Here is a 72,089-nt window from a genome sequence, read left to right as displayed (position 1 = left end):
GTAATATTGGTGGTCTGGGGAGATTAAAAGTTGAATTTTGTTTTGAGCAAGTTAATTACCACATACTACAGTTAGGTGAATGTTGGCTTCTTGTTTTAAGGGAGAATAACTGAATATTAGTGTATACGCGAAGCGTTAAACTATAGGCTTAAATTTTGTGGCTCGCGAATAGCGAAAATTCGTATAGTATAAAGTGTGTTATGTGATTTAGTTCTATTTGTAAGAGTAAAATTTATGCTATAATTCGTGACAAGTATAACTGTTGCTGTAAGCGGTGAGGCAGGGAACGGTATGAGAATGTTGTGGGTTTGTGTTCCATTGTGATGACTTTTGGGGGAAATTAAATAGTATAATTGATGAGGCTCTTCCATGGAACTGTAAGCTCTGGAATAAGCTACAAGGGAATCGCTGAAAAGGAAGGAAACTTTTATGTCGTTCAGTGTGAATTATATCACGTCAATTTGAAACAGCAGAGGTTGAAGTGGGGAAAAGAAACTAAATCTTCTTGTCGTATGTTAGATGGAGTGTCCTTTACACAAATGAGAAAGAAGAGTGAGGCTTTTTGATAATTCATGGTATCTGTCCAGTCAGCAATCTCACTTCTCCTAAATCTGGTAGGGCAATTAAATACAATTTACTGCAACCTTTATGTTAGTGACATTATCCATCGATTGAATATGTCATCAGTGCCGAAAAATCTCACTTTACATACGAAGATGTCATTCACAAAGTCAAATGCCTTACATGAATCTGAAATATGTGCTGCATCGTTATATAATGCTTGTAAAATACGATGAGTAAATATGTAACTGGCATACTCATCCGAGAAATTCTTCTGAAATCTTAACTGCGACGTACTAAAGATACTCCATTTCGCAGGTAGGATTCTGTTTCTAGAGAACATCGTCTTTTAAAAAAATTTGTAAGTGATATCAATAGTAAGGCTAGTCGATCTTTATTAACATCTCTTGTACCATCTTTCTCGTAGAAATGTTTAATTATGGCATATTTCAATCTCATGTGCCTCAGTGATGCATCACATGTTTCAGAAAAGACAGTAGTTATTAAATGCAAAAAGCTCTTTAACAATATACCTGACACAGAATCAAATCTGAATGAGCTTTCATTTTTAAGACAAAATATAATTTTTTTTAATTTCAGAAAGAGAAGTGTATGAGACATCCATATGGTGAATTCTGTGTGAGTTGCATTAAAAACATACTGCTTTGATTTTTCTGTCGTAGTGCTTGTCCTACTTTTTTCCACTACATTCACGAATCAGTTATGAAGCATACGTGCTACCTGGAACTGATGAGTTACAGACCTTCTATTTAAATCCACAGTAATGTTATAATTTCTGTGACATGTTTTACATATCCATTCCATATAGATGTAAGTCTGTTGTTAGAATTACTGATTTCTGATATAATGAGCAATTTCTTGAGTGCTTCATAACCTTAGATAGCCATTTTGAATAATATTAAGAGTGTGAAACTACGCAGTATTTTTGCTTGCTTTTGCCAACACGCACCTTCCCTTTCCCTTTCTAACGATATTTTAATTTCTTTACTGTCAGTGCTTTTTACGTTGGTGTTTAATGTTTTTCCTAACAAGTTTGTAAGGGAAGCTAATTTCTAGTAATGACATTAAATTTTCTCCAAATAGAATTTTATGTTAGCATTTTTTTCACAAGAAACTTCATCCCAGACCAACTCTTATAAAATACTCTTAAAACGTTTACCCTGGATTCTTAATTGTTCTGATTTCTATTGAGGCAAATCCATGCCGTAAGACACTACCTTGTTTGAACTGACTGTGTATCATGATCAGAGAATCATTTGTTTTGAGGTATATAATTACTTTCTTGCTTCGACCTTCATGAAAGAAAAATTATCATTAAGAGCATTACTGTCATCCTTGTCAGAATGCTAATTACTACCAAGCTGTAACAGTCAAATAAGATTAATAAGGTTTCCAGATCATTTTAGCTATTAGAAAACTTAAGCAAATCTGCACAGAAATCACCGCAGACTATTAACTTCTTCTTGTTATCTAAGAGACAGTACAGAAAGAATCTACATGCCTCTTAGACAATATATATTAAGATTTATAATTAAAAGTGAAAGCTTTATCAGTATTAACTCATAGGCCCGCAATTACGTTTGCTGATTTCAGCTGTTTCATTGTTCTCTAAATTGTGTTCTGTCTTCATCCATGCACAACATTTCGTTTTTCCGTATTAGATCTACATCAGTGAGGTATTGCGATGTAATACTTTATATTTAACTTCTTTAACCGTATTGTTATGTGGTGTTCAGACAGCCAACGGATGTTGATCTTATAAACAGACAAAGAGTTCTTCTACCTGTTACCAAATCCTTTGAAATTTTGATGTAGTAAACTAATCTTACTTTTACGTTATTCTTCAGGATTCTGTAGGGCCTTTCTGCTGTTGTAACTTCTTTCACAACAAGATGCCTAAACGCTGACTAACCTAAAAGAAAAGGTACCCCCTCTGACACCAGTAACCACAGCGACCTTGCTTCGTGTGACAGTGCCCTCCCCGCCCCCCCCCCCCCACACACACACACACATACATACGAAAGGTGCAGCCATCCTTTCTTATCCTCTCTTGCTCAGGTGCAGGCTGCATTTGGTATTTTCTCTCTCCCAACTGGAGGAAAGGGCACTGCATTGAGTAGATATTTCATTTCAGTCCACAGCTGTCACCTCAACTCCGTGTCCTACGCGGATCACAGCAGTCTTGATTCAGGATGGCCATTGTACAGCAGCATCTGTGCAAAAGTCCGACTGATGTATGCAGCGGCTACTTCTGCTCCACCCAGGTCAGCTATAATGCAATGATTGCAGTCTTTAGTCAATCTGTCGCTACTTCACCCAATACGATCATATATTTTTTGTCAAAATCTTATACAACTTGACTAGGTCCAGCGCAACCTCTAAGAGGCTATCACTTGATTTCACGGTACCTGTTACTGATATCCTGCTTCTACTCTGCCCTGTACCACCAGGATGCCGCCCCAGACACTTGTATTGTAGCCAATACAAATATACACAGCGACACAGAAGATCTGATAAGAAAATTTCTCAGAATTGTTATGGACTGGTTTTCTTAAAAAGATCTCATTAAATTTAAAAAGGAAATAAAACATTCTCTTTTGCTCATCTAGGGACAGTACACTAATAATAAATGTAGCACATGATGAGGAAATAATAACTATAGTAAATTTTCAAAACTTATGTGTCGTTATTGATGATGATTAAAACTGGGGAAAATTTTTTCTGACGTCTTACAACCACTCACTTCACCCAATTTTCACTTAAAATCATTTAAAATGTAGGACAGAAACGGATTAGTAAGTAAATATATTTCGTATATTTTATTCAATGATGCCATTTGTGGTAGTATTCTGAAGTAATTTATCTTCGGGTAGAAAGGTTTCATTCCCCATGAAGTATGCTCCAGGAATGCTACGTGATATTAATGACTAAATACGTGATGCTCTCTCACATTCATCTTGTAGACACATGTTTAAAGACTTCGGAATTTCGACCATTGCTCCACAGTATATATATAGTAAGTAGGCTGTTTAAGTTTTCTTATCGGTAACGCCACGTAGCGCTCTGCATGGAACATCACTGGCTGTGCTGTGTGCAGTCTGTGCATTGTTGTCTGCCATTGTGGTGTTGGGCAGATGGATGTGAACAGCGCGTAGTGTTGAGCAGTTTGAGGTGAGACGCCAGCAGTGGTGGATGTGGGGAGAGAAATGGCGGAGTTTTGAAATTTGTGAGACTGGATGTCATGAACTGCTATATATATTATGACTGTTAAGGTAAATACATTGTTTGTTCTCTATTAAAATCTTTCATTTGCTAACTATCCCTATCAGTAGTTAGTGCCTTCCGTAGTTTGAATCTTTTATTTAGCTGGCAGTAGTGGCGCTCGCTGTAATGCAGTAGTTCGTGTAATGAAGATTTTTGTGAGGTGAGTGATTTGTGAAAGGTATAGGTTAATGTTAGTCAGGGCCGTTCTTTTGTAGGGATTTTTGAAAGTCTGATTGCGTTGCGCTAAAAATATTGTGTGTCACTTTAGTGAATGTTTGAGTACGTTCAGTTTTGCTCAGCTGTTTGAAAAGCAAATAGTGTAAGAGGTTTATCAGCACAGTAATTCAGAAATTGTTCTAAGGGGGCGTTTCATATGGCGACCCTGCCAGGATAGCATTTCACTTTTGTTTATCATGAGGTAAGTATATTGACTTCTGTAGAACTTAGCTTTCGGAGGACGATAACTACGAGACTTCCATAGAGATTATCTTACAACATGACGCATAGTTTAGTGCTACAGTACACGTATTTGAGTGATTAATTTTGTACTTAAATCATTTATTTTTAAAGATATTTGAAGTACAATGATACAAAGGTTTTCCGTGATACATTTCATTCCATTGCTGTAGTCTGTAATACCTGAGAGTATAATTACATTAATCCTCAGGGGGGTACACGCTTACTTTGTGTACCATGTGTGTGGCAAGCACAAGGAGCCCTAGCTAATATGGTATTTACTTATACAACTTTACACATCGGTACCATATTTCTCCAACACAAAATACACAGCTATCTGATCATTTAACTGAGAGACACAAACATTTTTTACTATGTTGGTGACACATGTTTACACAATTACACAGTTGGATAACTTCACACTTATGAAACTGTATTTTGTCTGTACTTTGTGAACTGTTCATATTTTTTTGGAACCATTGTGAACTTATGAGAGCTTTGAATGATGTATTTGGTATGGGATCATGATTTTTAAAGTACGTTTGAGTTAGATGACACTTTTGAAATGAGCAGAGAATTTTTTGTAGGTTTTAAAATATTCAGAAAGCTACAACGATTTTGAGATGTGATTGATCTGTTATGATATTATTATGACGACGATGTGTATTATGCTGTTGAGGTATGTTTATGATCAATGAGATGATGCTATATGAGGAATTTGATTATACTATGTATTTATTATGATGAAATATTGAAGAATGTCTACGAATATGTATATGTGTAATTAGGTAAGGAATAATGAGTAGTGGTTAGGGACGCTGATTTGTGAAAAAGTTTGTTGGAAACCAAGAATCGTGCTTTAAGAGTTATGAAATGTATGTAAATGCGTGAATGTATCACAATGCCGACGAAAATTTTTTGGAAACTGTTATATCAACAGGATTTTGTTTCTACAGATTTGTAACGCAAATTCTCGACCTGTGAAATTTTTTTTTATATGAGATTGTCACTGCTGCCGTAAATATTTCGGTAAGAAAATTAAGTGACCTTCACGTTATGCGTCATGGACACTCAACTGTGCCACCTGCCTGGAAAAAAGCCATTAGGTGGAGAAAAAAAAAAGAGACACCATTAACCTCACTATTGACATTGCTTTGTAGAAAGCATCGCAAATACGACACACTCATTTCTTGGAAACATATGATTATATTGTGGAGTGCGTACTTTGTGCTACTTACTGAAATGATTATAGACTGATGGGAAATATTCTTACAGCTGCACACCTGATTATGACAAGTGTCATTCTACGAGAGTTGAGAGAATTTCTACTAACTTATGAAATGTCACATGACTATTGAATGACATTTTTATACTTTACTTTGTACATAGTTGCTTATTTCATTTGATATCTGGTTTCCAGCTGTGTTGCAGCATTGGTTTTATGAAATAAAATTAAATGCATTTGCTAATGTGAACACTTTCTGTCAACAGATCTATTAAATACTAATTTTATGATCCACATTCTTCGAAAAAGGAGCACTTGGAAAGGAAAGAACAATAAGAAGGGATTAATAACAGTTACTGCATACATAATATTCTTTTCAACTACATGGTAATTTTTTTGGTAGAATAACTTCTTGTGGTGCACCACTTTAATGACATAGATATTAAAATGTGAATAGACATTTCCCTTATCTGCATTGTTGTCTTTGGTGTACTATTTTTTCTGCTTGAGCTATGTCATGTTCAGATATAAGCTATTGCATTTGCTGCTGCTGTTTGCCAGGTATAGTGCTACTAAATTTCACTTTGTATTACTCTGTTAAGCTAGTTTTACTACTGATTTATTTTTCTTGTTGCAGCACATTGGCTCATATTAGTTGTAATGTTGCATTGCTTGGTAATTTAGATTTACTGTAGCTTGCTTTGCAATGTTCCATTTATTTTTTTTTGGTCATTGCTGTTTGTGTTAATTGTTTTGTGCTGCTGCATTGCCTCATCCGTTAGTTTAGCATCTGAGCTCAGTAGATTTAAGTTAGCTTAAGAGGGGGTAGCCTATAAGAGAATGAGTTGCGATGAATTTGAAGAAATGCATTGAGAAGTTATATGAAAAAGATTTGGGCCAAAATGAGTATTGTACACTGAGAAATAATTATTTTGAAAGAAATATGAATAGACTACAGAAAGCAGGTATAGATAGGACTTTTGGAAATAATGAAGAACGAAGGGAGATCTCCTAGAAGTAAAGAAAGTTTTGTTTGCAAAATATTGCAGTAAAACAAACCCTGTCCTTTCCTTGTATTATTCCGCTATATGTTTGTGTACCCTTGTGTATTTATGTTCTTCCTGTCTTTATATGTTTAGCTAATATGATTTATGTTGTAGAATTTTTCTGGTACTAAGCTACATTCACTAATTATGAGGAATACTGTAATCCTCAAATATAATTTGCATTTATAATATGTCATTTTCTTTGTAAAGATGTTTACACATTATTAATTCCGTTCTGTTTCAATTCCCATGTGTGAAATTAATGTTTCGAAAATTATTCTCATTATTTTATTTATTTACTTATGTCATAATTCTTGTAACACTGATGTATATGTTTATTTCTATTCTTTTGTAAAGCCCGTATTACTACAAATGTTATCTGTATTGTTATGTTCTTTAATGATGTATTTTGTACCTTTCTTATTGTATTCTTATGTTATAAAATTGTAATTGACACCAGTTCATCAAATTAAGTAACTAGTAAGTTACATTTCACTGCACACGTTTCTGTTGGTCATAGTATATGGACAATATATGAGAAGTAGGGACTGTTAGTGTTTGCACGTGTGTTGATAATTCAGCAAGGGACTGGATAACAGCATTGCTGGTTCTAAGGACAATTCCAAAAACTTTGTTAGTACACAAGTGATGGTTTACGGACTTGCTATATTCTCCGCAAGACTCTTTGATGGTGATTGTGCACCTGCACAGTCGCAACAGTTGGCTGCTGGCCGACTCTACAAGGACTACAGTGGCTCTACACCTTTGATGACTCACCAATACCATTATTTCTACGAGGACTGCAGTGGGTCTGCATCTCTGGTGGCCCATCAATACCATAATCTCTACCTGGACTACAGTGGGTCTGCTCTGTGATGACCTACCTACCAATATTCTTCAAAACGTCGAATGACTGTGCTGTGGGTTTGCTCTGGTGTGGCCCATTACCTGTCTGCATGTCTAGAGTCAGCACTGTCTTCCCGTTGGAAGGACAACACTACTTCTTCAAGACTGCATGGAAATCTACTACTTCCGTGTGCGTTTTCTTTTACTGCTCAGACTTTGAGAAAAACACTACAATTTTACTGTGATGAATGATCAGGACTGTCTTTATGGACTGTGAGAAAATTTTAGCTTTTGACCAACATTGTATCAATAAGTGTGTGCATTTGATATCTTTGTTATTGTAATTATGAGAAATTTTTTCAAATCTGTATTGGCCAGTGCCCAAAACAATTTGTAAAATTTTTTGTGGGGAGTATGGGGGCTATGTAAGTAGGCTGTTTAGGTTTTCTTATTGGTAACGCCACGTAGCGCTCTGTATGAAACATCACTGGCTGTGCTGCGTGCAGTCTGTGGCTAGTTTGCATTGTTGTCTGCCATTGTGGTGTTGGGCAGATGGATGTGAACAGCGCGTAGCGTTGAGCAGTTGGAGGTGAGCCGCCAGCAGTGGTGGATGTGGGGAGAGAAATGGCGGAGTTTTGAAATTTGTAAGACTGGATGTCATGAACTGCTATATATATTATGACTGTTAAGGTAAATACATTGTTTGTTCTCTATTAAAATCTTTCATTTGCTAACTATCCCTATCAGTAGTTAGTGCCTTCCATAGTTTGAATCTTTTATTTAGCTGGCAGTAGTGGCGCTCGCTGTATTGCAGTAGTTCGAGTAATAAAGATTTTTGTGAGGTAAGTGATGTGTGAAAGGTATAGGTTAATGTTAGTCAGGGCCGTTCTTTTGTAGGGATTTTTGAAAGTCAGATTGTGTTGCGCAAAAATATTGTGTGTCACTTTAGTGAATGTTTGAGTACGTTCAGTTTTGCTCAGCTGTTTGAAAAGCAAATAGTGTAAGAAGTTTATCAGCCCAGTAATTCAGAAATTGTTCTAAGGGGACGTTTCAGTATTCCCTTGTGTAGTGTGAAGTTTGTTGTAAATAACCCCTAGAGGTCATAGCGTCCCCAGTGAAATAAAAAGAAAAGACTTAAAAAACAGTATTTTTACAGAAGAGACATTTAGTATTTGACTAATAAGTGGACAGTAGCCGCTCAGGCGAAGATACATTTTTCTCCGTATTATAATAAGTTTCGAGGGCAAATAAATATAACAAAATGATCTAAAGAGACGATAAGATACGCTCTGTTGTTAAATATTTAGTCGTCTTCACTTCTTCTTTTGTCTTGGTTGCGTGTAGACGGACATCTTGCGAGTGCTGGCCAATGTAAGCATATGTGTACTAATTAAGCAGATAATATATTGATTTAATATTATTGTTCACTTTTAATTTGTAAGAGGTGATCCCGATTTCATGTTCGCCTTCCTTGAATTAACCTGCATTCGAGTAATTTACAACGTAACAATCGCAGCGGCCGACGCAGCCAACGACGCCATTACGTGGCGATATTAACTTATAAAAATTAGCGGAAGCAAAAAACTCGCCCGCTATTAACGTAATACACAATTTTCTCCACAGCCGCCCGACGTTGCAGAAAATATGTAGCTTTAAGGTTCTTATTTTCGGTACCACAGCTGAGAGCCAGAGCCAGGTCACCGACTACAATGCAATGGTTCGGAGGTAAGAAAAAATACTCTCGCGCGTATGTGGGCTGCAATTGTAATTAATAACTAAAGATTTTGTGCTTTAAAGTGAACTGACTAGCCGATGAAATTAATATGAAAAGGTTATTCCATTGTTCAACTTATATACTCATATTTTAAGATTCAGCGAGTCTAATTCCACTGAAGAAAAATATTGTTAAAAAAAAGAACTTCACAAAAGCGTTAAATGAAAATAAAATGAAGTATCATTTTGATTAAGGCCCACCACGTAGGTCGGCAACAATCAACATTACCAATAAACAATATATTAAATTACGACGACAGACGGACGCGAGAAGTTCAAGAGGAACCATCGTCCATTGTTTATATAGTTACAGAAAAGAAATTTCTACATTAAGATTGATTTCCTCACAAAAGGGGTTCCACAATGCTGCCAGCAAAACGTCTATCACTTACCCAGTCATACAACGTGCTCACATACAGCAGAGTTGAAGTTGGAAACGAAATAAAAGTTTCTGCTTGACAGCTCCTACTTTCTATTTATTCACTGTCTAAAAGGTGATGGTAAGCCGTCAAATTATAGCCATAGTTAGAAATTAAAGAATAATGTGAAAGTAAAATGATTCTCTTCACGTCGTAAGTATAAGTCACACAAATGTTACACGGAACATAAAGCAAACCAGCTCCTTCCAGGGAGCGATCAGTCTGCTACGGTTTGTGCATAAACAAGACTGCAGTTATAAGAGTCAAAGAACGTGAAAATGAAGCAGTAGCTGAAAAGGGGCTGAGGTAGTCTTGTAACTTATCCCTGAATAACTTATCTTTCATTTATTCGGTGCAAGCTATGAAGGCAACGAAGGAGATAGCGGGAAAGGAAATTAATGTGGGAAGGGACTAAAATTTTTAGGTTTCCCGGTGAACTTTTAGTTCTGTCAGGGGCAGAAAAGGACTTGGAAGATCACTTGATCGACGTTGGTTGGTTGGTTAGTTGGTTTGGGGTATAAAGGGACCAAACTACAGAGCCATCAGTACTTACTTGATCGAGGTAAATACTGTCTTGAAAAGAGGTAATAAGATGAATATCAACAAAGGTAAGATAATAGTAATTGAAAGTTGTCGAATTAAGTCAGGCGACGCTGAGGGAATTAAATTAGAGGATGATTCACTAAAAGTAGTCGATAAATTTTGTTATTGGGGCAGCAAAATTAGTTAAGACCACCATGGCAGCATGAAATGCAGAGTATATCTCAGAAATAATGAAACTGGTTATCGTGGAGTACAAATTTAAGTGACTGAATCTCTTTTCTGAAAAGATGTTACCCTCTTTGGAAATAAGACGTTCATGGTAAACAAGAAAAGATGAAAACAGAAGCCTGTGAAACGCTTGGGTACGTGAAATGGAAAACTAAAATTGAAGTGTGGTATCGAATAGCGAAAGAAAGAAATATATGTCACAACTTGACTAGAAAGAGGAACACATCCTGAAACATCAAGAAATTTTCAGTTTGGTAATGAAGGGAAGTGCGAGGGTAATAATTATAGGGGAGAACATGCGTTGACTATTTTAGGTTCAAATGGCTCTAAGCACTATGGGACTTAACATCTGAGGTCATCAGTGCCCTAGACTTAGAACTACTTAAACCTAACAAACCTAAGGACATCATACACATCCATGCCCGAGGCAGGATTCGAACCTGCGACCGCAGCAGCAGCGCGGTTCCAGACTGAGCGCATATAACCGCTCGGCCACTGCGGTCGGTGACTATTTTAGGCAGCTAGTCATGTAGATGTGAAGGTATGCAGCGACGAAGAGGCCTGCACGGGACAGACTCGCGTGCAGAGAAGCATGAAAGTAGTCTTCGTGCTAAAGACCAAAACAAGAACAACAACAGCATCAGACTTCCATGAGCTAGCGAAACATGTTTATAAATAGATGTCATTGAAATTCATGGAATCGGCAAATACTCCACGAGGTGAGTAGCAAAATGCGATTATTTAACATCGAAACATGAACTACATAGGAATATACCCATCGATGTTAAAACCGATCAAGAGGAGTGGTAAGCGCTTCTCAAGATACGAAATCATAGCACGAACAGGTTCAGTGCGTTTTATCTTAGACACTAGTCTTGCAAAGTACATTACATGAAGATTATATGCACTGGATTACGATAGAAATTAACGTAATCTAGAAAGGCTACTGACGAAATTTTAAGCTTTACCCGAATTTCTGATGCTTCCGTTACTCACGTTCGTCTACTAAGTTACACTGAGATAGCACGTAAGAGAGAAGACTAAAAAAAACACAGAAATATTATAAACAAATAATTCATTAACAATGACTAAGATGACAGTCAGTTGCTACATGACATTCTATTAGAAAGAAGTTTAGTATCCTGTTATTCACCATGCCCCGTCATATAACATGGAGTTCTATTTTTACTTACAAGGAGCGTTGAATAAGCAGTACAAACCATTTTTCTCCTCAGCCAGTGTCGGTTGGAAAAATGTGGAACTTGTTGTGGTACATCGTGAAATGTTCCCGCTTCAGCCCCTACAGCTACATAAATTTCCGATAGGTGGGGGCGCTATATGTAATTTTCAAAATGGCGTCTGCAACGGAGGTATGTTCCAAGCAGAGAGGTCACTGAGTTTCCTTTGGCGGAAAACCAGAAAATCGCAGATTCTCATAGTCGCTTACAGAACGTGAACAAAAGCACGGTGAGTGGTTATGCAAGGCGTCTGTCATCATTGCAAAAAGGTCGCGCAATCAGTGGAATGGTGCCACACTTCGTATCCTCCGAAGAAAAATTTCAAAGCCACACTCTTATCCAGTAAAGTCATAACGTCGATGAGCAGGGGCTCTGAAAGGTTTATTTTGTTTGATGTCCTCCCTCATGGTGGAACAATCAACTCTGAAGTGTATTGTGCTGCGTTCAGGAAATTGAAGAAACGGCGTCAGTGTACTCGTCGCCACAAAAATGCAAACGAACATCCCTTCTCCACGACACACAAGTGCTTAGACAAGTCTAAGCTCACAGTATTTCATAGGAATATTCACCCTCGTCAATATACAGTCCAGATGTCTCTCATTGCATTTGCTTGGCCCAATGAAGTATGCACTCTGCGGAAGCAGTACGTGGAGGATGAAAGGTTACTGATGCAGCAAGACGTTGGCTCAGATGTAGACCAGTACTATGCGGGCATGCAGATCTTCTCAGTAAGGCGGCGTAAGGCTGTCTTGTTGAACGAAGGTTACAAAAATAGGGTTTTGTAGCCAAATGAATGAGGAATAATGTGGTTTACTGGAATACTGAATAAACCATAACTGATTCCAGAATAAAGTATGTTACGTTCCTTATTGATCGCCCATCGTATTTATGGATTTCTATAGAATTACCGGCAATCCATAACACGAAGAAGAGGTTCCTTAGTGGGATCAATAAATAGAATTATACCTTTACTAAGTATTCGTTGCACTGTTTCATGACATAATATTGTTTCCGTGGTTTCAGTGATCCATATTTGTGCATAAGATCTCGGGACACTGAAACAAAAACGACCAACTAAAAGCTCTTCTTGATGGGCTAATCGGTTTAGTTATTCGTAATGTAGTCCTATGCATTCAAAAACGATTGTCCTACCACCAATAATACAAATTTCGATTAATAATTGTGCTCTTGTGATACCTAATGCGTTGTTGACTCAACTTACATCTACACAAATAACAAGAACTGATTACGATTTATCTCGGGCATTTATTGCACATACACTGATGAATGATTCAATGTAATCCCGAGTTGCAAAAGTTGTATTAAGAAATTAAATACCAGTTTCGTTGAAAACTAAACATTTTTGCTGCGATGGTATTTGTATCAAAACTGAAAAAATGTGGAAGAATCTTGGTTCCAGTGAAGGCAAAATTAGCAGCAAAATATGAATATTTTGTCAATATGTTCGGCCACGTACTTTCCACTCGGCGCAGTGGCTGACGGGAGCTACTGTGAATGGGAAATGCCTTTACGGTCGTTCCCATCAGCCACCGCGCCGAGTGACAACTTTGTTTGCACGTGTGATACCTAAGTTAAATTAGGAAGTAGTTACAAAACAATAGAAAAGAAATATTAAGAATTAAATTAAAAAATAAAAATAAAATGAAACTGCAGTCTTCTATACTACAACTCTTTACTTATAGATTATGACAAAAAAGGTAAGTTACGGTACTGACAAAGAAACACTCAAACGCACCAACAAAGTTAAAGGGAAAAAGAACGTAAGAACAAAGTACGTTCGGAAACCATAAAGTTTTGACGCTGGTAATATATTACAGTAGAGTGAAATGAGAGAAGCGGCGCCAGGAAGCAGTATATCAAAGATATTCTCTTGGACAGTGCACACAAATTAATCAGCAAGTTGGATACGATGATAGATGAGTTAGCAGTTTCGAATTATTTGAGCTGTCGTTACTTTACTCTCCAGAGAAACGTGCTTCACTCTCGATAGACAACTACATTGCATGACGAAAGAGTTCACGTGTGAACAGCCGAGTGTTAGTGTTCTATGGGCAGAATACTTCGGCAAGCTACTACGTTGCCATCATCAGTCCGTCAGAGCATCTTCAGGTGGAAAATTGCATAGTTACGTAGCTAGAGTTATTGAAGAGCACAGACACCTTTTTACTGCAACAGGCTAAGGGGCAATGTAGTTTATGTTACGTCTTTTGGTGATGATATTTTTTTCAATGAAGACAATTTTAAAGTTAAGAAAGACATTAATTTGTGACAGTAAATTTTACTTACAGGGACAGTAGAACTGCAAACAGAGTGCATAATGGTACTTCTGTATATCCTTCACTTCAAAGATTTTGTGCATGCATAAACTTGGTTACATTGGATATAAAGATAATTGAAACATACAATAGCTGGAGCTTGGTCATTGTTATATTAAAGGGCTGTACACACATTATGTTTTCCTTTTATTTTAAATGTGAAGGAAGCTGCAAGTGAATGTATGTGCACAATTCAGTTATTATACTGACTGTTACACTACTGGCCAATAAAATTGCTACACTAAGAAGAAATGCAGATGATAAACGGGTATTCACCGAACAAATATATTATACTAGAACAGTTGCCCATGCAGCTTCAACACGATACCACAGTTCATCAAGAGTAGTGACTCTGGCGTATTGTGACGAGCCAGTTTCTCGGCCACCATCGACCAGACGTTTTCAGTTGGTGAGAGGTCTGGAAAATGTGCTGGCCAGGGGAGCAGTCGAACATTTTCTGTATCCAGAAAGTCCCGTACTGGACCTGCAAAATGCGGTCGTGCATTATCCTGCTGAAATGTAGGGTGTCACAGGGATCGAATGAAGGGTAGAGCCACGGGTCGTAACACATCTGAAATGTAACGTCCAATTTTCAAAGTGCCATCAATGCGAACAAAAGGTGACCGAGACGTGTAACCAATGGCACCCCATTCCATCATGCCGGGTGATACGCCAGTATGGCGATGACGAATACACGCTTCCAATGTGCGTTCACCGCGATGTCGCCAAACACGGATGCGACCATCATGATGCTGTAAACAGAACCTGGATTCATCCGAAAAAATGACGTTTTGCCATTCGTGCACCCAGGTTCGTCGTTGAGCACACCATCACTGGCGCTCCTGTCTGTGATGCAGCGTCAAGGGTAACCGCAGCCACGGTCTCCGAGCAGATAGTCCATGCTACTGCTAACGTCGTCGAACTGTTCGTGCAGATGGTTGTTGTCTTGCAAACGACCCCATCTTTGACTCAGGGATCGAGACGTGGCTGCACGATCCGTTACAGCCATGCGGATAAGATGCCTGTCACCGTATTACCCTCCTGAACCCACCGATTCCATACTCTGCTAACAGTCATTGGTTCTCGACCAACGCGAGCAGCAATGTCGCGATACGATAAACCGCAATCGCGATAGGCTACAATCCGACCTTTATCAAAGTCGGAAACTTGATAGTACGCATTTCTCTTCTTTGCACGAGGCATCATAACGACGTTTCACCAGGCAACGCCGGTCAATTGCTGTTTGTGTATGAGAAATCGGTAGGAAACTTTCCTCATGTCGGCACGTTGTAGGTGTCGCTACAGACACCAACCTTGTGTGACTGCTCTGAAAACATGTGCATATCACAGCATCATCTTCCTGTCGGTTAAATTTCGCGTCTGTAGCACGTCATCTTCGTGGTGTAGCAATTTTAATGGCCGGTAGTGTATATATAAAATAAGATTAGAACACATCATAAATATATGTCGTAATTTGACGTTATTGGGAAATGAATGGGAGTGGTTAAATAACCAGCTGTGCATTGACATGGAAATGTATTAAGTAGTTTGTGAAAGCTTTTCAGAAGATAATTCGAATCTTAAACAAAAGACGTAACGTAGCCTATACTTCCATTCATCTGCAGCCGTGAATAGGCTCCTGTGCTCGTCATTGACACTATCTACGTAAGTAGTTGTCCACCTGATGACGGCGGTGTGAGCCAACGAAACGCATAATGGCAAAATTAATAACTTTAACAGGATCTGGTTTGTTGGTAACTGCACAATGAAACTGAAAGTGGACACTTGAGAGGTCGTGCTAAGGTGAACCCCCCGCGCCCAGGGGCGGGCCCGCAGCAGGTGTGGCCCGCGGCAGCTGCCGCCACGCAGCAGCCTCCGGTGCAGTCGGGCGGGGCCCGCGTGCCCGTGCTGGTGCAGAGCGCGGAATGCTAATGAGGACAGACACCTGGCGGCGCGTGGGCGGGCCCAGCCGTTCTGTGATTAGCACCCTACCGTGCAGAGCCGCGCACCACAGCGCCGACGCCTCCCGCTGCGACGGCCAATTTCCGGAGGGCAGTCCGTAGTCGCTGCAACATGTGCCTGCTACAGCCGAGTGGCAACGCTATTCACACGGGGAGGTGTTACGTCACAGAGCTGCTGAATATGTCGTGTGTACGTCACTAGCGACACGAACATGGACTGTTGCGGATGTAAGAGGATGGAGTGGCTAGGGGTGTCATGGTTCATGGGGATCAATATCGTCAACCAGCTCCCCCCTCCCTCCCCCACGAATTTTTTAAAAACATTTCGCTAGAAGCGATCGTATTTTTGGACGTACCAGTTTTGGTCTTGGAAATGAAGGGCAAAGAAAACAAAGACAAATGATGATGGTATTGGGCCAATAACCAGCCACAAATTTACTTTCAGTTCCTTTATTCAAAGGGTACCGTCACCGGTTTCGAATCGTTGTGATTCATCCTCAGGCGGTTTACACGCTTTCTTTATGACATGTGGTGTGTTTCTTACAGATTGATTGTCCTAAAATATAAATAATACATAATTATAAACGTTCCACACACAGATGGTTGCGTTACAGATTTTAGTTACATGTGACTTACGTGAAATGTAGGTTTGGAGTGTTTGTTTTCATAACATTCGCCCAGCAGATGTGAATACATTCCCACTGCATTCTTATTATTGACACTTTAGATTTGTCACTGAGAAGATTTCTATCACGCACCACATGTTTTGATACATACAAAGAGCTTACAAGCATAAGTGTATCAAAGATGCTATGATATATCATAACATTTGACGATGATGTCCTATGTTTGGAAAGGATCATATAATCATTTATACAACTGTAATGCCTTTATATTAGAACAGAGTCATTGATTTTTTATGAGTTGATATTGTTACATTAATTATAAAGTTTTTTAATATATATAGTACTGTATAGGTACAATAGTACATTATTTAATTATATTTAGCAGCATTAGAATTATAGTAACATATAAATTTGCTACTTGATCTGCAGATAGGCGTACCAATATTATTTGCTTTGGAGGTTGAAAAATAATTTTTGGAAATACCTCCAAGCGTCCCTACCGTAAATCAGGGATATACAAACTCAAATGCGGTACATGCCCAAAATTCTACATTGGACAGACAGGCAGAAGTTTTGAAATTAGAGATAAAGAACACATTGATGCTTTAAGACTTGGTAACTTGGACAAATCCGCATTTGCAGCTCATATTGCTGAAGAAAACCATTCAGTCGGAAACATTGAGGACAACTTAAAAATTTTACATCTAGCAGAAAAACGAGCCACTACGCATATATTAGAAGAAATAGAAATATACACACACAAAAACAGCACCCCAGACTATATCCTTAATGAACAAAATGGCTCTGAGCAATATGGGACTCAACTTCTGAGGTCATCAGTCCCCTACAACTTAGAACTACTTAAACTTAAGTAACCTAAGGACATCACACACATCCATGCCCGAGGCAGGATTCGAACCTACGACGGCAGCGGTCTCGCAGTTCCAGACTGTAGCGCCTAGAACCGCACGGCACTCCTGCCGGCTCCTTAATGAACAAACGGAGTTAGCTAACACCCCTTCCTGAAAAATCTCCAAAAATTATTTTCCAAACTCCAAAGCAAATAATATTAGTACGCCTATCTACAGATCTTTTATTTAATATAAAAATATCATCTCAAAAAAAAAGAAAGGAACTCAATCTCTCTGTACTAGTGTAAAAGGCATTACAGTTGCGTAAATGAATATATGATCCTTTCCAAACATAGGACATCATCGTCAAATGTTATGATATATCATAGCATCTTTGATACACATATGCTTGTAAGCTCTTTGTATGTATCAAAACATGTGGTGCGTGATAGAAATCTTCTCAGTGACAAATCTAAAGTGTTCAGTGAGAAAAATTTACGTGTGCAATAATAAGAATGCAGTGGGAATGTATTCACATCTGTTGGGTGAATGTTATGAAAACAAACACTCCAAACCTACATTTCACGTAAGTCACATGTAACGAAAATCTGTAACGCAACCATCTGTATGTGGCATGTTTATAATAGTATATTATTTATATTTTAGGACAATTAATCTGTAAAAAACACACCACATGTCATAAAGAAAGCGTGTAAACCGTCTGAGGATAAATGACAACGATTTCAACCCGGTAACGGTACCTTTTGAATAAAGGAACTGAAAGTAAATTTGCTTCTGGTTGCTGTCCCAACACCATCAACATTTGTCTTCAAACAACAGCCGCGGCCTCCATCATGTCATCTTATGACAAAATTGCAGAAAACAAAGAGCCTCGAATATGGCGGGGAATTATATAACTTGCAGTCTATGTTTTGCACAGTATACTTTGCAATTGCTAGCCGATGTGGAGAGGCGTGCGACCTTACAGCTTGTTATAGGTTGAACATGCCTACATCCAACAAAAATCCGATAGGTTTCGAAAAGCACAGGCAGGACCAGCAAATCATGGCTTACAAGGATACCATTCGTTAATCGGAATTTTGTAATTTCTTATAGTTATGGTACGTGAAGCTCAGATCTCAAATATTCTAAAGCAGTGCGATGCAACAGTCAAAAATTCTCTAGAAAATCGAGTTTCAACTTCTCCGATCATCTTTAATAGGCTGAAGCAAGGTCATTTCATCCACAGACATTATGCCTCTGTGTTGAAAAACTTGCCTGTCCCACAGGGGACCTGGGTTTGATTCCTCGTGCATGCAAATTTTTAATTAAAGCTGCATGTTACATGACCATTTCCGTAAAGCATAACACATGAAGATGGAAAAAAATCAGTATCGCTAGTGACTGATAACCGCTGGAAGGCTGTCTTTTTACGTGCAGTTCGAATTCCCACATCATTTAAACATATAACTCATCAAATATATGTTGTTGTTGTTGTGGTCTTCAGTCCTGAGACTGGTTCGATGCAGCTCTCCATGCTACTCTATCCTGTGCAAGCTTCTTCATCTCCCAGTAACTACTGCAACCTACATCCTTCTGAATCTGCTTAGTGTATTCATCTATTGGTCTCCCTCTACGATTTTTACCCTCCACGCTGCCCTCCAATACTAAATTGGTGATCCCTTGATGCCTCAGAACATGTCCTACCAACCGATCCCTTCCTCTACTCAAGTTGTGCCACAAATTTCTCTTCTCCCCAATCCTATTCAATACCTCCTCATTCGTTATGTGATCTACCCATCTAATCTTCAGCATTCTTCTGTAGCACCACATTTCAAAAGCTTCTATTCTCTTCTTGTCCAAACTATTTATCGTCCATGTTTCACTTACATACATGGCTACACTCCATACAAATACTTTCAGAAACGACTTCCTGACGCTTAAATCTATACTCGATATTAACAAATTTCTCTTCTTCAGAAACGCTTTCCTTCCCATTGCCAGTCTACATTTTATATCCTCTCTACTTCAATCATCATCAGTTAATATGCTCCCCAAAAAGCAAAACTCCTTTACTAATTTAAGTGTCTCATTTCCTAATCCAATTCCCTCAACATCACCAGACTTAATTCGACTACATTCCATTATCCTCGTTTTGCTTTTGTTGATGTTCATCTTATATCCTCCTTTCAAGACACTATCCATTCCGTTCAACTGCTCTTCCAAGTCCTTTGCTGTCTCTGACAGAATTACAATGTCATCGGCGAACCAAAAAGCTTTAATTTCTTCTCCATGGATTTTAATACCTACTCCGAATTTTTCTTATGTTTCCTTCACTGCTAACTCAATATACAGATTGAATAACATCGGGGAGAGGCTACAACCCTGTCTCACTCCCTTCCCAACAACTGCTACTCTTTCGTGTCCCTCGACTCTTATAACTGCCATCTGGTTTCTGTACAAATTGTAAATAGCCTTTCGCTCCCTGTATTTTACCCTTGTCACCTTCAGATTTTGAAAGAGAGTATTCCAGTCAACATTGTCAAAAGCTTTCTTTAAGTCTACAAATGCTAGAAACGTAGGTTTGCCTTTTCTTAATCTAGCTTCTAAGATTCTAGGGTCAGTATTGCCTCACGTGTTCCAGTATTTCTACGGAATCCAAACTGATCTTCCCAGAGGTCGGCTTCTACTAGTTTTTCCATTCGTCTGTAAAGAATTCGCGTTAGTATTTTGCAGCCGTGATTATTAAACTGATAGTTCGGTAATTTTCACATCTGTCAACACCTGCTTTCTTTGGGATTGGAATTATTATATTCTTCTTGAAGTCTGAGGGTATTTCGCCTGTCTCATATATCTTGCTCACCAGATGGTAGAGTTTTGGTAGGACTGGCTCCCCCAAGGGTGTCAGTAGTTCTAATGGAATGTTGCCTACTCCCAGGGCCTTGTTTCGACTCAGGTATTTCAGTGCTCTGTCAAACTCTTCACGCAGTATCATATCTCCCATTTCATCTTCATCTACATCCTCTTCCATGTCCATAATATTGTCCTCAAGTACATCGCCCTTGTGCAGACCCTCTATATACTCCTTCAACCTTTCTGCTTTCCCATCTTTGCTTAGAACTGGGTTTCCATCTGAGCTCTTGATATTAATACAAGTGGTTCTCTTTTCTCCAAAGGTATCTTTAATTATCCTGTAGGCAGTATCTATCTTACCCCTGGTGAGACAAGCCTCTACGTCCTTACATTTGTCCTCTAGCCATCCCTTCTTAGCCATTTTGCACTTCCTGTCGATCTAATTTTTGAGACGTTTGTATTCCTTTTTGCCTGCTTCATTTACTGCATTTTTATATTTTCTCCTTTCATCAAATAAGTTCAATATTTCTTCTGTTACCCAAGGATTTCTAGCAGCCCTCGCCCTCGTCTTTTTACCTACTTTATCCTCTGCTGCCTTAACTACTTCATCCCTCAAACCTAACCGTTCTTCTTCTACTGTATTTCTTTCCCCCATTCCGGTCAATTGTTCCCTTATGCTCTCCTTGAAACTCTGTACAACCTCTGGTTCTTTCAGTTTATCCAGGTCCCATCTCATTAAATTCAACCTTTTTGCAGTTTATTCAGTTTTAATCTACACATCATAACCAATAGATTGTGGTCAGAGTCCACATCTGCCCCTGGAAATGTCTTATAATTTAAAACCTATATAATTTATCTGAAACCTGTCAGTATCTCCAGGCTTCTTCCATGTATACAACCTTCTTTTATGATTCTTGAACCAAGTGTTAGCTATGATTAAGTTGTGCTCTGTGCAAAATTCTACGAGGCGGCTTCCTCTTTCATTTCTTACCCCCAATCCATATTCACCTACTACGTTTCCTTCTCTCCCTTTTCCTACTACCGAATTCCAGTCACCCATGACTATTAAATTTTCGTCTCCCTTCACTATCTGAATAATTTCTTATATTTCGTCATACATTTCTTCAATTTCTTCGTCATCTGCGGAGCTAGTTGACATATAAACTTGTACTATTGTGGTAGGCGTGGGCTTCGTGTCTATCTTGGCCACAATAATGCGTTCACTATGCTATTTGTAGTAGCTTACCCGCACTCCTATTTTTTTATTCATTGTTAAACGCGAATTCTTTACAGATGAATGGAAAAACTGGTAGAAGCCGACCTCGGGGAAGATCAGTTTGGATTCCGTAGAAATGTTGGAACACGTGAAGCAATACTAACCTTACGACTTATCTTAGAAGAAAGATTAAGAAAAGGCAAACCTACGTTTCTAGCATTTGTAGACTTAGAGAAAGCTTTTGACAATGTTAACTGGAATACTCTTTTTCAAATTTTGAAGGTGGCAGGTGTAAAATACAGGGAGCGAAAGGCTGTTTACAATTTCTACAGAAATCAGATGGCAGTTATAAGAGTCGAGGGGCATGACAGGGAAGCAGTTGTTGGGAAGGGAGTGAGACAGGGTTGTAGCCTCTCCCCGATGTTATTCAATCTGTATATTGAGCAAGCAGTAAAGGAAACAAAAGAAAAATTCGGAGTATGTATTAAAATTCATGGAGAAGACGTAAAAATTTTGAGTTTCGCCAATGACATTGTAATTCTGTCAGAGACAGCAAAGGACTTGGAAGAGCAGTTGAACCGAATGGACAGTGTCTTGAAAGGAGGATATAAGATTAACATCAACAAAAGCAAAACGAGGATAATGGAATGTAGTCAGGTTAAGTCGGGTGAGGCTGAGGGAATTAGATTAGGAAATGAGACACTTAAAGTAGTAAAGGAGTTTTGCTATTTAGGGAGTAAAATAACTGACGATGGTCGAAGTAGAGAGTATATAACATGTAGACTGGCAATGGCTAGGAAATCGTTTCTGAAGAAGAGAAATTTGTTAACATCGAGTATAGATTTAAGTGTCAGGAAGTCGTTTCTGAAAGTATTTGTATGGAGTGTAGTCATGTATGGAAGTGAAACATGGACGATAACTAGTTTGGACAAGAAGAGAATAGAAGCTTTCGAAATGTGGTGCTACAGAAGAATGCTGAAGATAAGGTGGGTAGATCACGTCACTAATGAGGACGTATTGAATAGGATTGGGGAGAAGAGAAGTTTGTGGCACAACTTGACTAGAAGAAGGGATCGGTTGGTAGGACATATTTTGAGGCATCAAGGGATCACAAATTTAGTATTGGAGGGCAGCGTGGAGGGTAAAAATCGTAGAGGGAGACCAATAGATGAATACACTAAGCAGATTCAGAAGGATGTAGGTTGCAGTAGATACTGGGAGATGAAGAAGCTTGCACAGGATAGAGTAGCGTGGAGAGCTGCATCAAATCAGTCTCAGGACTGAAGACCACAACAACAACATATTAAACCTACTCCCCCATTACCCCTATTTGATTTTGTATTTATAACCCTGTATTCGCCTGACCAAAAGTCTTGTTCCTCCTGCCACCAAACTTCACTAATTCCCACTATATCTAACTTTAACCTATCCATTTATCTTTTTAAATTTTCTAACCTACCTGCCCGATTAAGGGATCTGACATTGCACGCTCCGATCCGTAGAACGCCAGTTTTCTTTCTCCTGATAACGACGTCCTCCTGAGTAGTCCCCGCCCAGAGATCCGAATGGGGGACTATTTTACCTCCGGAATATTTTACCCAAGAGGACGCCATCATCATTTAACCATACAGTAAAGCTGCATGCCCTCGGGAAAAATTACGGCCGTAGTTTCCCCTTGCTTTCCGCCGTTCGCAGTACCAGCACAGCAAGGCCGTTTTGGTTATGTTACAAGGTCAGATCAGTCAATCATCCAGACTGTTGCCCTTGCAGCTACTGAAAAGGCAGCTACCCCTCTTCAGGAACCACACGTTTGTCTGGCCTCTCAACAGATACCCGTTCGTTGTGGTTGGACCTACGGTACGGCTACCTGTATCGCTGAGGCACGCAAGACTCCCCACCAACCGTAAGGTCCATGGGTCATGTGGGGTGGGGGGAATATATATTAATTAACAAAAATTTAACTGCAGTTCTGATGAGAACTAGCAGATAGCCTTATATAACAAGCAAAAATAGAGATTACATTGCAAAAATAAATTTTTTATTACTTGCCTTTTATAAACTATTGTTATTGATATTTTGGTTATAAAAAAGCATTACACTATTGTTTTTCATTTTTATGTATTTTATGCTTCACGAAAGTCCGCTCGGTCCGCCGCTCGTGGTCTCGCGGTAGCGTTCTCGCTTCCCAAGCACGGGGTCCCGGGTTCGATTCCCGGCGGGGTCAGGGATTTTCACCTGCCTCGAGATGATTGGGTGTTTGTGTTGTCCTCATCATTTCATCATCATCCAGGAAAGTGGCGAAATTGGACTGAGCAAAGGTTGGGAAATTGTACGGGCGCTGATAACCACGCAGTTGAGCGCCCCACAAACCAAACAAACCAAAACGAAAGTCCGCTTGGAACATGGACCTACGTTTAAAAATTTGCATTAGTCAACAATCTAACAAACGCCAACTAATAGCAAACGAAGGTTCTACCACAGTTCCATACTGCCTATCTATCGATATAGCGATCTCACTTTAGGCTATTGAATATTCTCGGAAAACTTCAGTCGTTCTTCTCAAGACATTTTGAGAGTTGAATCTAATTGCATTCGGAAATAGTAATTGTGTTCTGAATTTCACGTATCATATATATAATAATACTGCCATGTCGCCTCCCTGTTAGTAAGGCAAGACAGGAAAACAAAGACAATACCTAAGGAAATAATAACAGAAAGAATGACTCCTCAAACAAGGAAGTTATCACGTATGTTCATTGTTTATTAACCTTTTGACGGAATGCTACTTCATTAGCAGTATTGTCCCGCTCCGCAGGTAAGTGCCACTACAAAGATGTCGATAAGTGCCTAACTACCCTCATATATGGCATGTGGCGCCGGTTCTCCCACTGTATCATTCATGTTGTTCTTCTCAGACACTACGACTGGACATGCATGTGAAATAAAGTTACGAGCCACTGTTTTAAAGCAAACTAATAATGATACAGGAACGTAATTAGCGTGGCCCTCTCTTCACACTTTAATAGGCGGTTACTGTTATTATACGTTATTACCATCCACCCTATCCTAAACACCTTGCTGTCTTGTTGCCATTTTGTGTAATTTGAGAAAATGTTCTGGAGAACCACATCTTCACTATCAAGGTGAAGGATAAGTAAAAGTATGTCACAGGGGTGACCGAGCAGTTCTCCGTATTGCTGGTAGAGTGCAGTCTTCCTTCGGCGTTGAATTAGGAGGGAGAGCGTAGCGAGCCTGTTGCTCTGGCCAACTTTTATCCCCGCGAAACATTCTCGGTGCTCATTACGTAGCAGACAGAGTGGAATAGTGTTGGCTCGGAGACGCTACACTGAGAAGAAGTCTCCGCCCCTATCCGGCACCCAGTATGCGATTTCCATTAGATCACCGCGGACACAGTTTTTCACTATAGTTAAATAAATGTTCGTTCAACACTATTAAAGTTACTTTCTACAAAATTTACTATCTGTACTAGTATTAATTCTTTTATTTCAGTCCAGATTATAGAAGATTACTGGTCTGTGGGTACATACCGTTTCTTTCTTCACTAAATTTCACCGTTCCAGAGAACGGTACCACTCACGTACAAACAAAATAATGACGATCATTCTAGTTTCTATGCATCATTTAAGGCAAAACATATGAAAACTGACGCACGTAAATACAGAGCGTTCACGGGATTTTCCGTGATGTGCGAAAGAAATGGTCAACCATAACTGTTTCGACTCAACCATCAATCCACAGCTACTTCTATTGTGAACCCTTTACTCCACAGGGACCGGCGGAAACTAGGAGAGGTGATTAAGGGGCGGGAGTAAGACAGCGTATTGATACGTCTACATGTCTGCAGGCCTGTGTTCAGAATCGTAGTGCTAAGAGAAATACTAATAACAGTGTGTGCACATAACAATTTTATATTTTGTAAACGGAAATGTGAATGTCGTGTGGCTAGGGCCTCCCGTCGGGTAGATCGTTCGCTGGGTGCAAGTCTTTCGATTTGACGCCACTTCGGCGACTTTCGCGTCGATGGAGATGAAATGATGATGTTTAAGACAACACATCATCTAGTCCCTGAGCGGAGAAATCTCCGATCCAGCCGGGAATCGAACCCGGGCACTTAGGGTTGACATTCTGTCGCGCTGACCACTCAGCTGCCGGGGGCGGACATTTTGTAAATTATGACGTTGACAGAGTTCTGAAAGCTTTTTGCTACTATAGACTTTAAATCAGTTGCGTGACCAAAGTATTTCTCAAATGTTTTGAAAATTATTTTTCCAAATGCTCCATCTCTCATAAAGGCAATTTCTTGGGATTTATGATAAAGGGATGTGGCGCGCACTCATGCAACCAAATTATTGTTCTTGTAGCATACTGTTTGGTATATTTAACTGGAATGAAACAATCTGATATTATTCCAATTAATATTTTATACTTTTATTGTAATTTTGTAATTGTTAGACCTTTGGCAAGATGAAATTGGGGTATATTTACATTCGGAATGTGTGTGTGTGTGTGTGTGTGTGTGTGTGTGAAAGAGAGAGAGAGAGAGAGAGAGAGAGAGAGAGAGAGAGAAAGAGTAAGTAAACTGGGACCTCCGCACGCACACTCCCGAAACCCAACGGATCAGCAGCTCAGCATAGTATAAGGTATTTATTGCCAATGATACACCGTCCGAATACGGAGTCTTTTATTTTTCACAGCCAAAGCAGGCAAATACCACACGATGTGATGTATCTAAAAAAAATCTAGAAATGTGACATTATTGCCGGCCGGTATGGCCGTGCGGTTCTAGGCGCTTCACTCTGGCACCGCGTGACCGCTTCGGTCGCAGGTTCGAATCCTGCCTCGTGCATGGATGTGTGTGATGTCCTTAGGTTAGTTAGGTTTAAGTAGTTCTAAGTTCTAGGGGACTGATGACCACAGATGTTAAATCCCATAGTGCTCAGAGCCATTTTTGACATTATTGTTACTGAACAGAATGTATTTGAGGAAATCCCCAAGGTTCAGTTCTAAGACCATTGTTACATTTTTTATTTGTAGAAATCATCCGTTTAGCTTCGTTGCAAGTCATAAGTAAAATATATATTCTTAATCCCCAATTGGCCTCCTGTCTATCAGTCAAAGAAAACAAGATAAACCACGCTTTCATTTCGCAAATCAATAGATTTGATGTAAGTGAGGATGTAAAAACTTGTATATTCTCTCTCTGTTTACTGTCTATACTACAGTAAACATATATTGTAGATACGCGTTTCTCAAAAATGTTGTGGGTTGGCAAGAGAACCAACACCGGTTTACCAGAGGAAGCAGAAGGCACGCAGTTTAGCTCACGCAGGCTGGCGTGAGGTCTGGAACAGGACAAGGAAATTAGACTTTAGAAAAACGGACGTAGTTGGTGGAATACTTAACTTTAATCCATTAACGATGAGCGTCGCCCTTGACGGTACATGATTACAGTATCAATAGTAACTGGTACTGGCGCCTTGCTAGGTCGTAGCAAATGACGTAGATGAAGGCTATGCTAACTATCGTCTCGGCAACTAAGAGCGTATTTTGTCAGTGAACCATCGCTAGCAATATCGGTTGTACAACTGGGGCGAGTGCTAGGAAGTCTCTCTAGACCTGCCGTGTGGCGGCGCTCGGCCTGCAATCACTGATAGTGGCGACACGCGGGTCCGACATATACTAACGGACCGCGGCCGATTTAAAGGTTACCACCTAGCAAGTGTGGTGTCTGGCGGTGACACCACATTCCTCCCCCGAAAATCGGCGCACGGTTGTGGCATAAGGCTTCCACCCGCCGTGGGGAGATGTTGACGTATGCGACGAGGTGGGGAGCCAAAGCACCCTGCCATTCGGACCGCGGGGAGCGAGGAAACGCCTGAAAACCTGCTCCAGGGTGCACGCCAACATGCGGTGTATGCGCCCGTAGAGAGACAGGAGGGGCCGAAGGGTCGACCTCCATCGGGCCGGGGCACCCGACGGGCGAAGACGACGTATGGTCCAGAGTGGGCAAGAGTTCCACGTCGGAGGACAACAGGTCACGGGAAGCGATCGGCGGCGCGTGACCCAGGGAGGCGCCCGGCGGTTGCAGCGACGCATCCACTGCGGGCGTCGCCGGCGGGAGAACAGGCGGCGGCGGCGGCGGCGGCGGCGGCGCGTCGCCATGAGGCAAAATGGAAGGCAGCGTCGGTAACAACTGGGGCTGAGGCGAGCCAGTAGATGGGTCCCCAGGGCGCTGACCGGACGGCACCGTCGCTCAAAGCAGACGGGGAGCGGCAGATCCCGTGCGACGACAGAGGCGCAGCTGATTGAGATGCCGACGCACCTCACCAGAGGCCCCCAAAAACCAGATACATAGCGCAGCCGAGGCAGCGAAGAATGCGCCCTTCGAGCCAACGCCGTGAGCCTCGATAGTTGCGGTAGTAGACAACGTCGTCTGGGGCAAAAGCAGGTGTCTGCTGCTGCACAAGAACCTGATGCGGCGGATGTAGCAAAGACATCAAGGTGCGATGAGGGCGACCGTGGAGCAACTCATCCGGCTAGCGACCATCTCGGGGCTGAGAGCGATACGAGGACAAAAAGAGGAATAACGCGTCCTCCCGAGAATGCGACTCTTTCAACTTCAACATCTGTGACTGGAAAGTACTGACCAATCGTTCAGCGGCACCGTTTGACTGTGGCGAAAACGGCACGGACGTCAGATGTTGAATACCATTGGCCTTGCAGAATGACTTAAATTCGGCGGACATGAATTGTGGGCCATTGTCGGAAACAATAGTCTTTGGAAGACCTTCAATGCAAAAGTTAGCGGATAACGCTTGGATGGTGGCAGATGACGTCGTGGAAAACATCCGGACAACAAAAGGAAAATTACTGAATGAATCTACCACAACAAACCATCGAGCATTCCACAATGGGCCAGCAAAATCGATGTGTAAGCGTTGCCAAGGGGAAGTGGCTTTTGGCAATGCAAAGAATTTCCGCAGTGGTGCTGATTGTTGTTCGGCACACACCATGGAAGAAGAACACATATTCGTAATCGCGGCATCGATTCCGAACCAAGTACAGTGTTGACGAGCAAGTTGTTTCGTTCGCACTATGCCCCAATGACCTTGGTGGAGCAGCTGTAAGACAGAGGACTGTAACGAACTTGGGACCACGACCCTGGACTGATCGTTATCAGAACGCAACAACAAAACACCACGTTGTACAAAAAGTCTCTCCTTGTGAGCAAAAAATCGGCGAACCAACGGATCCCCAATCCGTGACTTTGACAAGGGCCATTGCGTAGCAACAAAACGCAGAACGGTAGCAAGGACAGGGTCGGCAGCTGTGGCTGTAGCTACACGAAGAAAATCAATCGGAAATGATTCGACCACGTCATCGGTTTCCGAATCAATGAACGTGCAAGCAAGTTCGGAGGAATCGAATGCTCTATCCTCAGCAACAGGCAAACGGGACAACGCATCGGCGTTTCCGTGCTTAGCAGTGGACCAATACAAGATATCGTAGCGGTACTGCGAGAGGAAAATAGACCAGTGAATGAATTTTAGCGCTGTACGTGGAGGTACAGGCTTGGTCGGATGAAAAAGCGATGTCAAAGGTTTGTTGTCTGTGATGATGGTAAAGTGACGACCATACAAGAAATCATGAAACTTTGTAACACCAAATACGAGATCGAATGCTTCTTTCTCGATCTGTGAATAATTTCTTTGCGCAGACAAGAGGAATTTGGACGCAAAGGCAATAGGGCGATCGTGTGATCCATCTTTGTGCGCAAGCACAGCACCGATCCCGAAGTCCGATGCATCCACCATCAACAAAAGGGGCTTCTGGGGATCGAATGGCGTAAGGCAAGTATTGGAAAGCAACGCCGATTTGAACTGGCGAAAGGCGCGTTCGCATTCCGTCGTCCAGACGAACGGAACACCTTTACTGCGTAAGCGATGAAGCGGAGCTGAAATGGAAGAGGCGTGTGGGATATATTTATGATAATAGTTGATTTTTCCCAGCACACGTTGTAGCTGCTTCAAATTCTGCGGCGAAGGCAAGTCTTGTATGGCACGGAGGTGCTCTGGACTGGGATGTATGCCTTGGGCATTGAATACATGTCCCAGATAGGGTAAGTCACGGGCATTTGTCTTTCCGCAAGCGAAGACCATTTTGTCGCAAGACCTGAAATAATGTTCTGAGATTGGCTAAATGTTCTTCTTCCATCTTTCCGATCACAATATCGTCCTGATAGTTTTCTGCAGTGGGGACCGACGCACAAACAGTTTGTAGATATTGCTGAAACAATGCAGGGGCGTATGCACACCCGAATGGCAGTCGTTTGAATCGATACAAACCAAGATGCGTGTTAACCACCAAAACGCGCTGGGATTCGTCGTCCACCGGTATTTGCAAGTACGCATCTGCTAGGTCCAACTTCGAAAAATATTTACCCAGGCACAGTTTGTCAAAAAGATCCTCTGGGCAGCGTAAAGGAAAAGTTGCAGTCACTAGTTGTGGATTCACTGTTGCTTTGAAGTCCACACAAAGCCTCAATTTTACGGAAGGTTTTGGCAAAATTACTAAGGGTGATGCCCAGAGAGAAGCCTGCACACATTCAATTACACCTTGTGATTCCAAATCGTGTAATGTTTTTGCGACCTCATCATGCAATGCATGGGGAACATTGCGTGCTCTGAAAAATTTCGGTTGCTTGTTTACTTTCAGTTCCAAATGTGCTTTATAGTTCTTAGCGCAACCGAGGCCTGGTGCAAAAATGTCTGCAAACTCTTCACATAGACGAGAAACACTGTCTGAAGACACAGTCTGGTTCACTGATAGGACCTGATTTACTATAGACAAGTTAAACAACTGAAATAAACAAGTTCACTGCAGAAGAAGAACGAAGAACGTACAATGACAAGTTTTGTTTGTCCCTTGTATGCTGCAAGAAGGCTGCACTGTCCTAACACAGGGATATGCTGACCGGAATAGCTAGTTAGCTTAACATTTGGGGCACGCAACTGAGGTGTGCCCAGCTGTTTGTACGTGTCTTGATTGATCAGTGAAACTGCAGCTCCGGTATCGAGCTGGAATGGTATAACTTTACCATTAATGTTCAAGCCTACAAAAAGTTTATTGTCCTGTTGACGACAAGAGCGACTGTCTCGTGCATTGTGAACTGACACTGGTACAAAATCACTTGTGACTTGACGGGAGTGCCGGCGACGTCGACGCACACTATTTGTGGGACGAACACAGTCACTGTTAGAGAGAGTGGCACTGGGTGGAGTGGCATGAACTATATGAATTTCTGTGGGCGAAGTGTCGCGAGCGGAGTATCCTTGGTTCGATTTCGATTCCGGCGTGAAGCAAATGGCCTAGAATGGTTTTGAGCTTCCGATCTGAGCTTTTCCTGGCAAACATGTCCTTGAACATGTCCTTTTTTATTACAGTAAAAGCAAATAGCTTGGCGTGACGGGCAATTCTCACACGAATGTCTAGTAGCACACCGCGGGCATGATTTTAGCACTGCACTTGCTTGCCGGCGCGGTACACGTGGCTGAGAGCCTGGCGGCAGCGGCGCGGTCGGGCGCGAGGACAGTTTACTGTTCCGTGCAGCTCGCCCAGCGGGCCGGTTAACCTGACACATGTGTGGCGAAGTTTCAAATGATTCCTGAGCAAAGTCAAGTGGGTCCTGCCGATCCAATATGTCCATCACATGTTGAAGGGAGGGATTGACTAGTTTCAAAATCTGTTCCCTTATACGAACATCAGAAACGTTCTGTGCAATTGCATCACGCACCATAGTATCTGAATAAGGGAGTCCACATTGACACTCAAAAGCACAATCCCTGGTAAGGTCTTGCAAGGTTGCAACCCACTCCCTATTAGTCTGACCTGCCGTACGTTTTGTACGAAAGAAAGTATACTGTTTGGCAACTACATTGACTGATTCTTTGAAATATGTATCTAATGCAGACAAAATTTAACCGTAGGACAGATGCTACGTCGCGTCAGGGAAATAATTTGACTATCACACGGTATGTGTGCACCCCGATGGAGGACAATAAAAAAGGCTGCCGCTCATTATCCTGAATTCTGTAGGCGGCGAGATGGAATCCAAATTGGCGTGACCACTCCGTCCAGCTTTCCAGTGCAGAATCAAAAGGACGAAAAGGTGGTGCAACTGCGTTTTGTGGCTGCATTAGCGGTGGAGCGGCGGCTGCCGCATCGTTTTGCATTGCACGTTGACCCTGGACGAGCTGTCCAAGGGCATCCAGTAAGGCCTGCGTCTGCTGATTCTGTAAGCGATAAAATTCGGACAGTACATCCGGAGATGGTGGCGAAGCCATTACACAAGTAAATCAGGGCAGTATAGTTACGATCGCGGTGTGGCCTCGTCGCCAATGTTGTGGGTTGGCAAGAGAGCCAACACCGGTTTACTAGAGGAAGCAGAAAGGGACGTGTTTTAGCTCACGCAGGCTGGCGTGAGGTCTGGAACAGGACAAGGAAATTAGACTTAGGAAAATGGACGTAGCTGGTGGAATACTTAACTTTAATCCATTAATGATGAGCGTCGCTCTTGACGGTACATGATTACATTATCAATAGTAACTGGTACTGGCACCTTGCTAGGTCGTAGCAAATGACGTAGCTGAAGGCTATGCTGACTATCGTCTCGGCAAATAAGAGCGTACTTTGTCAGTGAACCATCGCTAGCAATGTCGGTTGTACAACTGGGGCGAGTGCTAGGAAGTCTCTCTAGACCTGCCGTGTGGCGGCGCTTGGTCTGCAATCACTGATAGTGGCGACACGTGGGTCTGACATATACTAACGGACCGCTAACGATTTAAAGGCTACCACCTAGCAAGTGTGGTATCTGGCGGTGACACCACAAAAAACTTATTAAAAGCGAATTATATAGAATCACACATAAAGCCAATAGATCTCTTTCGAAATTGAAACGAGCCAAACGTGTTTGATGACCGAACAAAAGAACTTTTATTTAGTCGCACGACTGAGAGGACTGGATCAGGTCTTCAAAAGAGACTATAAGAAGAACAAAAATAAAAAGAAGAGTAATGCAGCAATTAGGTTATGGTAAGGGAATTACGTTACGAAAGGAGACACTAAAAGTAGTAGATTAGATTCTGTTTAGGACAGCAAAATAACTGACGGTATCAAAAGTAAGAAGGTTATAACATCCAATAGCAAGTGAAGCTTTTGTGATAAAGTGGAAAACGTTAACAATTAATTTTAAGAATTGCATTTTGCATATGTTACATAATTATTGACTGAATTTAAAAATTAGAGACGCCGTTCTAATCTGCTGATTAAGACGTATAATCTTACGTTGCGGTTTTTACAGAGTATGAAAAGCATTACTGTTAGAAACTCTGTATACATCTTAAGGCCATGAAGTCGAAATCACGGTGTACAAATACCCGGAATTTATTCATCCATTACTTGAGAATGAGAACACTTAACTACCTCCATCAAGCTTTAAACTTAATTTCATACCTTTAAGAAAGTTTTTCTCTGTGGCAAGCCCCCCTTTTTTTATTACTAACTCAATTTGCAATACATTTTGCCGAGAGTGTCACATACACTACTTAATGTATCTGTAAAATTATATCAATGTACAATACATAGCTCGGGAGATAAACACTGAGATACAAACACTGATATGAGCGTCAGACAAGCTTTTGCTTGAAAAGGAACGCAAATTACCCAAACTACACTCATCTATTACTTCATAATTAGCGACTTCCAACAAACTTTAAACATAATGTTGAAAGCTATTCTTAACTTTTTCTCGCTTATTTTCTTAACGTCAGATATTTAACAATTAATTTATTCGTAAAATATTCCGAAGTTTAAAGCCGTTTTCTACATTCGTTAAAGAAGTGGGGATTTACAGGTTTCGTTTAAAGGAAGTGGTAGATGGATGCGGAACGCCAGGAAGCAACAGTGAACAGTTAATTTGGCAATGGAGAGAAGTGTGACGGGCAAAGATTCTAAAAATTGTCTCCAATAAACAGAGACAGGCGCATACAGTTTCAGTTTATAATGAACGCACTTTTGTAGGATAAAAATGTATGAATGGCTGCATAAACTCACTCTTCGAACAGAAAATCGTAACAACTACTTAAACTTCCCGTAACATTATGTATTTTCAATAATTTCTTTCCCTTGTATTTATTTTTTATTTGCTATTATTTCTCTGGTTTGCTGCCTAGAAACAAAAGCAGGCCGAGTAATTACTACTAAAATCGTATACATACCAGTAGGAGAAGAAAAAAATACATCGTGAAATACATACTAGAAACAAAAAATTATTGTATATCAATAGCCTAATTTAAATTTAAGTTAAAGCTATCATTTGATCCGGATATAAAACCGCAATAAATACCTTTTACCAAAGCGTAAACTCATGAGCTTCATCTCCGTGACACATGCTGCGTGTTCCCAGATGCGCTACGTGCCAGTATATACCACGTGTCTTCTTCTGTGTTTAACAGTTCGTTGCATTTAATTGTACTGGCGTGATATATTTCTCAGTGGTTGTCTTGCACTTTTTTCAGACTACGACCTTACGGTATCAGCTCGCAACTTGAGTCCACTAAGAGGGCTCTCTCTTTCCTGCAGTTTCTGGAGGCTGCTTCCGGAACGTTACGTCACTCTCATATCCCCCACTTATATCCGAAACGCACAGGGAGTGATCCCCTAACCGGACCCTCGATGGGCTCTCCATTTATACGCATCAAACGCGGACTTACATTTTGTTGTAGCTGTTGTTATTGTGGTCTTCAGAGCTGAGACTGGTTTGATGCAGCTCTCCCATGCTACTCTATCCTGTGCAAGCTTCTTCATCTCCCAGTACCTACTGCAACCTACATCCTTCTGAATCTGCTTAGTGTATTCATCTCTTGGTCTCCCTCTACGATTTTTACCCTCTACGCTGCCCTCCAATACTAAGTTGGTGATCCCTTGATGCCTCAGAACATGTCCTACCAACCGATCCCTTCTTCTAGTCAAGTTGTGCCACAAAATTTTCTTCTCCCCAATTCTATTCAACTCCTCCTCATTAGTTATGTGATGTACCCATCTAATCTTCAGCATTCTTTTGTAGCACCACATTTCGAAAGCTTCTATTCTCTTCGTCTAAACTATTTATCGTCCATATTCACTTCCATACGTGGCTACACTCCATACAAATACTTTCAGAAACGACTTCCTGACACTTAAATCTATACTCGATGTTATCAAATTTCTCTTCTTCAGAAACGCTTTTCCTTGCCATTGCCAGTCTACATTTTATATCCTCTCTACTTCGACCATCATCAGTTATTTTGCTCCCCAAATAGCAAAACTCCTTTACTAATTTAAGTGTCTCATTTCCTATTCTAATTCCCTCAGCATCACCAGACTTAATTCGACTACATTCCATTATCCTCGTTTTGCTTTTGTTGATGTTCATCTTACATCCTCCTTTCAAGACACTATCCATTCGGTTCAACTGCTCTTCCAAGTCCTTTGCTGTCTCAGACAGAATTACAATGTCATCAGCGAACCTCATAGTTTTTATTTCTTCTCCATGGATTTTAGTACCTACTCCGAATTTTTCTTTTGTTTCCTTCACTGCTAAAATGTAATCCGAGGGTGGCTTGCTATGAAGGGCAAGAAAACTGGGCCTAGAATATCGTGGACGTGCCGCTGTACTGTAATGTTGCCGCTGATGACAGCGAAAGTTATCCTGCTATGAAAAGAAAAGGAACCCCAGATCATCACTCTTGGTTGTCCGGACACATGGCGAGCGACATTCAGGATGTTCCACCAACGCTGTCTGGGTTGTCTCCAGACACGACTTCTCCGGTCATCGTCGATGATTTCTAAGCGGGTCTCATCACTGAAGACAATCCTACACCGGTCAGTGAGCTTCATGGTCGAATTACCATCTCGTTTCAAGAGCTGCTCCACCTGCATTGTTAGAAGCGGTCGTACATAAAAATGATGTCTGGTCCAGAGGCACCCCTGCAACTCATGGGGAGGGAGCACAGTTTCACAATATCATTAACAGCGACTGTACCATGCTCATAGATATGGAAATACTAGGGCTGGTACTCCCATGTAGCGATTTTATTTAAATTACCTGTACTATAGGGTTTGATTTTAAATTACCCACCGCGTAATGAAGTAGAAAGTTACACAGACATTGGTATAAGCAGTTTAGTAGAAAGTGACGGAAAGTCATTTCTGTCCTCAAGTATAGGTAATACTTAGTATTTTTTCAAGAATTTAGTTCTGTCTTGGTCAAAGAAATCAGATGCATTTACTAATGAAATAAACCTTTGTTATCCCACTCTTAAAATTTTTTCAGCCACAAAACTCTTAACATGTTTCCCATATTTTGCATGTTATCAGTTGAAGACAATCCTACACCGGTCAGTGAGCTTCATGGTCGAATTACCATCTCGTTTCAAGAGCTGCTCCACCTGCATTGTTAGAAGCGGTCGTACATAAAAATGATGTCTGGTCCAGAGGCACCCCTGCAACTCATGGGGAGGGAGCACAGTTTCACAATATCATTAACAGCGACTGTACCATGCTCATAGATATGGAAATACTAGGGCTGGTACTCCCATGTAGCGATTTTATTTAAATTACCTGTACTATAGGGTTTGATTTTAAATTACCCACCGCGTAATGAAGTAGAAAGTTACACAGACATTGGTATAAGCAGTTTAGTAGAAAGTGACGGAAAGTCATTTCTGTCCTCAAGTATAGGTAATACTTAGTATTTTTTCAAGAATTTAGTTCTGTCTTGGTCAAAGAAATCAGATGCATTTACTAATGAAATAAACCTTTGTTATCCCACTCTTAAAATTTTTTCAGCCACAAAACTCTTAACATGTTTCCCATATTTTGCATGTTATCAGTTCCTTTCCCGTTTAGTATTCATAATCATTATCATTTACTATATTCGGCTGTAATATACAGGTTGTATCATAAAAAATCACCCGATTTGGTACGTCTACATTTCTGAATCTAATAAACGTCAACAATGAATTTTGTTTTTTGGTGAACGGAAAACTCAAAAAGTTTTATTTCATATCTTTTCATAGGCGTGCAATGCGCCCCCGCCCCCCCCCCCCCCCCCTCCAGATCTCCCCTTGAGATGCACGGCATACGTCAATGCGGTATTAATATTGTTCCCACACTGCAGCGAGTATGTCTTGGATAAGAGCTTTCACAGCTGGCGTTATGCGATGTCTCATTTCATTCACTATTATTGGTAAATGCACATAAACAGAGTCTTTTATAAACCCGAAGGAGAGCTTGGAGCAGCTGAACTTTGTGTGATTCATAATCACATACAGTCACGTCCGGTATCCTTGGAGGCCAGTAATGTAAGGCTGAATCATTAGGTTCAGTGCGACCTATCCATCGTTCAGTAATCCTTTGATTTAAATATTGCGCCACTTCCAGATGCCAGTGTGGCGGTGTCCCATCCTGTTGGTATATGAAGTCGTTCGAATAAGTCTGCAACTGCGGGGAAAGAAAGCTCTCAAGCATATCGAGACATATGCTTCATGTAACAATGTTCTCGGCAAAGAAAAATGGACCCTACACCATTTCCCGTGAAACTGCAGAAAACAGATTAAATTTTGGAAAGTTCCTCTCATGTTTCATACCCCACATTCTCAAATTATGACGGTTCACCTTCCCATTTAAATGGAATGTTGCCTCGTCTCTAAACACCAAGCGTGGAAGGAAACTGTTATCTTCCATCTTGCCATCAACAAAATTATGGACCTCCACAGTTTGTTGTTTGTCATCTTAACGAAGAGCTTGCAGTAGCCGAATTTTGTATGATTTCATGTCTACACGTCGACGCAACACACGCCAGAAGAACATCGGGGGCATGTTGAGCTGTGGAGCTGCACCGCGATCGGATTTCTGCCGACTCCTGTTGAAACTACGGCGGATTCTTTCGACGTGTGTGGGAGACACTCGGTGGCAGCCCAGAAGTTTGCCTTTACACAAACAACATATTTCTTGGAATTGTTCATGCCATCGTCTAATGCCCTGTGCTGTAGGATCCACTGCGAAAGTGACACTGAACAGTTATTACTGACCCCTACTGCACAGAGCGTAGAACACAAAACGCTTTCTCTTGTCTCGACATCATTCTTTCTACAACTGGGGGCGGCGCACACTGCTGCTACCTAGCGAGAGCTATGTAAAACTTGAGAGTTTGATTTTCCCAACAATACGTTGTTCACGCACGTGAGTTTGTCGTCAATGGTGTAGTTGTACAGTAGTGGATTTATTTTCCCATGTATGCACAACATATTAGATTTATTCACTGTCAGGATCAACTACCAGAGTTCGCACCATTAATCAGTCGTCTGCAGGTCACTCTGCAAATCTGTTAGAAGATTGTTTATATGTTTGTATGTTGGCAGCGCGATAGACTGCATCAATAACTCTGACAGCTCTGTACGCCCTCTATAAGAAACTCTGTGTGGCTGGTCGGACTAGCAGTTAGAAGTTAATAGCCAGCAGTGATGGAGGTTGGAAGTTAATAGTTAGCAGTGATGGTGGTTAGAGGTTTCAAGTGCTAGCACGAGTGGACAGTCTGAACGTGTCCGTCATGGAGATGTAATATTGTTGACGATTATATAATTTTTGGAACTGGATGTCACGGACGATTATATATTTTTTAAACTGGATGTCACGTTATTTAGGCAAAATTTGCTAACTACATTGTTTGCTCTGCAACAAAATCTTTCCTTTGCTAAGCACATACCTATTAGTAGTTAGATCCTACAGTAGTTAGAATCTTTTATTTAGCTGGCTGTATTGGAGCTTGCTGTATTGGAGCTTGCTGTATAGCTGTAATTCGTGTAATGAAGATTTTCAGTGAGGTAAGTGACTTATGAAATGTATGGGTTATTGTTAGGATTTCTTTTAGTTCAGGGCCATGCTTTTGAGTTAATTTTAAAGCAGTCAGATCGCGTTATCCCTGAATATTGCAGGTAATTAATAAGAGAAGTTTGAGTTGTGTTTGTCAGGGCAAGTTCTGTAGGTCAGGAATGAAATGATAAAGACAAACAAAGAGACAGTACGTTTAATTTCACTCAGCAGTTCAAGAACATTTAGTAAGCATTCAGCAGTTCAAGTAAAATCATATTAAGAAGTTTCAAACCGATACTGTCTTCTGCATTGCTACTTTCTTAGAGACGCCTGTGTCATCTGCGAAGAGTCTTAAAGAACTTTCGACGCTTTCTGCTAGATCGTTTATAAACTTTGTCAGCAATAACGATCTTATCACACTTCCCTGTGGTACTCCGGATATTACCTTTACATATGTCGGTCTTGTTTCCTTAAGAGTGACGGACTGAGTTCTGCCTGCAAGGAAGCTTTAAATCTAATCGCTAATCGGGTCCGATACTCCGTGAACACGTGTTTGTTTCACTAAATAGCCTTGCGGGACCGTGTCAAATGCCTTTCTGAAGTCAGGGCACATGGCATCAATACCAGCGTCGTTATATACAGCGCTGTGGATCTCATGGAGGAAAAGGGGAGCTGAGTTTCACAAAATCCCTGTTTCCGGGACGTATGTTCATTTTTATAGTTAAGAATAGCCGTTATTTAAAAACGTCATAATTCCCTAGAGCATCATACTGTGTACCTTTCAGTCCTGTTAAAAATGGTTGCTATTGTAACCGCTGTTTGACGTGGATCCCTTATTGCCTACTGCACAACGTAGCGGTCATCTGCTGCTGTAGTTGTCAATAGGCGACAACCTTCTCTACTTGATGCACCAGTGTCTGTGGTTCTAAATGCTTCCCGTGCATGCGAAACTGTGCTGTGAGCAATACCAAATTCTTGAGCTACACTCGTCACAATACATTTCCTTCGACTTTCCCGGTGGTTTTTCCGCTCGTGAATTGCTCCAGATGTTATCTTCGGGCCACGATGTAATAAAGAACATTACCACAGTGCACGGTACTTGCTCACTGATTGACGCACGCTGTTTTTTCACTTTCTGTGAACTGCCCTGTGTTACGGGGCCAGCCATATTGGATGGTATAGTCACGCTGCCCTAGCGCCATGTTATGTCTAACTTCCTTTACAACACTGTCAGACCCCCAGCAACATACTATTGCAGTTTCATTTATTTCCACCGAGCTGTTACTATGTCATATTTTTGATCTATGTCGTCTTTAAGTTTTGCAGAACAATGTAGTTTTTAATAATGGCGCTAAGAAAGAAAAATCTAAGAATTGCACGTTTCATTGCTTCAGTCACGCTTCCAGGTGCGGACCTATGGATCGCTTCTGGGTATGACATGTGTCGTTAGTGTATCTCTCCTCACCTTTTCCCCTCCCCACCGCATCCCCACCAAATATAACGTGTCCTCAACGCCGTTTTTCATGTGCCAAAGATGTCTAGTATTTTGATAACTATTTCAAAGTGTATAAAACTTTATAATAGACGAATATCAGGTTGTGTACGTAAGTTCTTCGTGCACCACTGTAACGTAACTTCCACTTGTCATGTAATTGACTGTTATAACACCAACGTTTTACAATAATAAAATTTTCGAAATATAAAGTCAATTGTGTGCGCACACCATTACCAACATTTAACTCAGCGCTACGAGACATGTTCGCAGTCGATGGCTATGCGAGCTGGAAAACTCCCCTTCCATCACTTTCCGCCTAGGTTCTGGAAGCCAATCTTTCGTTTTTTTTTTGTTTTGTTTTTTTCTTTCTTGATAGAGGGCCTTTTCTCTTGTATCTTGTTGCCTCGCTCAACTTCCTGTGACTTGCCAGTTCAACGTGTCGACCCAGGAACCGCGTCAGATTCGTTGCTGATAGCTGGTAAAGTCTGTGGACGAAAATATGGAAACGAGGCGGGAAATGCGTACCCCACATAAATGCAGATAATAGCTAAGCCTGCAGGTTATGCTATTGTATTTGTACACGAACGGCATCTCTGCAATGTCGCCAGTACACAGCAAGTGTCAGACAAGGTGAGAAAATGGTTCAAATGGCTCTGAGCACTATGGGACTTAACATCTATGGTCATCAGTCCCCTAGAACTTAGACCTACTTAAACCTAACTAACCTAAGGACATCACACAACACCCAGTCATCACGAGGCAGAGAAAATCCCTGACCCCGCCGGGAATCGAACCCGGGCGCGGGGAGCGAGAAAGCTACCTCACGACCACGAGCTGCGTACAAGGTGAGAAAAGTGTTCCGTGTAGTTGCGAGTGCATTATATCGAGTTCAATGAATTTGATTATGAGAAAAATTTTGACGACCGTATGGAAGGTGTTTGATGTTTAAATACGCAGCATATTTATATCGCATGCAAGGAAAGCAGAAAAACATTACGTGCTAAGTCACTGCGCGGACGTAAGTATGTGCTGAGTGATCGTGACGTACGGTCATTGAAGACCACTGTGACGAAAAATAAGAGAACGACCGCTATCAAAGTGAGTGTTGAACAGAATATCGCACTTGCGAACCCAGTATTCAATAAAATATCACGAAAGGAATTCCATAAGCTAAGAATTGCTGGGCAAACTGAAGTTTGAAGACCATTCATCAGTGACGAAAATTCCCTTAACGGGATAATATGGTGCCGAAGCCATAAAACCTGGACTATGATGCAATGGAAGCTGTAATTTATTCGTATGAGTCTTGTTTCACACTTTTTTCCAATTTTTTTGCCTAGTTTACATCCCAGGAGTGAAGTACGGTGTGGGTTTATTGATCTGGCCAGCCATATCGTGGCATCCAATGGGGCCCATAGGTACTCTGCAAGGTAATGTTACAGCTAAGGGTTATATGACTATTTTGATTGTCATTTCAATACTTTGATACAGCAATTGTTCTCTAGTATTGATACTGTGTTCCAAAACGACAGGGCCACACACAGCTCGCATCGTCCTGGTTTGGTTATTTGTGTATGGTGAAGTGTCGCATCTTCGTTGACCACGCAGTCACCAGATCTCAGTATTAATGAGCCATTGTAGTGTACTTTCAAAAGAAGTGTGCCTGATCGGTATCCGTCCGAATCATAGTTACTTCTTGAACTTGCCACTGTTTTACAAGAACAATGGTATGACATTCCCTTGAAATCCGTACACGGCCTGTATTTATTCATTCTGAGATTACTGCAAGCTATTTTGAATGCCAGCGGTTTTCCTATATTGTATTAGACATGGTAATGCGTTGTGTTATTGGTATTTCCATAATTTTACCCAGGCCTTTTAGGTTCTGCTCGTAAGTGACAGCCTTTCCATCGCTGGAATGTTCTCTGTATGCAGTAAGACACCAAGTTCTTCAGCGTGCGTGGCCCTCGCTCAAAGAACATATGTTACACGTAGCTCTTAGCTCTTAGAATTTCTTGACATTTTCAAGAGCCTTATTCACCGTTCGCTGATCAATCTGATTGAAATAAAATTCCTTTTGTAAAATGTTGCTGGTAGTGGATTGGGAGTGGGGGCTGGCGGTCACGCCCTGCATTACACTGAGGTGACAAAAAATCACTGGATTGCGATAACCTCTTACACAGATGGAGGTAATGTCCCGTACACAGGGTATAAAAGAGCTGCGCAATGGCGGAGCTGTCGTTTGTACACAGGTGATCGACGTGAAAAGTTTTCCGACGTGATTATGTTCGCACCACGGGAATTAATAGACTGGGAAGGAGGACTGGCAGTTGGGAACAGGTGCATGGGACACTCCATTTCGGAATCGGTTAGGGAATTCAACATTCAGAGGTCTGCAGTGTCAAGAGTGTGCGGACAATACCAAATTTCAGGCATTATTTCTCATCAAGGGCTACGCTATGGTCGATGGGCTTGACTTAACGACAAAGAACAACGGCGTTTACGTAGAGTTGTCAGTGCTAAGAGACAAGAAACACTGCGCGAAGTAAACGCAGAAGTCGATGTGGGACTTGCGATGAACGTATCAGTTAGGACAGTGAGGCGAAATTTGGCGTTAATGGGATACGGAAAGAGACGACCGACGCGAGTGCCTTTGCTAACAGCACATCGCCTACAGCGCCTGTCTTGGGCTAGTCAGATGAGTCCCGATCTCAGTTGGTGAAAGCTGACGGTTGGGTTCGAGTGTGATGCAAACCCCACGCAGCCATGCACCCTATTTGTCATCAAGGGACACTTCGTAACCTGACGATGGCTCCATAATGGTGTGGGCTGTGTTTACATCGAAAGGACTGAGTCCTGTTATGTTCGGCTAGTTGTAGGCCATTTGTAGCCGTTCATTGTCTTCCTGTATCCAAACAATGATGGAATTTTTATGGATGACAATGCGCCATGTCGCCATGTCACAATTGTTTGTGGTTGGTTTGAAGAACGTTTTGGGCAATTCGAGTGAATGATTCGGCCCCCCAGATCACCCGACGTGAATCCCGTCGAACATTTATGGGGCGTAATCGAAAGGCACAACATCCTGCACCGGTAGCACCATCGCAATTAGGGACTGCTCTAGGTGCTGCATGACTCATTATTTCGGCAAGAGACTTACAACGACTTGATGAGTCCATGCTACGCCGAGTTGCTGCAATAACGCCTGTGGAAATTAGGTCCGAAACAATATTAGGAGGTATTACATGACTTTTGTCACGTCCATGTGTGACCCTAACTTAGGGGCTCACTTGGGTATTTCGAATACGTATTTATATTCACTCGGCGTGTGTTATCAGGTACTGATTTACAAACAGAAACAGTAACTGAAACTGTTAGTAGAAACATTCAACTAAAACAGCGATAAATACTAGTATTACCTCCATAACTCATTTTGTTAAAACTTGTTCAGAGCGTTGACAGTTGCCTGAAGGAAGTTGCATTTCCTCATTTTGCTTCGTTCTTCCCTCGACAGGCAACTGGCGTCCAAACTAACATCATCAGGTCGTGACTGTAATACAGGAACACTGTAGTGGCAGTAACATTTTCTCTCTGTCCGTTCGAGACCTTGTTCTCTTTCGATGGTGAAATTCGTCATTCTGTTTCGTCGTTTCGGACTGATGACAGAATTCGGGACACTGAATTCTGGTGTCATATCACGTAGGCTGTGTAACGAGCTGGCATGCTACGCAAAGCGCACGGTAATTTCTGCAATCGCGTTTAATTTCGCCAGTTATTGTCCTGCACAGGTCCATATCTCATTTGTGTCAAACAACATAGCGCGCCCGTAATAGCGCTCCCATTCATTTCGTATACTCTATCTCATTTTAACCTGGCGCCGATGATTGCTTCGCTTTCAGAGCTTAATGGAGCCTCTCTATCAGGAAAGACGTGTTGTTGACGATTCAGAATATCTCTGGAGGCAGGTTTAGATTTACAAACACAAGTGAACATTTTTCCATACCTTATCACTATTTCTCTTCTACGATAGCTGGTCAATAATCACAGTTATTGGAAGGTACTGACACAGCAGTTCCGTTTACTATTTTTGATTTCTTCATTTGCCGATTTTTAAATCAAGCATCAAATAATCTTCTAATTACTCCAAATCTTCCAAAATTAATTGCTTCCTGTTGGTCTGCGAGCTGTGATTGTAGCGTTCAGCAAAAAAGATTGGTCTGATGTAGCTCTTCATGCAAGTCAATCCTGTCCCAGTGTCTTCATCTCTGCGTAACTACTGCCAACCACCATTTATGTGAACCTGCCCACTGAAGCCAAGCCTTGGTCTGCCCCCATTATCAAAATGAGTAAGGATCAAGGAAGAGACTTCCCAGGAGATTTTGGGTACGCAATCGGACGATCTCTGACAACGGTTAACTCCGGTAAATTCTTCCAAGAAGGTGCTACGATACGTCAACAATTATGCAAGAGAACCTGTCTATGAGCAGTCCTTTTCGAGGCTAGCCGAGCACGGAATACTCATGTCCTCATTGGTAACAACCTACGAACATGTCACTTAAACACTGAGTCGATTTCGTAAGCTAAAAGTCAATGAAACTTCCTGGCAGATTAAAACTGTGTGCCCGACCGAGACTCGAACTCGGGACCTTTGCCTTTCGCGGGCAAGTGCTCTGCCATCTGAGCTACCGAAGCACTACTCACGCCCGGTCCTCACAGGTTTACTTCAACCAGGACCAGGCGTGAGTCGTGCTTAGGTAGCTCGGATGGTAGAGCATAAAAAAAAGATTGTAGAGCACTTGCCCGCGAAAGGCAAAGGTCCCGAGTTCGAGTCTCGGTCGGGCACACAGTTTTAATCTGCCAGTTGGGCGCTAGCGGCCTTGCGAAGCGGAGGTCCGATACTTCCGCCTGTGCGGCGTGTGCGAGTGTTTGTTTACTTGTGAACTTCGTCTGCGCGCGGGCTAGTAACAACGATCATGGCGAACAAGAACAGGAAAACTACATTACGATTCAATTTCTGCAAAGACTACGAACGACCAAAGGCTTTAGCAGTGGAACGATACATTCGAGAGGAAGTCAAGATACCGCCAAACGATATTGTCGGAATTCACCTGTCCATCATTAGTCAAAAATGGTTCAAATGGCTCTGAGCACTATGCGACTCAACTTCTGAGGTCATCAGTCGCCTAGAACTTCGAACTAATTAAACCTAACGAACCTAAGGACATCACACACATCCATGCCCGAGGCAGGATTCATACCTGCGACCGGAGCGGTCACGCGGTTCCAGCCTGAAGCGCCTTTAACCGCACGGCCACACCCGCCGGCGTGTCCATCATTAGTCCCACGGTGTATGTTAAGATGGTAAATAACGCGGCGTGTGAGAGAATTCTACAGGCGACACAAGCAGGTCTCCGATTTTTCCATGGTGACGGGAATGTCGGCATGGTAACTGTAGAACATGCTGGTCTGGGTGTACGGATAATACGTGTTTTGAGCTGCCATTTGTGCTCCCGGCTGACGAAGTTATCGAGGCTTTTAAGCCATACGGCACGGTACATGGTCACACGGTAGAACGCTGGACACAATTCGCCACGTACCCCGTTCTTAACGGAGTGCGACAGATCACTATTGATCTTCAGAAGCATGTACCGTCCTATCTGACAATTGGTGGTTGTCGGGCGGTGGTGATTTACGATGGTCAACCACGTACATGTTCTGGCTGTGGCCAGGAGGGACACCTCAGATCGAACTGTATGCAACGGCGGATTACGCAACTGCCTTCAGACGGGCGGGAGCCGTCGCCGGCGATGACAGTACTACCGATAACCTATGCGAAAGCCCTCACTGCGTCCGCTGTTGACCGAAAGGACACAGCCCCGGTGGAAGATCAAGATGGCAATCTCCGAAACCTTGTAGCAGACGTCGGGATGACAGAGGATGCTGCTCCATCGAACATACAATTTACGGCGACAACATCACCGAGCACAGCAATAGTACACGAAGCAGTTCCAGCCACTACGGATGCTGTTCCGTCTGGAACGTACTCTGTGACTACAACATCAGTTTCGACCGAACTCCCGCCAAATACAACGATGGGACTCGAAACACTTCCAGTTCCTACGGATGCTTTTCTGTCGGGCAGCAGTGATTCCCTATAATCTGAGGACACGGAAGGAAGATCAATGTTCCCCGAAAAGGAGGAAACGGCGGCGTCGCACGACATCTTCTCGGGATGACTCCCCGTGCCCCGATGACGATGTGCCTGTGGACCAAGACGACACAGCAGCCTCTACGAAACAGGATGGGGCAATGGAAACTGTTCGATCAGACCCGCAGCGGTCTGTCACATTGACGATACCGGGACGTGGTGATGCTGAAGAGGAATCACAGCCAGTTGGCTCTCCAGACGAAGATACTGTGGTCTGGACACGAATATATCACTGCCTGAAACGATGTGGTATGACGATATTGAGGAGGCGCCGGACGTCATACAGAGGCAGCCAGCACTCACGAAGACGGCCTAATAATTGCTGAAGGTGAAGTGAGAGGGGCGAGAGAACGTCTTCTAACTCAGCCCCCAGCGCCGATGCAGGGAGATGTTGTTGCGGCGCCTCGACATAGTGGGAGCAACGCCATGCGAACCGTATTGCGACATTAAATATAAATGACGTGCGTCCACCGGCCAAAATACACCTACTGAAGGAAACGATTTGGGTATCTGATGTGGATATTGCTTTGCTGCAGGAAGTCCACATGACTGCACTCCCATACATGGCATGCTACCAATCCTATTCGTCACATGGAGATCACAATGGGAGTGGGGTGGCAGTTCACGTGCGAGATGGCTTCCCAGTGGAAAACGTGTGTTATTTTCCCTCGGCCAGGGGAATGGCTTTCATGAGGTTTGGGACACGCATCATCAATCTTTATGCTCCGTCGGGAAATAATCGGCGGCAGGAAAGGGCGCGATTTTATGCAGAAGACATTGCACCACTATTCCATGGACGTTATGAATGTGTAATAATTGGTGGAGATTTTAACTGTGTTCTCAGCCAGAAAGACCAATGGCCACAAGCAAACATCTGCCAGGAGTTGCGAATCGTTGTCAATGACCTTGTACTTAGTGACACGTGGGAATTACGACATGGCGATGCACCGGGATACACGTATGTGACAAGTCATTCGGCGAGCAGATTAGATCGCATTTATATCTCACGGGCTCATGCAAATGATGTCTAGGACGCGGAACGCTGGCCATTGGCATTTTCCGATCACAGCGCTTACATCTGTACGGTGCGTCTTCCCTGTAGAGGTGTGTGGAACAGTAAGGCCCCGTGGAAACTAAACATTCAACATCTACATGATCCTGAATGCCGTCAACGGATCCTTGAGACATGGACGATGTGCGAGTGAAGATTCAAATGGTTCAAATGGCTCTGAGCACTATGGGACTCAACTGCTGAGGTCATTAGTCCCCTAGAACTTAGAACTAGTTAAACCTAACTAACCTAAGGACATCACAAACATCCATGCCCGAGGCAGGATTCGGACCTAGCGGTCTTGCGGTTGCAGACTGCAGCGCCTTTAACCGCACGGCCACTTCGGCCGGCTGCGAGCGAAGGATTGGAAGGTATGCGACGATGCTTGATTGGTGGCTGACTTGTGCTAAACCGGCGCTTCGCCCTACCTTCATCTCATATAGCAGGGAGATGGCAGAATGGCGCCGCCGTACGACCGACTTTAATTTTGCAGCAATGCGCGACCTGGATGATGGTGGCCGCCGAGACAGGACATTTGGATCGAACACAAAAGGATCAAAGCTAAACTAGTGGCTGTAGCTCGGAAACATCTTCAGGGAACCATGGTGCGCGCCAGATGTCACGATAAGATAAGGCACGAGATTCCGTCTATGCACCACGTCGTGAATGAACGAAAGCACCGACAACGCGTTTTGGTACGGGAGTTAATTACCCGCGAGGACCGAAGAGTGACGCGTCAAGCGGACATTGTCTCTGCATTCGTCGACCATTACCAACACATCTATCGGGGAGAAGCAGCTCCTGTCGATGACCTCAACCGTATAGCCACGTACGTCCCCCGTACACTGACGGTGAAAGCAGCGGGAACCTTACTGGAAGCCATTAGCTGTGAGGAAATACATGATGCGATCGCACGAGTTGCGTTGAATCGGTCCCCAGGCATTGATGGGCTTCCTGCTGAATTTTATCGCGAATTTCGCAACGAAAAGGCACCACGATGGACGGAAATGTACAATGAGATGATAAATTCCGATGCGCCTATTCCACCGGCTTTTATGGAAGGCCTCTTGATGCCAGTACATAAACCGAAGCCAGGAATTACGGTCACACATTATCGCCCCATCACCCTGCTTAATGCCGACTATAAGATCTTTGCACGGTTGCTAGCGTCCCGATGTCGTATGTTAATTCGTAGCGTTCTCTGTCCAGAACAGACGACACTGGGTGGATCGGTCATTGTGCAAACAGCTACTGGCGACTGCAGTGATGTGATAGCGCTGTCGGAGGAGTGCCGGATTAAAGCGGTTGATTTTGACAGTGCTTTTGTTAAGGTGTGCCACAACTATCTGTACGCAGACCGTTTTATTGGTCTTATTAGAAGGATTTATGGGGGCGGACAATCCTTGGTACAGGTTAATGGGCGTATAGCAGGGCCCATTCAAATTCGACAATCCATTCGCCAGGAATGCCCTCTTTCGACGCTGCTGTTCGTGATAGCGTTGGAACCATTAATTGGGAGGCTAACAACTTCTCTTTCTGGGATGGAACTACGGGGCTACACCTTCAAATGTCGTGCCTATGCGGACGACCTCCTGCTGCTATTTCGTTCTGAGAAAGAGGTGAAGACGGTCCTTGAACTGTTGTTGGACCATAGTGTGACGGCGGATAGTGCAGTGAACATGAACAAATCGGCGGCAATGCCGGTTGGAAGGGGACTTACGGCGGAAGAAATCAGTCCGTTTCCTTATGTGCAACGATTCCGCTATCTCGGCATAGACTTTACCTCATCTGTAAAACATACTGTGGCACTTAACTGCCGACGTATTTTACAGACAACACGCACCATGGTCCGACAACATCTCCTACGGCGCCTTGATCCTTTGCAGCGAGTCGAGTATCTGAACAGTTATGTGGTTTCTCGAATGGTGCATATTTCGCAGATCCTGCCCCTACCACTCACGCTCGGACGTCGACTTCAATCAGCACTAGGCTATGTTGTGATGATTGGATAGCCCCTCAAGGTGCGATACGCAACGCTCACGCTCCCTACGGACAAGGGGGGACTCGGACTTTCGAATGTTCACTGCCGAGCGGCGGCGCTCCTTCTAGCCACGATGTACAAGCAATGGCGTAGCGGGGGTGATTCCCTTACATCCCACCTACTGGATCTCCTGGTTCCAGCGTCCCTCACACCTCCTGTGGCGGTGGGCTATATTACTCCACATTTTGCGCATGTATCAACATTTATCGTGGAACTTAGTTATATCAGAGACGAGCTTCCGCGCACGAGACCGCCATGCGCGAAGAATTTTTATGTTTGGCTGCTACGACGGATAAGTCGTAATGTCATGGAACTCAAACACCCCAGGTTGCATTGGCCGAAGATTTGGAGACATATGCACCAAAAATTCCTTCCTACCTTCGTTCAGGCACTGTGGTTCTCTGTCGCCTGTGGCAAGTTCAACACCAAACAACAGCTCCATGCAATTGGACTAGTGGGCCCTCCACTATGCCCGAAATGTCGCTAAGTGGATGACGACCATCACCGCTTAACTTGTATCGCGGTGGAGGACGTCTGGCTCCTAGGAAGACAGATGGTGGCTTGCTACCTCCGTGTGACCCCGCAACATATTACACCTGCTTCCTTCTTACATCCGGAGAGTGACTACTTTCCGGCGACTAAATCACAGTCGATCATCTGGGTCAAAGGTTGGACGATCGCATACCTCTATGGGGATGCTGCCAAGTCGCGACTTGACTTCTGGTATTTCTTGCAGCAAGCCCACAATGAGGTTCATAGATGGTCACACTATCGGAAAACCTTTGCCAACTATCTTCAGGCAGTCTTCCTAGACCCCCCATGCAGTTGGTATGTGCCGGGTGCGTTCGGTGTGCACATTTGACAGCTCATAATGAACCTCACGCTTCTCTCACCACTCGATATGTAATGCACATCCTATACCATGAAATGATCTACATGTTCCTTTTAACAGAGTGATCTTTATTGAAAATAAAAAAAAATAAAATAAAAAATATGGTAGAGCACTTGCCCGCGAAAGGAAAAGGTCCCGAGTTCGAGTCTCGGTCGGGCACACAGTTTTAATCTGCCAGGAAGTTTCATATCAGCGCACACTCCGCTGCAGAGTGAAAATCTCATTCTAAAAGTCAATATCTCTCCCGCCTTGTGTTGGAGAATTATGTACACGCTATAGCAGTACAGGAAACTCACAGTAAGGTTGACAGCGATCTTTACAGAAGAGGAACCTTTTATATATATGTCGTGGTTGGGGCCAAAGTGATGAACAATATGGCATTGCAACATGTGTCAAGTTCCATCACGCTGATTACAAAGTACATTATCCAGATGTCTTTATTTTGCCTAGATATTGCAGGCAAGACTATTGTAAATATTTACAAACCGTAAGTCAGTTGGTCAAAGCCCCTGTAAGATCCTTCAGCCACCTAAATGTATACGGGTGATTTTAATAGCCACACTGATGTTTGGGGACATCAGGAAGAAGACAGCAATGGAGGTATTCTAAATGAATCCTTTGGCCGGCCGTGGTGGCCAAGCGATTAAAGGCGCTACAGTCTGGAACCGCGCAGCCGCTACGGTCGCAGGTTCGAATCCTGCCTCGGGCATGGATGTGTGTGATGTCCTTAGGTTAGTTAGGTTTAAGTAGTTCTAAGTGCTAGGGGACTGATGACCTCAGATGTTAGGTCCCATAGTGCTCAGAGCCTAAATGAATCCATCTTGTGTACAAAGCTAAGGATCCAAGAACTGATGTAGCAAATGGCTAAAGAACTATTATCCGAATTTATGCATCTTATCTAAATCTAGATATAATAGCACGACACAACGAAAGGTCTTCATGTCTTTCCGACAGAGCCAGCGTAAGCCAGTCATTATTCACTGTGCTACTGAATTTCTATTAGTCACGTCTGTCTCTCAACCGCACTGGAATTTCCAACTTTCTGACTGGAAACTGTTTCAGAAAGGTTTTGATAATAGCTTTCCAATGGATTCCCCCAGTTCCTTCCTATTATGACCAATCTACTACTTCGATAAAGTTAATCCCAGGAAATTTATTCCACATGGGTTTCGAAAGGAGTACATCTCTGGATAGTCACACGAAAGTGACGTTTTATGTGCTAAATATCAGGAATGCCACAATGACACAACAGCTGATAACCTCTTAAGAGATCTCAATGAGGAAAGAATAGGAAAGTGGCCTAAAACAACGACATGACTCAATTTTACACATTCTAGTCGGAAATCCGGAAACCTTATAGGAAAACAAGGTACAGACCCAAAGTTGTCACGTACAGTCACATATGTAGACGACAATTCTGTTGCAACCATACTACTGATTTCGAAAACTAAAATAGACATTTCATACACACTGACCGTGAAAAAATAAAATAGTATAAACAGCTCCCATCTAGAACCAGTTCTAGACTACTCACGAGACTTCCGCATTGAGGAATTTGATGGACTTTTCAATACGAGTAAGCTAAGGGTACTTACAGCTTCTGGCTTTGACGTAGTATATCAAAAGCTTCTTAAATCCGGCGGACGTGAAACAAAATTCTGGATCACTGAATTTTTCTGCGAGATTATGAAAATTGGAAAAGTAGCAAAGCTTTTCAAGACGGGATAAGATAATTTCTATCCTAAAACCAAAGAAAGATGGAATTGATGTTTCTCACTACAGACCAGAACCACTGCTCAGCACGACCTACAAAAACTGCTAGAAAGGCTTACTCTAAATCGAGTTAAAGAGGTCATTGATCAAATCACCCATCTCGAACAAGGTGACTTTAATTAACAACGGAGTTGAGTTTCGGCAAGGTCTCAAATCAGTTGTAGATTTTACGGATCTTACAGCAGTTAATAACATTGTGTCGAGGGAGGGATTGATGCTGAAAAAAGCACTCCGTCTTCAGGCCACGAGTGGCCTACCGGGACCATCCGACCGCCGTGTCATCCTTGGTGGAGGATGCTGATAGGAGGGGTGTGGGGTCAGCACACCGCTCTCCCGGTCGTTATGATGGTATTCTTGACCGAAGCCGCTACTATTCGGTAGAGTAGCTCCTCAATTGGCATCACGAGACTGAGTGCACCCTGAAAAATGGCAACAGCGCATGGCGGCCTGGATGGTCACCCATTCAAGTGAAGACCACGCCCGACAGCGCTTAACTTCGGTGATTTCACGGAAACCGGTGTAGCCACTGCGGCTAGGCCGTTGCCAGATTGATGCTGAAGTTTACTGAAATTATCCCGCTGCAAAAGCTGGCGTTTCTAGTTAACATGCTTTCTGACATGCGCTTTAAGGTGCTCCTGAACCGACAAGCGGCGGATGGAGAACTATAAATAATAGTCTACCTCAGTAATGATCAGTTATCGCGCCTATATTGTTTAAACTGTACATCCATGATATGCAAGACACCGATTCCATGAAAATTCAGTATGCAGATGACCTAGGATTAGCCTTCCAGAGTAAAGACCTGACGCTCTGTGTGAGGCTGTGCTGACAAGTGGTCTGACAAAATTGAGTGATTACTTCCATAAGCCGGCCGCAGTGGCCGAGCGGTTCTAGACCCTTCAGTCCAGAACCGCGTGACTGCTACGGTCGCAGGTTCAAATCCGGCATTGATGTGTGTGATGTCCTTAGGTTAGTTAGGTATAAGTAGTTCTAAGTTCTAGGGGACTGATGACCTCAGATCTTAAGTCCCATAGTGCTGAGAGCCATTTGAACCATCTGAACTTCCATAAATGGAGACTTCCGGCTGACCCAAATCAAAGTGAGATTACTGCATTCCACCTAAGTAATAAAGAAGCCCAAAGGAAGCTAAATGGGTCTTTCTATGAAATCGAAGTACACCATATCTACAACAAAGAAGGTCGAGGGATCCGAAATACCACGAAAACCTGGTCTAGGCTGAATCGCATTAGGACTGGACAAGGAAAATGTGGTTACGCCATGGAGTAGAGTGGTTTCCTGCCATAATGTGACTGCGACTGCGACTGCAGAGCGGAGTAGCAAACAATAAATCGCACTGTTAAGAAGTGCCCACTTCTAGCATTTGACGATGATGAGAACTTTATATCATGTGACTCAATGTGATCTTGATTGGTTGTCACATTTGGAAATTGCCATTTGACTGCAGATACATTTGTATACTTGTAAAACCATACGATGAATAAATAACAAACCAATCTGAATATTGCTTGAAGTCTCGGGATCTGTCTTATTAACTGCCCGCTTCCCTTAATCAATTTGTGTAATCAATTTCTGTATTGCCCAGTTCAGTTCAATTCCTAGTCAGAAATCTGATCTATCCATCTAAGGTTCAGCATATCTCTGTAGCAACACATTTGAGAAACTTTTATTCTTATCTTGTCTCTCATGTGCGTTTCCCTTCCTTAAAATGCTACACTCGTTACAAATACCTTCAGAAAGGACTTCCCAGGCTTCCCTCCAAGACGAATGAGTCTGAATCCATATGATATTAACAACTTTTACTTTTTGAGAAATGCTTTTTTTGCTTTTGGTATTGTCCATTTCACATGCTCTCCGGTCACTGTCAGGTTCTCGCTGTCCACATAACAAAACTCATTACTACTTTCAACGACCAAAAGAATTTGATGCACATCGGCATGTAGTTGCTAAGAACGGCTACGGTACACATATAGTCGATAATTACAATGTATAGGAAGAAGTTGAAGAGAGATATTGACATTTCATGGCCGCCCAGGGTAGCCGAGCGGTTCTAGGCGCTACAGTCTGGAACCGCCCAACCGCTACGGTCGCAGGTTCGAATCCTGCCTCTGGAATTGCTGTGTGTGATGTCCTTAGGTTAGTTAGGCTTAAGTAGTTCTAAGTTCTAGGGGACTGATGACCACAGAAGTGAAGTCCCATAGTGCTCAGAGCCATTTGAACCATTTTGACATTTCATGAAGAGTAATAATGTTAGAAAAAATGAAGCCAGAAGTGTAGAATACGGAATTTCTTGCTATTCCTTACGTAGACGGAGTTGCAGATAAGACTGCCCATATCTTCGTAGAACAAGTAGAAGATATACTTCTTCAAAGAAAATATGATCAAAATTTTATCCATTGTAGTGGTAAAATGAATTCATGTGATAGATAGGATGCATATAAATTTCAATGCCTTAATTATAGTAAACAATACTTAGGTCAAACAGGACATAAGATGAACGTAATGTATAATGAAAATTTTAATATGAGCAGGATATGACAGGTATTAAACAGCCAACCGGGTGCAACAAAATTTTTCTTTTACCTGGGTTCTACACCGAGTATGTGTGTCTTTATCAGAAAATCCACCATTACCTACAAAGATTATAAATAACCATTGACACAGAGAAGAACTAAGGACTAAGCAATTTTTAGTTCTAAGAAATTTATAAGAAGACCGTACTCTCATGAAGCAATGGACGAATTAAATTAAGAACAATAATGCTCTCTTCACATAAAAATACTTTCTTAAGAAGTTAAGGTTAAGACCACATAAAACTAAAGTTTTAAATCCGACATAAGGCTGGCAACTCCCAATAAAATTACAGCTACATGGAATAGTGCATTACGCGCCCTGAAGAACTGCAACAGGTTACACTCACCGGAGATGGCATCAGACTAAGAGGCTCAAGTGCCGCAGTTGCCACAATGTGGACACGAAGCAAGTCGCACCATCTAGTAACAGTCGAAGATAACAGCTGGTTCCTGATGACGAAGGCGGACATTTTCAAGTTTGCAAAAAAAATCTTTCTCGAAATACACAAAATTACCAGACGAAGACTGGAAACCTTGGTAAAAGCAAAAAAGAGTGGTGATGTTACCTACGTTGAACGTAGGAGAACTAAAAACAAAGAAAGGAAATATACAGCTGCTGATGTAAAACACATTGTTCAACACATCGAAAGTTTCCCCAAGGATGGAAGCCATTACACGAGGGCTAAAAGCTCCCTTCTATTTTTAAGCCAAGATTTAAATTACAGCAGTAAGTATGAGGCTTTATTTACGCTTTATCCAAACACAAAAGTTAGACATTTGTACTTCAAAAAGGTATTGAAAGAAAACTTTCCCAAACTGAGATTTCACCGCCCAAAGGAAAGATACCTGTGACACATGTGACCGACCGTTGCACAGGAAATGCTGTCCATTCCAAACAATTGAAATTTCAGCCAGCGAAAGGACGGCCAAATTCACAATTACGGAAATCCAATATAAAAGGGGACGACTCCCAATACCAATAACGACGACGATTCCTCCAAGTCACATACTGGCTCTGTTGGCACGCAGGACCAGTCTTTCAAAGAGCTGGCCGCCGCCACGCTGCATCTTACTCCAGGACTCAGCTCTTACTAACTCCCGGCAGGCGTGCAGAGCTTGGTTTTCACGTTGCAAAGGCAACGATAATTCCAGAGACACTATTCTACTGTCACACCACTTATCGGTATTTCAGAAAATCAGACAAATAAAGAAGCCAACGATTCGACTCCAGCTGTCACGGCTGAAATATTTGTGGTAGGTACGATTTTATTATGAAGAAACTGGGTGTATTGTGTTTTGGGAAGTTTTCGCTGTCTGAGTTTGAGGAAATCTTACCCTACAAATACTACAATGTGGCTTTATAAAACGCGAAACTAATACTGGCTGTCACATCGTTTAAATTCATAGACCCTGTTACATATAAACTTGTCCATTTTAGTTCAACAATGTGAAGACGTGAATGGCAACAGCATTTTCTGTTTGAACTGTAACAGAAAAGAGAAGGCCAAAAAAGTTTTCATTATGATATATTCGAATCTTACATTATCAGTAACTGGAGTTACAAATCTGAGACCGTTTTAAAACGAAAGACTATGCCAGTATCTTACTTCGCGTGTACTTTCGACTACATTATGGAAAAAGAAATGTAAATTGTATTCGCCACTATAACTATACCATATGAGAGTGTCCTTACCCAGTTTTTAGTACTGTACCTTTATAAAAGATACAATCAGCTTCATAACCCCCTTATTTGTAATAGAAAGACGTTAAAGTTTGTATTGCTGTGTATTTATATACGATTATCGATTATCTGTCATATAAAACTGTAATATCCCAGGATTTAACCAGCGTAACTAATATTGTTCTGTTTACTGAAAATCCTATCACAAACGTACAACCTTGTACAAGGATAATGTGCACATCTATTTTTGGGTAACCCAAGTGTTTGTTCGTTACCCTAAAGTTAATATATCACAGAATCACTATCACTGATTTTGTACTTAAATGGACACAGGGTGAGGCAACGTCTAAGATGCGCACACTCCGCTGCAGAGTGAAAATTTCATTCTGGAACCTCTAAGATCATTGCCCATTGCCAAGTATGAAATTTCATTCGACAGCAATGATATCGATTTGCGGTGGTAAAGTCTTAGTCGTAATTACTTTTCTGACTATGTGAATATAAACGACATAAAATACTCCTCCTCGTCATTAATTAAGCTAAATAATATAATCCATCTGCTTCATTCCAAACTCTCTTCTAAATTAACTTTGCAGGTTTGTTTATCATCACGATGGAAAAAAGCTGGTAGTTGAAACGCCGGAGTAGATGACTGATGAACTTCTTCCACATAAACTACAGTCAATAAAAAAAAAATATGTACCCCAGATCTGCAAAAAAGTATAGAAGTCAAATCATCCACAAATAGTCCGTCATAAAATTCTTCCCAGTGTATGAAATATTCTATAATCTTTGCACTGATTTTGGAGCAGGATAAAATAAACAGATCCGTTATCTAAATTATTCTTTTGTATATTAACACACTTGAGACAATAATCAGCTAAACATAAATAATTATCGACAAAATGTAAGTCACATACAGTTTTATTCATTCTCAAAGAGATCTGGTTATTCCTTTATAAAAGCCCAACAACTGGAATTTTATACACGGAGATAATAAGGAATGGGATGCCACCTAGTATCGTGTCGGATCTGCTTTTTACCGGCTTAGTGCAGTAGCTCGACGTGGCATGGACTCAACGAGTAACTGGAAAAGTTCTCTGCACAAATACTGCGCCATGTTGCATCTATAGCAGTCCACAACTGCAAAGGCGGGGGATTCTGTGCACGAACCGACCTCTAGATTATGCCTCATAAATATTCGATATGATTCATTTCGGGTGATCTTGGTGGCCAAATCATTCGCTCGAATTGTCCACAATGTTCCTCATACCAATCGCGAACAATTGTGGCCCAGTGACACAGTACATTGTCCTCCACAAAAATTCCGTCGCTGTTTGGGACATGAAGTCCATGAGCGGCTGCAGAAAGTCCCCAAGTAGCCGAACTTAATCATTTTCAGTCGATGATCGGTTCACTTGAACCAGAGGACTTTGAAAACACAGCCCACACCATTGTGGATCCACCATCAGCTTGCACAGTGCCTTGTTGACAATTTGGGTCCATGGCTTCCTGTGGTCTTCGCCACACTCGAACCACACTATTAGCTCTTACCAATTGAAATCGGGTCTCATCTGACGAGGCCACGATTTTGCATTCGTCTAGGGTCCAACAGATATGGTTATGGGTCCGAAAGAGGAGCTGTTAGCAAAGGTGCGTCGATCATCTGCTTTCATAACCCATTAACGCAAGATTTCGACGCACTGTCCTAACGGATAAGTTCGTCGCACGTCTCGCTTTTTTTTCTGCGGTTGTTTCACGCAGTGTGGCTTGTCTATTAACACCGATAAGTCTACGCAAACACCGCTGCTCTCAGACGTTACGTGAAGACCGTCGGCATTTGCGTTGTCTGTGGTGAGAGGCAACATCTGAAATTTGGTATGCACGGGACACACATGCCGTGGATCTCGGAAACTGAGTTGCCAAACGATTTCCCAAATGGAATGTCCCATGCTTCTAGCTCCAGCTACCATTCAGCATTAAAATGCTATTAATTCCCGTCCTGTGGCCACAATCACGTCGGGAACCTTTTCACATGAATCACTTGAATACAAATGACACGTCCGTTGCCCTCTGGTTCCTAGTGTAAGTGCCGCTATCGCCATCTGTATATGTGCATGTCGCTATCCCATGGCTTTCTTCAATGTCACGCATCACTCATACACTTGGTCGGTTATTCCGGAAACGAGTCTCATATTGTCTTGTGATGCCACGATGTGAGTGTCAAGACGAATTATGTGCCTGGGAGTTGATCTAATTCGGCTTACAGGAACTGGGCGCGATCGCTGTGCTTAGCAGTTATTTCTCATTGTCCATCTCTCCAAAGGTAAGTGGTAGTTGACGAACGGAACAGCGCTCCGCCGGAAAATACTAAGTAAAAAGGCTGACACTAAGGAAATGGATCTGATGCTACAAATTCGTGTACATGCTAGACACGTTCAGTCTCCTGCAGCCGCTTCGTAAGTTGGAATACTTTCAATAGGCTCACGTCTGCATTCCTTCGTCGCACTACACAAAAGGTTTCTGCTGGTTGTTTTCTGTGGTACTCGGAAGGAGAAATTGTGGCCGGCGGGCTGTAAGTAAACTTCCACAGTAAAGTGATAGTCTTCTGACGCTGAATGAAATTTCTAGATAACAGTATACACGGGGGTCGAAAACGGTCGCTCACTAATATTTTCAATAGATAGCTTCTTAGTAATGAGGGTAATCTTAATTCTGTGCTGCACCTGACATTACATAATTGGCGTAAGGGGAAATTGCATTACAACTGCTTTCTTCCACTGCTGTAAGGATTGAGCGTTAGCCATAGAGGAAGGACTGAAGGTTTCATAATTTTATCATGGGAAAACTTTTGTTGTAATGTGAAATTTCTGAATATGTTGATATGGTTCGAACACTAGTGGTCAATAACAACTGTATTCAGGTGCTGAGTTTGTGTCAAAAGATATCGTGGAACAGTGACGCTCGCATATTCTCTAAAACGTCATGTTGGGGAAAGTTGGACTCTTAGGAGCATCTACATCTACATCTACGTTATTACTATGCTATTCAAAATAAAGTGCCTGGCAGAGGGTTCAATGAACCACCTTCATGCTGCCTCTCTACCGTTCCACTCTCGAACGGCACGTGGGAAAAACGAGCACTTACATTTTTCCGTGCGAGCCCTGATTTGTCTTATTTTATCGTGATGATCATTTCCCCTTATGTAGGTGGGTGGCAACACAATGTTTCCGAAATCGGAGGAGAAAACTGGTGATTGAAATTTCATGAAAATATCCCATCGCAACGAAAAACGTCTTTGTTTTAATCGTTGTCACTTCAATTCAGCTATCATGTCTGTGACACTATCTCCCCTATGTCGCGATAATACAAAACGAGCTGCCCTTCTTTGTAGTTTTTCGATGTCATCCGTCAGTCCCACCTGATGCGGATCCCACACCGCACAGCAATACTCCAGAATAGGGCGGACAAGCGTAGTGTAAGCAGTCTCTTTGGTAGACCTGTTGCACCTTCTAAGAGTTCTGCCAATGAATTGCAGTCTTTGGTTTGCTCTACCCACAATATCATCTATGTGACCTTTCCAATTTAGGTTACTTGTAATTGTAATCCTAAGTATTTAGTTGAATTTACAGCCCTCAGATTTGTAAGACTTATTGCGTTGGCAGAGGGTACGTCACACATGCCCACTAACTTCAAACTGTTTCTTGGTAGATGTGTATTATGTTGAAGCATATCTTCGTAGCTTTTTGTTGTTTTGGTATTCCGGACAATTCTCATTTGGTGATAGTGAATGGAGCTATAGTTGTTAGAAAATGGAGTCCCAAGTGAGGAAATCGAAATATTTCCGTGCCACATATTCTTCTGTTTATGTTCCGTAGAGGAGTGACAGCAGCTGAGGCAACCAGAAACATTTCTGCCGTGCATGGCGATAAAGCCATTAGGAAAAGCACGGCAAGAAAATAATTTTCTCATTTTAGGGAAGCTTGTTTTGACATTAGTGACTCCACGTTCAGGAAGATTGGGTTGGGTTGTTTGGGGGAAGAGTCCAAACAGCGAGGTCATCAGTCTCATCGGACTACAGAAGGAGGGGGAAGGAAGTAGGCCGTGCCCTTTCAAATGAACCATCCGGCCATTTGCCTGTAGCAGTTTAGGGAAATCACTGAAAACCTAAATCAGGATGGCTGGACGGGGGATTGATCCGTCGTCCTCCCGAATGCGTTCAGGAAGACCTCCGTGGTTTGATGAAGATCGTTGAAACTCAATCCACAATGATTCACATCAGTGTACTTGAGGACTGTCAAATGTGATCTACTGCGCTCGTTTCACTGTGATCATTTCACTGTCGCGGGACAGGGAATGTTAAAGGATCGGGTGTATGGATACCGAATGCTCTAAGCCAAAATCACAAAGATCAACCCGTGCTCGGCCATATCTGCATCTACGCTTGCTCGTGATCAATTGGCTCATGAACAAAACCAACCGTTGCTGCCCTGTATCGTTACTGGTGACGAGGAATGGCGTCTTAATGCTGACATAAGGGGAAGAGATGAATGGCTGAGCCCAGACAAGCCAGCTACTTCTCATATACAGATCCTCGCGCACCCATAAAAGATAGTGTTATGCATCTGGTGCAACAGCGACGGTGTGTTCTACTACGAATTTCTTCCCCGATGTGCAACCTTTACTGCTGACTTTTATTGTCCACAACTGAGAAGTCTTGCAGATGTAATCCAAGAAGATCGACCAGGAGGACTGAGTGAACTGATGCTACTCCACTGCATTCTGCTAGACTGGCAAAAAACACTGTACAGGAGTTCGGTTGGCAAGTCATTCACTACCAGTGTTATTCATCTGCTCTTGAAACATAAGATATTCACCTTTTCCTTTTTCTTTCAAGGAACTTCCTTTCAGAATGAAAATGGCTCTCAAGATGGAGCTACGAGCTCTTTGCCTCAAATACCATGTGATATCACACAGTCGTGAAATCGAAAAGTTATCGCAGCATTGGCATGCTGTTGTAAGTATTGAAGGACAATTGTTATTGATGAAAAAGTCTCTGTTACTTGTATCTAATGCGTTTATTAAACTTATGGAATAACTACACGATCTTAGTCTTATGCTAATACCAGTATTACATTTACAGGTCTGTAACCAGTAATTGCAAAAGGAAGTCTGAAGAAGTGAAGCATTCTGCTCGGACGTTACGACAGGTCTGCCACTTTCATGCTAAATGAAGCTTCTTAACAAGTCATACACAGTGTATTAGGAGTAAATCTGAAAGTGAATGTGTGAGCAGTGAAATTAAGGCAGAATACAAACCCTAACCACCTGCATTTCTTACTACATCTGAACTGCATTATCGCCATTATTACATTTTGCCCCTATTATAGTTTGCAGATGTGTTTGTTCTTGTCCGTGTCTTTGTAACTTGGGAAAGTGACATTATTCATCAAAGGCACCGACGTAACCTAAGCAGTCTTGTGGGACAGAACGCCTGTGGGTAAACATAACTTCGCAGCAAGGACAGAGCTTGCCAGCGACATACTGTAACTGATGTAATAATCGCTTTTGACTTGTGTTGGCCAATCACTCACAAGAATGCATGTTTTTACTTTACGTTTAATAAATTAGCCACATTGGACCTTAGCACTAAAGCTGTAAACAAAGAAGTGAACATCATAGTTCAAGTAGGACTAGCTTGTGGATACGCAGAAAAATCTATCTGTGAAATGGGCAATGACTTGCCATGTTCAGCTTTTCATTTAGCACGTGTTTCACCATGTTTCCTGTTGGGTTATTTTTATTACCCATCGCTTCCAGTCAGTTCAATCTCACTCGACTTGAGATTCATATGTCTGTTCTAGCAACCCGTCTTGCTTGTGACTATCAGCTCCTTACGTTAGTTTGGTTGAATATTTTATGTAATAATTTTTTCGCTTCACTCATTTCTGGCCACTTAACGTTGTGTAATAGAGGTAAGTGCTGCCTTTCTTCCTTTTATGTACCTTTGGTTATTCTGTATGTCGTTTGGTCATACAGTAATTTGACTATGTCCCAGTTATGCAGTTTTTGTTGCCCTGTGACTGCCTCTAAGAGCCATGTGTTCGGATATCGTCCTCTTACTTTACTGGTGACCCTTTACTTAACTTATTAACTATGTATAATGAATATTTTGATTCCAAATCATCCATGATTTTTTTTAGTATGTCATGTGCTTCAGCTGGATCACCCGGACATCTTTGCTTTACGCGTATTTTATCTGATATATAGCTATTACTTGCTTGGATAATGCTCACCTAAAAAAAGTTCAAGTTTTATGCTTTTCGTTGTAGGATTATTCCTTAAGAGGAAGGGTTTTTAGGTTTTTGAGGAGTTATTAATTGATATAAAAATAATGAATTAGAAAATTTCTTCGCTGATTGTTGCACTTTGTCATCCTCACTCAGGTTACTGTGCTACCACGTGGTTCTCAACAAAGTCATCTTTTCTATGCGAATCCTACTGTCCTCACATAGGTAAGATTTTGTATTATTGGACATTCTTCCGTATTCTTGTGGATAGCATTTATCATGGTCATAAGGCCTGTCATGTCTCTTAATGCCTAAAGCTGTAAATTTGTTTGTACACTATTGTCCAAAGTGCGGCGCTTCGTTGTGTTAGGAATATTCTAATGCTATTCGGCCTCTGTCAACTTTTTTGTCATTGCTCTTATGCGTCCTACTGTACTTGTATTTTGAATTGTAATGATATTCTGCGTTAATAGTAAATTCATATACTGGCTTCTGAGCCACTGATTATTAAAAAATTCACTTGTGTATTTAGTATTCGGTAAAGATGCCTCTCCTTAATCCAGTTCTTCCTACTCGTGGCCCTGTTTTTTTTTTTTTTTTTTTGTTATATACCGTCGCTCAGATTAATCAATTTATCTTATGTTTGCTTGTTTGTACGAATATTGTATTATTAGTGACCTACAATTTCACCATTTTTTTCTTGGCATCCTTGCTCTTCCCTCTATCCTTTCTTCTCTTTCCTTCCTGCCGCTTAACGTACGTGTTATGGGTCACGAACTGTTGTTACATACTTTTTCTTATTATACATACTTATGTTCAGCCTTAGGCCCTGTTCATACTTTATATTATTTTATTTTCGTTATTAATCTGCTGTTGATAAGCTGCTGATTTACTTATGTGGTCGTATACAGCGTCACAGTACCAATTAAATCCCTCCAACTGGTGGCAGTTTCCGTCAAGTAAGTTTCGTAAATCTGCTAACTGAATCATGTATGCTTTATGCACTGCTGTACATACAATTGTTTTTACTATTTCTTTAGTTTGATATTTAGGTCCTTATTTCTATTATGGACTTGGTGATTCGCTATCAAGTTTTTCAGTTATTTCTGAGTCCACAAGATGGCGCCATTGTTCTTACACATTACGGAAGTTTTTGGCTAGTTCTGTTCATTAAGCTTTGCTACACAGTAATTCTGTCAGAATTACAGATGCTGACGGTTGGCACATGTGACTCACTAATCTGTGTAAAAAAAATTCCTATTTGCTATTTCTTCCCTTCGAGCATTCTTTGTAACACCTTTAGTAAATTTACTGTAAGTGGCTTTCATCCCTTCTGCTTGTTTTTATAACTTTGTATTTTTGCTTTCCAGGTCTTATAATGAAGGGCTGTGCCCGAAACGCGTCAATAAATTTTTGAACAGAAAGTGAGCAGCTATTCTAGTGACGTGTCCACCAGTGACGTAACTCTCCTCCTGTTTAAATCATAGCTGCAGCCTCCTGCGCGACATCCTGTTGCAATTTGATATATATATATATATATATATATATATATATATATATATATATATATTGCTACAGCAGTCTGTATTACATGGAATAATAAACCAGTCATGTTAATTGCTGCCAGAAGTTAAAAAAAATAGTTTTATAGCGTCCGCCAACAGCAATAACAAAAGCACAGAAACTGAAAAAGTGACAAACAATAGTCCCATGGGAGGATTCGATCCACCAAAGCCATTGGCTGTGATTACAGGAAACATAGTAATTCTAGAACTCCTCGGTCAAAGAAAGAATACTGTAATAAGCACTGAGAACTCACGAAATCTTCAAAAAATTTTGTCCGAATAGATATCCTGATGAGAGCGTGGCACATACCGTAGCATGATCATGCTCCATTGCATCAACAATTTGAGTGCTACGCCATAGTGATACAAATAAATACTAAACCAGAATACATGCACCCAGTAATATTTATTTCCATCGTTATGCTTTATATAACACGTTTGAATATGGCTCAGTCTCACTCCAGAAGTTTTTCAGCAAATTATAGTTGTAGCCCTATATTCCAGAAGGATGATACTTTGATCTATGGAAACAATAAAAGAACTTAATGAAGCAAACTATACAGAGATTGGAAAATGTAAGCATTCCACTGGATAACGACAAATGCTAATTAGATATGAATGAAGCGAAGTTCTTAAGACACAATTTAGCAGAGGACTTCGCCCTGATCCTGATACAGTAACTGCCATTAATGAACTTCTGATTTCACAAAACGAAAAGTAGCTTTAACGTGCATTAAGGATGGCGAATTACTTGTCTAAGTAGGCCTAAATATCAAATCCTTCTGAGCTGACAGCATCTTTACAGCAGTTGCAAAGGAAAGAAACTGAATTTAAATGGGATTTGAGACAACAGCAAACACTTACGAAAATAGAACAATACCTCAGAACACACTCAGTGCTTCATTATTATAGTGTAGTTGAGGAGGTGAAGTTTTCAGTTGATGCCAGCCAAAGTGCTATAGGAGTTGTCTTACTGAAAGGTGAACAGCAAGTTGCATATGCTATTAAGTCTGTGTCACCAGCACTGCAGTTACACCCACAAACAGAAAAGGAGTCTATGTGAATTATATTTCCTAACAAAGAATTACATGAACATATTTACAGCCAGAAGCTGATTATTGAAACTGATCACAAACGTCAAGAGACAGTTAAAAAGTCATAGGAAGGTGCCACTTCAAGACTAAGATGCATTATTTTTGAAATTTTGCAATAATCTCCTAATGCAATTTGTGCTAAAGTGACAAATATACCAGTACCTGATGTTATACGTTGAGACTGAAAGGAACAAGAAGATAAATTAGAAAAGGAATAACTAGAAGTACTGGTAGTTTTACCTGTCATGGAATAATTATCCACTCACTGAAGGAAGCTGTTTATTTAGACCATATGTAATGCAAGGATTTCCAGATGCAATTAAGATTGGTCCACAACAATTGTTACATATTTGGACCTTTAAAGAAATGATAACCCATGCTGAAGGAACTTTCTACAAAGAAAAAATTATGGTTATAGTAGTACAATTAATTAAAAGCCACTGAAATCAATCAATGAAGGGCACTTTAGCATGGATAATTGAAGAGTGCTAGAGAATATATGTACTGGAAAACATGACACAAGACATCACACATCATATACCAAGATGTAACATATATCAACAGCATTCAAGAAATGAGATACATGAACCCATTATACTGAAATTAATAATAGGGTCTCCAGGCCAAGTAATACTGCACATTTTTTTGTTTGGTAAAAAAACTGTTAATTTACAGTTAATCAGTACTTTTCGAATTTTATGATGTAAAAGAGTATCACTGAAGAAATTTAGAATGAAGTAGGTAGCTATATCAGAAAGTTTGGAATACATAAAGTACTGGAGGTAGATAATGTACCACGCTTCAATTATAGGGAAGTTAAGGATCAGCTAATTTCTTATACCTCTCATCACCTCACTTCAAATCGTGGATTTCCTAGAAGCGATGGTACTACTGAGCTTTCTGTTCAAACAATCAAAATTTACCACCAAGGAGTTCAATGGAAAAAAAGGAACATATATTTAACACACCTTTCTTCCCAAAACACATCACAGACTAAAGAGTTCAGATCACGTAATCATCTAGCATTTTAAGGAAGACAAGAAACCTGCAACACACTGCACTAGAGGCTCCCCGTGCACAGGCAAATCAGCCACTTCCAGTTAGCCAATAATTGAAAAATTTGACATATTAACAGAAAAGCTATGTAAATAGACATAAAAAATCTGAAAATACTCCAGAAGCAGGGGACAAAGATAGAATATAGTTTTGTTCTAGAAATCAGAAGTGAGGACAAGTTCCAAGATCAGCAAATGATCCGAGATCAGTAGTGGTTAAAACATATGATGGAAAGCTATACAGTGAAAATACAATACATGTTCGACCAGTAGAAAAGATCAAACTGCAGCTGGCCAGCGTCATTGAACAGGTTCAACCGAGTGGCAGTAACTCACAACAGGGATGTGAGCCACATATCTCCAAAAGGAAGATGCCCAAACAGCTATGCAGGACATGAGTGTGTCAAGTGTTAAGCATTCTGTAATCCATGGACCAACAAATCAATCGTGTTACACGGAGAATCTGATCGCTAGCCGCAGCTTCTCCGAAGTCTGAAGTTCCGGTCATTGTGATACGTGTGATGATCTACGAAGGTAGATATTGTATGGTTCTTTGATGTTGTTTTAAGTTCAATTTTTAGCTGAGATTATGTAGAGGAATGATGATGATGTCTGTTGCAGAGTAAATGAAACATAATGTGACTCACGAGCTGGCGAAATTTATTTCCGTGTTGTTGAATTTAATCTGAAGTGTTAATACTACGAAGAATGATTTCGACGAGGATTCTTTTTAGTTTTCTCTGTCTGGAAGTTAGAGTAGGGCTTAAAGCTTATTTTCATGATAGGGAAATATTTTATACTGCAGAGCACTTATGGAAGTTTTCACATACATTAATTTTTGCCGATCTGTGGCCCATATTTGAGTAATGTGGCGGCAGTTTATTTGGAAGTGCTGCCTTCCCTGCTCCTTCTCCTACTAGTTGTCCGCCTGCGTAGCTGGGTGGTAACGTGCTCGCTTTCAGTGCAAGCGGGCCCGGGTTCGATTCCCGGTTCGAGGACTCGGTGTTGTGCTGTCCTCATCATTTCATCCTCATCACCGGTGCGCAAGTCGCCCAATGTGGCGTCGAATGAATTAAGACTAGCACTTGGTGGTCGAACTTCCCTGGATGGGGCCTCCTGGTCAACGATTCCATAGGCTCATTTCATTTTTTCCTAACATTTAATTTATCTCACTACGATAAAAAGACCTACAGGCGTGTTTTAAAATCAGTTTAGAGAAGAGTTTGTAATGAAGCAGATGGATTATATAGAATGAGTTTATTGATTTTCGTAACGACAAAGAGGACTGTTGTAGGCGGTTTAAGGTCATACAGCCAATAAAGTAATTACAGATAAAATGGTAATACAGCAACACACAAGCACATGCACATCCACCACATACACACACACAAACACACTCTTTAAAAATTGGTGTATATTCACCCTGTTCCCAAATTGCGAATAAAACATTTCTTCATTAATGAATTTGTCACTACATACTCTTTAGTAGGTACCTAATCATGTACTAACGCCTGTTTGCTACTAGTTACCCCATTTTGAAAATGAAAATGAGAATTTTTCTCTAGTTTTAAAGGGGCACTTTTGTTGTCTTTGTATGTATTTTTGGCTCGTAATACCAAGAATACATGGGTGAGCGAGGTTAAAAAGTAGCAAACATTTCTTGAGTGTGCGTATAAAATAAACATCATTAATAGACATGCGATAAAGTAATTCTCAAAATGAGATCCAATAATAGGAAGACAACTTCAAAACTGAACCTGAATGACACAGGGCGAATAAAAAGGGATTGAAATGGCCAGTGTAACAAATGTTAAATGCTGTTACCTTTTCTGTGAGTGTGTAACCTGTCATTCGATTCTCTATATCTACGTACTGGTGAAGTGTCAAATTAATGGCTAGACTTAATGATGATTCGACGATAACTGTATTAGGGAATTGAGTGCATTATGTGTCTTGCTTATGTCTTGGTTTTGTATGCAGTGCAGTTTTAAAGAGGCAATACCGCAGGAGGTCATTGCATCTCAATATCCCGACGCGCATTCTGACTGCGTAGTCGCTCCAGTCCATTCCAAGTCAAGTTTCTTTTGAAATTAATAAAATTATTACTGTGTTCTTAAGACTGACGATGGATATGTAGCACTGAAAAAGTCATTCGTATTTAAGTACAATACATGAACTCAGAAAGCACTTAGCTTTTATACAAAAGGGAAGGGATAGTACAGATGTTCGGTTGCTCTCTCTCTCTCTCTCTCTCTCTCTCTCTCTCTCACTCACTCTCTCTCTCTCTCCCCCCCCCCCCCGCTCTCTGTCTCCCTCTCTGTCTCTGTCTCTCTCTCTCTTTCTCTCACGCCCACAAACACACACACACACACACACACACACACACACACATACATACACACGGACGCACGCACAGACGTACATGAAAACAACATGACATTTAGGGATAGGGCCGCGCGGGATTTGCCGAGCGGTCTAGGGCGCTGCAGTCATGGACTGTGCGGCTGGTCCCGACGGAGTTTCGAGTCCTCCCTCGGGCATGGATGTGTATGTTTGTCTTTAGGATAATTTAGGTTAAGTAGTGTGTAAACTTAGGAACTGATGACCTTAGCAGTTAAGTCCCATAAGATTTCACACACATTCGAACATTTTTTAGAGGTAGGGCCTAATTCCGTATCAGGATTCAAGATTGTTAAACCGTCAAAAACTAAAACAGCAGAAACGTAACAGATGGATAAAACTAGTTAATACTTTCTCGTTGATACTTGCGGCTGAATTTCTGACTCCAAATAAGATTTGTGTTGTAATATTGCAGGATACTACTTCCTATACCACATACCGCTAAAATACATGCAAAATTCTTGTGACCGTTACCTACAACGGGGGAAAGTGCTCTTTCACTTGCAAGTTCCCTTGTACACAGCAAATAAAATACAACATAAAACGTAACCTAGACTCAGGGCTACATCAAAGAGCAGCGCATTGGTGGGAACTCGCGTCAGGGGACTAAATAAAATGTGGAATCCTAACTGCATTTTACTCCATCATTGTGATTGGAAATAGCTGCCTTCACCAGCCGAAATTCATTACCTGTCAATCGCTTGCACACAACGACTCTTCGTCACAAAGGGGTTAAACCCAAGGACGCTGCTTCTTTTACAAGCTTCCGTAGGTATTACGCAGGCCTCATCAAATCCTAGTCCCAACTCTTCAAATGCTGTGGCACCCAGTGGAACGTCACCTCCTCCCCTACATACTGTAGGCAGACAGGGAGGATATTCTGGAAGCCCTGGAGTGTTTTCTCCGCTAGGTTCATGCACTGGATAGCCTGTAGTGGATTCAGCGTGTTAGGGAATGTCTGACCGCCACACGGATTCCGAAGTGTAAAATAATGATGTAAGCAAGTCCATTAACGAAAAGCAATTACGGCTACTTATAGCGAATAACACACGACCCTGAAAGAACTGCACGTTGGATACTCAGCGGCATTATGTCCAGTAGTAGCTGAAATCATCAAGAATCTCATGAGCTGCGAGTAATTCCGCGTGATTGAAACGGAGTGCAGATAATTAATGGTTAAAAAAAGTTTACCAGATAGGAATGGACACAATATTTTCATTTTGCATCAGTGTTGAAACTGGTTTCAAGCGTTCTATGACGAGTTCCTCTCCTGGGTGAACCTCACAATCCCAGAGTAGCACTTCACTGACATATTCGTATCTCTGTCTTCCCCCACTGTTTTACACTCTACAAATTCATCAAGTGGAAGTTATTCATTGATTCCTTAGCATACGTCATGTCAATATATCTCTTCTCCTTGTCACTATTTTCAATACGTCACTCTTCCCGTCGTTCTGCGGAGAACCTCCTCACTTTTTATATCAGCGCTTATACTCTGGGATACGTATTACAGACGAAATAATTATATTATCATCGTCTGCCCGTTACTGTGGTACTCGGATAAAGATGAAATTATTTCTTTTCAGTATTATTGCACTGAAGTATACTCTCTGAACTAACGGGTAAGTCTGCAGGTTCATATTCTGCCGTGTTTCAAATGAAAATTGAATTATCGTCTCATGTAACTCCCACTCCACGTAAGGTCTAACGTCTGTCTCTCTCATACACTCTGGACTTCTTGAAGACCATCACTTCTTTTCTCTGATATACTTTCTGAAACGTAAGGAATTTCTTAAGAATGCTATAAGCGATATTACGATGCTACACACGATTATTTTGAATAAAGCGTTGTACGGTGTTAAGAAACGTAATCGTTGTAAGAACAATAATCGTCTATGGAGCGATTTAGTCTGATTACTCCAACCAGCTAAATTACTATTTATTTGCTCTCTCGCCACGAGGCTTTGAGGGGCTCGCGTGGTGGTCTGAGAGTCCCGTATTGATGAGTTTAATCTGTTACGAGCAGCTGAACTCGTAAACCAAGCTTTTCCGTCAATTACCTCCAGTGCATATCGGACTACAAAGCGCAGTGAATAATACTTTGTCACTGAATACGGAAAGATCAAGTTTCTAACTCTCTTCATATTCCGAGTTTGAATGTTTGTGGTCTCCCAAAATAACTCTAAATTATCTGGGAGACTATTTCATTAAGATCGATAGGCTGAAGCGTATTGCATCCAGCTCCAAAAGATAAGCTTTTTTCTATCAAAGAGCCCATGTCAAAATAATTTTTTCTTTAGTGGGTTTACTGAATGGGAAATGATACACTTCTTTATACGATTGTTGTGCATGATTATTTTAACTGTATTAAAAGGGCCAGTTAAAATTTTAGATTGTTTACAAGCTGTAAACGTAACACATAGTAATAACACTTCGGTTTATAACCTTTCGCCAGATTCGTTACTCATTGTTTCTCATTAAATTTCAACTCAACATTTGTAGATTGCTTATTTACACTAATACAATGTGAATTTGCTTCTGTTAACTGTTCTGTTATGGATTTCAAACGTTAATTTATTTGCTGGCTTATAGCTGTAAATTGCGCAATTTCGCCGTTGAATTGTCCGCTAACCGCTTCATCAGTTCGATTATTCCCTATGTGATCCTCGTAGTACCTAATCTGATTTCTCATCGTTATCATCCCCTGCTTGGCAATAAATTACTCATTCACAAAAGATAAAAGTTCTGTTTTCCATTCAGCGTAACGCTGCGTAGAAATGATGTTCCATTCCTGTTTTGTTGTCAGGTTATTCTACAGGCTGCTCGGACGTTCTGGCATTTGAGTTACCATTGGACAGCAAGAATTTATTTATTTACTTTCATTATCCACAAACGCACAATAGTGCTCATTGTGAATAACTTTGACCTATTTGATAATAAAAAAACTAAAAAGGATTATGACCTGTTGCATTATCTTTGGAGTTCATTACATACTGGTTTTCTAATTAACATCACATTTCCACGTAAGAACCAAACAGTGATTGAATGTTATGAATGACCAAAAGAGGTTGTGGCAGTCGTGGATGAATACATCGCAAACTTCACAGAATCACAAATAGTGATAGAATATAACCATTGTAAATATTTTTAATTAACATCACATTTCCTCGTAAGAAACAAAAAGTGATTGAAGCTAATGAACGACCAAGAGAGGTTTTGTCAGTCGTAGGTGAATATATTGCAAACTTCACAGAATCGCAAGCGGTGATGGAATACAGCCACTGTAAATAATCTGCTCAATCTGCAAATGTAAATACGGCAACAAATTATGGAAATTTTTGCTAAAGACGAAAGAAAAATAAGTTATTTCAATGGTGAGCCTTGGACTCTTCTTGTGACTCTCTGTAATAACGACCCTGTTTCGTCGACTGGTCGCTTAACCACACCAACTTTGATAACCAAATTTCCATACTTTTTGTCATGTTGCCTAGCATTTTTTCCTATCTCGTGCTAATGTTTTCACGTTGGCGTAACTGGAGCACCTATCACCCTATGCAA

Source organism: Schistocerca cancellata, chromosome 6, assembly GCF_023864275.1.
Source record: "Schistocerca cancellata isolate TAMUIC-IGC-003103 chromosome 6, iqSchCanc2.1, whole genome shotgun sequence".
NCBI lineage: Eukaryota > Metazoa > Arthropoda > Insecta > Orthoptera > Acrididae > Schistocerca > Schistocerca cancellata.
This window is presented reverse-complemented; position numbering follows the sequence as displayed.